The sequence below is a fragment of the Oenanthe melanoleuca genome, chromosome 1 (assembly GCF_029582105.1).
Source record: "Oenanthe melanoleuca isolate GR-GAL-2019-014 chromosome 1, OMel1.0, whole genome shotgun sequence".
In the NCBI taxonomy this organism is placed as follows: Eukaryota; Metazoa; Chordata; class Aves; order Passeriformes; family Muscicapidae; genus Oenanthe; species Oenanthe melanoleuca.
The window spans coordinates 177,051-248,246 of NC_079333.1; the positions used below are offsets into that span (position 1 = coordinate 177,051).

Here is a 71,196-nt window from a genome sequence, read left to right on the forward strand (position 1 = left end):
AGAAGTTGTAGTTTTAAGTAAGAATATACATAAGTGCCTTAAAGGAGTTAAAAGCCCTAAAATCTAGTTAAAAGTGTAGAAATACAGCCCCAGACTGTCCTAGGTTACAATGTAAAGATGTGCCCAAAAGCATGTATTCTATCACCATCTTCATGAATGGTGGATGCCAAATGGGGCAGTGTTCCTTATCTTTGTAAGAGGTATCCTCTGCTAATGGGCCATCTGTTGAAAACCAGATGGGGCAATGTTCTTTATCTTTTCCATGACCCATTCTTCCTTCATGTAGAAATCTTCTCTTAATGGGCCATTGAGTCCCACTGCATGACTGATAAAATTACATCATCCCATTGTGAGGTACTCCACCCAGGGAAAGGAGTCATACATTTCCTACCTAGATAAAAACTAAAGTTTGGAACACCAAGGCAGCCCTTACCCACTGGTTTCCAGAGGACAAGAGCTACTAGACCTTTCTACAGGATCACTACTTCAACAAGACCACTTCATCTGGACTGCTACCACCACCCTAACTAGCAGGGTGTCAGGTTGTATTTTGACTCTGTCAGTGGTTTTCATTTGTGCTATTGCGTGTATTTTTTTCTTTTTCCTATTAAATTATATTTCTAACTTGAAGTCTTTCACTTGCCCTCAAACCACTACACAGACATAATGAAAACATAGTAAGAACATTGCTTATATTTTCTAAATAGAATAGATAGAACCATTTACATGTATGTATGCATAAAACATGACCATACTTTCATACTCTAGAACAAAGATTCTAGCAGGTTTAGAAGGAATTTTTTAGGTTCATGTTTTTAGCTCATTGGATGATTTGCAAATAAAAATCCCTGTGTGGAGACAGAGAAAGGCATTCCCAAATAGTGAAAGTAACTCCTGTTCTGTTCAGTGGGTCAGCTCTGTGCCCTCTCCCTGTCTGTCAGCCTTTCGGTCACTCCCACCCGGTTTCCCTGTTGGCCCTTTTGCCCTAACCCCACCCTTGTGACACCGCCATGTCTCCTGGTAATTGGTCCCCGATGCTTTCCCCAACTGCTCATCCCATGTACTTACCTGGCCCCTCTAAAAGCCCTTTTGCCTTTGTTCTCTGAACCATGGACGGTGCATACGCGTGGCTGAAATAAAGATTTCTGTGAAACCCCTGCAAAGGCCCTTCCTGCTCCTTTACTTGCTTTCACCCCAACAACACCAAATGCAAAAAATGACCCATCAAACAGGGGCTTCTATGGATGGACCACCCCGAGAGTGTTTTTTAACCTTACTGTGGTGAGTTTGAAACTTTGGGACACTCTTCGCTTTTTCTCCTTTTACTCTCACGTGCTGGGAAGAGACTTGGGGTGAAAAAATGTCAGTAAGATACAGCTACTTTCAGCGGGAAATCTGCATCGAATTTAAAAACACTCTTCGTGGCAGCAATTCTGAGTTTTTAAAGGGGGATTTGAAGCTTTTAGTACACTGGTTGTGTGAACATTATCCTGACATTTCACAGAAGTAATTTCTAAATGATTTTTTGCAAAATGAAGACTTTCCAGTGATAAAAATTTTATGTTTGTTTATTTTAATTGCTGTAGGTGTTCAGCTTTTAATGAATGTAAAGAAAATTCTGAATGCCAGCCAAAAACCTCTCCTCTGCGTTCCCCTCTCCCTACACCCTCTCTGCTGTCGCAAGAAAAGTTTTCTTCTCCAAGTTTTCCCATCCTTACCCGGGCTCCACAAAATAGCGCAGACTACATGGCGGGAGGCACAGGGTCTCCTTTTGCTCCCCTTTCTGAGTCGGGTCCCTCCCCTCCTGGTTGGGACCCTGCCCCCAAGAACACCCCACCCCCCGGGCTGCTGTGCCGAGCAGCTGCCGCCACAAAAAGATCGCGGCCAACCCGCTGCCGCCCGGCCGGAGCCACCTGGAGCCGCTCTCGGCAACCCCACCAGCTCCAAGCCAAACAGCGAAACAGGAGCCAGGAGCAGCGACCTGGCCTTGGAAGTTCAGCGCCAGAAGCCTCGCCACCAGCAGCAGTGCGAGCTGCACCGCCAGCGTGCCGCTCCACCCGCTCGCCAGCTGTGCTGCCCCTTCACCTGTGCAGCCAGAAGAGAGAGCAGGAGAAGCTGCCTGCCACAAGCTGCCCGCCCACCCGCCGCTGAGCCCCGCGCACCCAACCCCACTGGCGCGCACCGCAGCGCGGGCACGGCGCCGCCCGTCCCGCTCAGGCTCTGCCGCTTCCTGCCCACAACAACAACAGCAACACCAGCAACAGCCTCGCCAACACCAGCACACCCAGCAACACAGCCATGGACACAAACTCACTGGCAAAAGTAAAAAGGTCATTGCCACTAAAGTTTTGGGAACTGTCAAACGGTTCAATGTGAAAATAAGTATGGATTCGTCACCTGAAATGGGACCAAGGAAGATGTGTTTGCCCTTCAAACTGCAATAAAAAAAAATAACCCCAAAAATTGTCTCTGCAGTGTAGGAGATGGAGAATTTGTAGACTCTGATACAGTACAAGGAAGAAAAGGCCCCCAAGCCGCAAATGATACAGACCTAATGCAGCCCTGGTGCAAGGAAGCATTCATGCACCAAACTGCAACTACTATCCAGATCCTAAAAAAGAGACAGTCCCTGTCCTGAGGGACAAAATGGGTTTATGGATGGGTCTGCAAGGGCAGGAGAAGGGAAAAGAATTCCAAGACACGCTCTGATTAAGTAAAGGGAATTAGACCACGACTTACACTCTGCCTAAGGAGTGCAAAGAAGCACCAATGGTGGCCAAGTGCCGTGGCCCATTCCAAGTGTCCCTGAGCATAGAAAAAGCCCCAGCACAGCTTAGCACGGGGGGGCCCCTCACCCTGGGCTCAGGGGCTCTCAAACCCCGCAGATTTGCACTTCCCGGCTGCAGCACCAGCATGGGAGGCCCCACTGAGCCTGCACTGAAGGCAATGCAGCAGCAGCCAGGGCTCCACAGCGGGGGAAGCCCCTGGGCCTGCCCACACATCCTCTGCTCAAATCCTCTGCCTGGGCACCCTCCTTTGGCATCTCCAGCCACTGGGGCCAAGCCTTGCTGCCACTGCTGCAGCTTTGCTGCTTTCTGTGCCTGCACTCCCACAGCTACTGGGGAAAAAAAGGGCACAATTCCACTCTGCCTCCCAATTACATTCACACACTGGGCTGACTGGGATTCGATTGTTGCAAAATGTACAAAATTTAAATTTTTAAAAAGTCTTAATTTTGGACTCGAGCTTGGTTTGCCTTTGCCTTGGGGAAAGGAATTTTAAAGTAAGTTTTTAAGGGATGTTACACCATACAGCAGAGATAAGTTTAACATCTCAACAGACTGGGAATAGCCCAAAAGACACCCACAAATATAACGACCATTAAAAAAACATCAAGAAGAAAGAAACAACAGCAGTTGTTAAAATTACTAACAAAACAGAACAGATTACTCAGTTTCAGTCCTTTCTTTAGCTGTGAGCACGCTCTCTCTCGGCGGGAGCGGAGGCGGGAAGGGGCGGCTGCGGCCGCGCTGGTCTCGGGTGGGAGCGGCTGGAGCGGGCAGCTCCTCGCTCAGCGTTGGTGTCTGGGTGATTCGCTGTGTCCGCAGAGGCAGGAGGCTGCAGCGGGGCAGATGCAGGGCAGGTGATCGCAGAGGGTCTGGCTCTCCTGCCTTCAGCCGCGTGGCTCCAAGACCGGGGGGATCCTCCTCCCAGCTCGCTGGAAACACGAGTCCCCTCCGGAAGCACGAGAGCCCCTCTCCAAGCCGATCCCACCTACACCTTTTGTCCAGAGCCAGCAAAGATCCACGGTGTAACCGGCCAGCTCCATTGGCATGACAATGGGAAAAATTCTTTAAATTGACACAGTAATAGGGAAACACTCAACCCCCAACAATTCTAAAATTGCTAAAGCCAACACTGTAATATATTTATCACCGTGGCCTTCAGCTTAGAGCCAGGCTTGGGCTAGTGAGTGTGCCTGGATCAGCTATTGGGCTTAGGTGCAAGGATGGTGTTGGCCTTAGGGCAGGAACTGGGGCTGAGTTTTGGAGTTCAAGCTAAAGCTGGCATTGGAGTGTGGGCTGGTGCCCAAAGCTGTACTTAGGGCTTGAGACTGCCATGGAGGTTGGGCTTAGAGTTGTAGCTGGGGCTGGCTTTGGGTCAAACGTGGCATTTGGTTTAGGGCTGAGCATTTGGCAAGTGGCTGGAATTGTCGTGGACTTGACAGTTAGGGCTGGGTTTTAGATCCGAGCTGGAATTGGGGCTAAGGCTTAATGTGCCATTTGCCTTAGGCCTGGCCTTGAGGTTGGCTCTGGGGCTGCACCAGTCTGGCACTGGGATGAGATTAAATCCGGGAGCGTGAGTGTGTCTCACCATGGAGTGAGATTGAGATCAGGATCAAGGTGAGCTTTGGGACCGAGCGCTCGCCCAGACGGACAGGGGAGATGTCACTGCAGGATGTCCCTGGCATTGTCACAGCCCTGCTCAGGCAGCACCAAAAGGCAGCACGAGCTGGCTGGTCCAAAATCCACGTTCTACCTAGGATATCCCTCTGTCTAGTCTGTTTGGCTCTCCTGAAAATGCTCCCTTCAGGCTCTTTGTCACCTCCTCGATGGCAGAGCATGGGATATTAAGTGGCTGAACACAAGTGGCTCCAGGACACTTCCTGCCGGGACACTTGCCTCTGGGAACAGCTTCTTGGACATGGCTAGGCTCCACTTTTTACTTCCAGGCATTTCCTGCCCATCTGCATCTTCAGGGTTGAGGCTGTTTGTCTCATAGCCGTGGCTCTGAGGGAGCAGAGACGCCTGTCCAAAGGGCTGCCTCCCTCTGCACTCTGGCAGCTCTCACCGAGGCTCTGCCAGGGGTGAAGGCTCTTGCAGAAATATCCCAAGGCTGGAGATCTCCCTCATCCTGCTCCTCCACTGCTGATGCCACAGAGTTCCCTGCACATAGGAACATCACCTTTTCTTCTGGAGGAACCTGTTCCAGCACAGCACCAAGGGTCTTCTGCTGTGGCATCGCCACAACATCCTTAAAGTCGTGGACTTCAGGAAGTGACAGCTCCTGGAAATTGCTGCTGTGTGTCTGGCTGCAGGAAACCCCTTCTGGAATGCTCTTGGTCTGGATTTTCCTGGCCCATCTGCATTGATTGCCAGCGAAAATCGCGAGGGTGCCGCGTGAAGAGCGGCCCAAAGCGCTGAGCGGCGGCCACCAAACGCAGCAGCACAGCAACTCCCGGCGTTCGCCAGCCCAGAGGAGGCGCGGGCAGCGCGGCCGATGGTGGAGAACCAGCCTGGCCGTGCGGGAGGGCTCTCACAAACCGCGGAGCTTGCCAGCCCAGTTAAAGCTGCTCTCTGCGCTGCCCAAGGTCTCACTCAGGCCCTTCTCCGGGACCCCCCATGAACCCGCCGCAGCCCGAGCGGGGATCGGAGCGGGCGGAGCCGCAGAGCACCGGGCTGGGGGCGGCGGCGCCGGGCGCTGTTCGCGGTGGCGCCGCTGGAGAGCGGGGCTGACCCGGGGGCACCGAACTGTGCCGGGCTCCCCGCGGGATCCGCCCGCAGGAAAAACAACAGGGGGCTGCGACAGCCCAGGGCGGGGAGGGGCTTTTCGGCAGCTGCACCACGCTGAGAAGCCAAAAGGCACCGGGAAGCGGGAGGGTGCCGGGCTGCGTCGGTTCCCCTCTAATACCCGGCACAAAGCTGGAGGACCGGCGCGCCGAGCCGAGGAGAGTGACTTAATATTGAATGAGCAAAGAGTTTGTGAAGTTGAACGAGCCACGTTAATGCTTTGAGAAGTGTTTTGGTGACTGAATGTCGTATTAAACCTCTTGACAGTTTCTGTTACTTTCTAAACTTGCTAGTGAAGGCTTTTTTATTGTTTTGACTTCCTGAGGATCTCTTCTCAGTATTTCTCCAGTACATCCAACTCAGAGTACACAAACAACTATAATTGCATTTAAATGTCTCCTTGAGAGAGTTGTTTGGGGGATGGTGGTCAGGGCTTGTCTGTCCTGCTTGGCACAGCCCAAGCAGGGCTTTCACAGCCACATTCCACACTCCATTTCCCACCTGCAGTTGCTGGTGCCTCTGAGTTCTGCTTCCCCAGCCCCAGGGATGCTCTCCTTGTCTGCCCATTCCCCCACGGTCTCTGGGCAGGGATGACTTCAGTGGGGGCTGCTGACATCCTCAGCAACTTGGAGGCTGCTGCTGAATTTTACCGCCCCAGAGGCTTGTTCAGCCTTCAACTCGTGATTTAAGGAATTCAGTGCCCCAGGGCCATTAATATTCAGAATATCTTAACAAGCCAAGCAAATAATTTGATTTAAGTTTTCATATCTTTTTTGGTTAATTAGACAGATTTCAGAAATGTCTTCAAAATGAATGTATTGTATTTACCAAGATGGTGAGACAACATTTTTTAGGTCCTATTAAGGTTTTTTTTCCATCTTAATACATTGATATGTGCAATCTCAAATTGACACTGAATCCAAGAACCTCCTAATGCGGTCTGAACATATATGAAACACAAGACCCTTTATATCTGATACGCAACAGGATTCTGCCCCTACCCCCCCCCACCCCCGCCCCATTTGTCCCATCCAACCCCTGGCACTCAGAGCAGCCTTGTGCCAATCTGAACTCCCTCCAGCCCTGGCTGTGCCTGCAGCTTTCAGCTCCTTGGCACCAACTCCCACCTACTTTCCTTGCAGAAGGAGCAGCCCGAGACACAGAGGGATGTTCATTACACCCAATAAACCAAGGGAGGGCACAGCTCCATAAATAAGAGAAGTCCAGCCCAAGGAGTGCTGGGCAATGGAGCCACATCCAGGGGTGTCCCCAGGGCTGAGGATTGGGGCCAGGGCAGATAAAGCTCTTTGTTGCTGATCTGGATGAGGCCATCGAGGGCACCCTCAGTCAGTTGCCAGGTCAGCCCAAGCCAAGGCTGGGAATGTGGCTGTGCTGCAGGGCAGGAAGCTCTGCAGAGGGATCTGCACAGGCTGGAGCCATGGGACCAGGACAATTGGATAAGGTTCACCAAGGCCAAGGGCCGGCTCCTGCCCTGGGCTCACAACCACCCCAAATCCCTGGCCGTGCCCTGCCCCTGATCCCCACAGCCTGTCCTTTTTCCTTCATCCCTGCATTGCTGGGGACTTTCTGGGACAAGGGAGCCCTGCTGTGGGGATGGAGAGGGGTGCAAGTGCCACCTCTGCAGTGGGAACCACAACTCATCAGGTTTGTGTCCTTGGGGGTCAGGAACTGGTGAGACTCAGAGGCACAGGAAGGTTTCTCTTCTCTGCCAACAAACAAAAGTTGAACATTATATAATTTAATATCCATCACAGCTCTTCCCTCAGCTCTGTGCCATGTCCCAGCAGGATCTGATGAGTCCACCACCCACAAGGGATTAGTGTGCAAAACCAATTTTAGACAAAGATGATTCTGTGACAGATAGAAATGCTCTTCAAGTGTTATATCAGGATGCTCTGCTTGGAGTGAGGGTTAAACACCTCAAACAATGCCCTATTTTCTTAGCTCTCCATGGTAGAGGGAGAAGTCAGACTAATTTTGATGTTGAGGAAATACTGAAACCAGCCTGACTCATTTTAAGTGCTCCTGTCATGTCTGATCTCCTTTCTTGCCCCTTTCCACCCATTGTGTTTTGTCTCCCCCCAGACCCCCAGTGAAGAGCCTGGCTCTGTGTTCTCCATCAGCTCCTGGCTGGCACTGCCAGGCTGGGATGAGAAGCCCCTCAGCCGTCCCTGCTCCGGGCTGGACAAGCCCAGCTCCCTCAGCCTCTCCTCACAGCCAAAGGGCTCCAGCCCCACCTTGGAGGCCCTTCCCTCACCCTGCTCCAGCTGCCAGACATCTTTCCTGCCCTGAGGAACCCAAACCAGGCCCCAGTGACCTGGATAATCCACGTCCTTGATGTCCTGCTCACACAGCCCTTGCCCCTTGTCTCCGTGTCAGGCTCTGGGGTGAATTTGTGGAACATCCCTGGGGGAGGCTGTGGCTCCAAATGGAGTGGGGGCATACAGAGGGACAGGGAACCCTGCTGGGCATGAATAGCTTTGGACTTCTCTGGGGAAACTGTGAGGGGGGCTTTGGCAGAATGACCAACCCAGTGACCTCACACAGCCCTGCTGTCATGTCAGACATCTGCCCTGTGATGTCACAGTTAGCTCTATGATGTCACAGAGAAAGCCTGTGATGCTCAATGACCTCACATAACCCACTGTGTTGGTTTCACATGCTTGGGGGGAGGGGTGGATTCACCTCAGAGCAGGCCCCCTGAAGCTGGGAAGTGGGAGGGGCAGTCCCGTCTCTGGGAGCTTCCCCTGTGGGCTGCTGCCACCAATCAGAGAGCTGATTTGGTGACGGACAGCTCGGGAAACCAATGAAAAGTTATTTCGCTTTCACAAATCACAGCGGATCAGGTTTTGGGTGCTTGAGAAGAAGAACCTTATTTTTGCCTTGGAGAAATATAGCTCTCTGTTCTGGGACTGAAATGTGAACAGAGACATTTAATAGAGAAAGAGATGACTTTTTGCCTCGGGGAATGAAGCTCTCTGTTCTGGGACTGGAATAAAGACAGAGACATTTGATAGTGAAGGAGATGAAGAGAATCTTGCTTTTTCAGCAGCCTGCCTTTAAAAGTACTACCCCACGTGTGTAACATAACCCATTGCACAGCTCTGAAAGGACTGTGACAGAATGCGAGGAAAGTCATAATCTGCAATAATTTTCCTGGGTGGATGTGGATTGTGAAGGTGAAGACGCCCCCTAAGCCATAACCAAAAAGGGACTTTTCTCTCTTAAGTGAACTGAACTGATGATTTGAATGTATCACTGACTGAAGTGTTCTCTGTATGTTTGTTGGTAAGAGATGTTGAATGAAGGGGAGGAGGAAACAATCTAGGAATCTTATTCTGAATATTTTTTGTGTTATTAATAAATTTCTTCTTGTACCTTTCTAAGTTTAAGCCTTCCTTGTCTCTACTCCTGGGTCCCGTCTCTAAAAGAAATTAAATATATTAAGGTTAGCAAACCCAAGTCAAACCGTGACACCCACTTTGTCATGTGACAGCCCACTCTGTGACCTCATGTTACCAGATGATAAATTGCCCACCCCAGGTGAGCTAACGCAATGCTTGTTCTCCAAATCCACTGGCCTCTGGAAACCACACAATGCCTGTTGTGTATGAAGAGGAACTGGAATTCACCAGCCTCAGTGTCCTGCCAGCTCACCCAGGCTGACTGGAACACTGGAGTCCACGACGACCAAAGAGACCCCCCAGGACAGAAGAATGCATTGGTGTCCTGGTTTAGAGGATAGCTGTCTGCCAATAAAGGCAGGAGCTTCTCTTTGAAACGGAGAATGTAAACCCTCTCCCTCCAAATTATTATCATTTTGAAATTAATGTCTCTCAGGCAAAAGTAGGGTAACTAGGAATAAAAGTTCTTTACTTCTATATATAACAAGGCAAACAAAATAACAACAGCTAGGAAATTAACAATTAAACGGAAAATGAACCCAGTACCAGTTCTTTCGGTTGTGGGCACCTTTCCCCTGTGGTGCAGCCACTGTCCCAGCTGGCAGGTAGGGCTGGACAGCTCCCAGTAGCAGGGGGAGGTGCGGTGATCCCACAGAGCTGCAGGGACGCTGGGGGTGATGGCGGCCGTGTCCTAGATGGGAAGGGTGGAGGAGAGACGCTGCTCATGGATCTGGGGGCACTGTCGGTCCTGGTGCTCCAACAGGATGCGTGGAGGTGGGAGGTCATCTCGGGCAGGGGGTGGTGGGGTCCCCAAGGCAAGGAAAAAAAGCTCCTGGCGTTGGTGTGGCAGAGTGAGGTTTTTCCAGCGACCCTTCTCCTCCAAGCCAAGAGAGTGAGTGTGCACAAAAGGGAGTCCCCCCTTGTTTTACCTGCTCGCCCGGCATCCTGCTAGAGTGTAGGCAACCGGCCCCTAGCATTACAAAGGGAAAAATTCCATAGAGGAGAAAGGGAAAAAAGGAACCAACCCCCAACACCCCCTATCTAGATGGAATAATCGCTGGAAGGGAAGGTAATTATGTTTCTTAATTGCTCTGTCCTTCATCCACTTTTGAGAAGATCTCATTGGTTGCTTATTCTGGGTCCCCTTTTTGCTCTTATCTCGAGTTGCTGTTCTTCTCTGGTTTATCAATTCCAGGCATCTGAAGCAGTTTTGTGCTGGTTTGTTGATCGTTGACTGCATTTCTTGGCCGTCCATTAACTACTTGAATGCCCAGGGGAAGGTGTTAATTGCCCCAGCTGATATCTGAGTGTCTTTTGATAATGGGCCTGCTGTTGCCCCAACCATCTACTGCTTGATGATTCCCATCCCTCCTTACCCTTATCAGGGTGCTGGCTTATCTTTTGTTCTCCCTTTGGCAGCTGGAGTCCCTGGCAGATGGCTCCTCCCATCTCCACTGTCCATGGCTGCTGCCTGGGACTGGTGACTCACCCCAGGTTCTGTTCTCAGGCCCGCAGCTGCTCTCCTGGTGCATTGACTCACCCCAGGCTCCTTATCAGTATCCTCTGCTGGTTTCCTGGGCAGCAATCTCCTTTTGTCGCTGATTTGCTTAGCTGTTTTGCTTGTGATTTGCTCTGCAATAAGTTTATTGATGTTTTTGTTGCCCTTGAACTGAGCCTCCAATCTAATCAGCAGTTCTTCCTCCTCCTTTGTCCAGCATCTTTTATGAGCTCCTCTCTTAGATGTTTCTTTCGGCTGGGAAGCAGCGATCCTTTCCTGGATCCTTATCAATGGGTGTGCCAATCTTTTGTGCTGTCCCAGGCCGATTTTAGTTTTGAAGTCGCTGCCGCATACTCCACAGATCCACTCCCCAGCTGGAGCCGTTTCAGTCATTGGACCCCTGCATTTGGGGAAGTGACAAAGAATACTGTGATGGTTATTATTTTCCTTTCCACATTTAACACACTGAAAACAAACCTTCCTTTTCTCGTGCGACCCCTTCAGATGTTCAATCAGGCCCAACACAGAGTTTTCCCGGGTACCACAGCAAGGACAAAGTGGATTTTTGTCGGGAAGGGTCACCATCACGATGCCCTTTGGTTTGTGAGCTCCTCGCTTCGATGTTTCTTTTGGGTGGGAAGCAGAGATCCTTTCCTGGATCCTTCTCAGCTCATGTGCCAATCTTTTGTGCTGTCCCCGGCCGATTTTAGTTTTGAAATCCCTGCCGCATACATCACAGATCCACTCTCCAGCTGCAGCCATTTCAGTCTCTGGATCCCTGCATTTGGAGAAGTGACAAATAATACTATGATAGTTATTATTTTCCTTTCCACATTTAACACACCAAAAACAAGCCCTCCTTTTCCCGTGCAACCCCTTCAGATATTTAATCAGGCCGAACACAGAGTTTGCCCGGGTATCACAGCAAGGATAAAGTGGATTAATTATTATAATTTTTAAATTAAGGGGACTCTCAGGCAAAGATATGGAAATTACGAATAACAGTTATTACTAAGAAAATTCAAATAGAAACAGAGTATTAAAAAGAACAAACCCAAAAGGCTGACTGAGTCAGAATACAGCCTGACACCCCGTCAATCAGAGTGTTGGTAGCAGTCTGATTAAATGGTGAGTCCAGTCCTCCTGGAGAGACAGACGTGATTCAGTTGAAGCAGTGGTCCTGTAAAAGTTTTCCTCTGAAGGTCCAGTGATGATGTGGAAAGGTCCGTTTGTGCTCTGGAATCCCGTAGAAAAAGGCTGCCCTGATGTTCTAAATGTCAGTTGTTATCAAGGTAGGAAAGGCTTGGCTCCTCCTCCTGTCTGGAGCATGTCCCAATGGGATAATGTAATTTTATCAGTCATACAGTGGGACTTAATGACCCATTAGCAGACAATATCTTCCTGAAGGAAGGATGGATTGTGGAAAAGATAAACATGACTGCCCCACCTGTTTTCAACAGATGGTGATACTTTTGGTCACATCCTGTATTGCAACCTAAGACATTATCCACCCCTTATTCTATTACCATCTGCATAATGAAACCTTACACACAGTTTTCACTTAAGATTCCCTACAGTACACAATGGGTTTCCTCATCTTTCCGCATTACCCACCAAGTGCAACCAGGTCCTTGGTGAGAGGAATGTTACATTTGTCTTTACAAATAAATTGTAAATCTGTTGGTAGATAAAGTTAGCACCTAGAGATAAAAGAAACAATGGGAGGGATTACACTGATTGGTGAATGGGAAAAGAGATTTGCCTTTACAAACAAACTGTAGGTTTGCTGGTAAATGAAATTGGGTAACAGAAGATGAAAGAAGCAACAGGGGGAAAAACTATGAAATCTACAAGAATTAAAAATTAAAAGGGAGGGTTATACATTAGACGGGAATGTCAGGTGTCAGGCATTCCGGGAAGTCTGTGCCTCTCTAGTACCTCAGCCAATGGGGAAAGAGAGAGGGAAAAGCGGCCGGGAAATTAGGATCAAAAGGGAGGCTGCGTCCTCCAAAAATTGGAGAGATCCCAGGGGAATGCCTCATGGCCTCTCCCTTTATTCGAATAAAGCAAAAAGGACTCCTCTGTCTCCTTTTTGGACATAAACCTCTGGTGATTGTGGATTAATTTTCCTTACAAACTGGGGGCTCTATCTGGGATATTTCCACCGTCCGGGGCGGCAGGCAGCGGTGGAGCTGAAGGCGCGCCTCACCCAGTTTCGGTGATCAGCTCCCCTGGGTGCCGGCTGGCCCCGGGCGATCAATTGGGTTCCTGAGACTGTCCAGGAGACAGACGAGTGGCGGACCAGGGGTTCGTGAAGAGTCCGCAGGGAAGGACCACTGAAAATCTCACTGGTGAGTAAAATGGGATCCTCTGGGAGCAAACCTGGGAGGGCACCCATGGAGGGCAGCACAGGTACACCTGGGAGGGCGGCCATGGAGGGCAGCACAGGTACACCTGGGAGGGTGCCCATGGAGGGCAGCACAGGTACACCTGGGAGGGCACACATGGAGGGGTGCACTGGTGAAACGGGGAACCCACGGAGGGCAACACAGGTACACGTGGGAGGGCGCCCATGGAGGGCAGCACAGGTACACCTGGGAGGGCAGCCACGGAGGGCAGCACAGGTACACCTGGGAGGGCGTCCATGGAGGGTTGCTTGCACAGGTGAAACAGGACACCCATGGAGGGCTGGAAGGGTAGAGCCGGGAAAGGGCCCCCGGAGAGTCCCTTGGGGAAAGTGCTGGGGTCTTGGGACAGATTGTATATTCACTCAGAGGTAACTATGAAAATTATGGTAAAATATTGTTATTTTGTGTGGCCAGAGTATAAGCTGTCAAAGGGGCTTATTAAGGCCATGTTATATAGATGCCCTGGGGGGGCAGTAAGGGAAATCGAGAAGGGTTCTCGATAGTCCATGGCCTGAGGGGCAAGAACGGGAGTCGAGAGAGGGTCTCAACAGCGGCGGGTGGATGGAGAGTGTTTGTGCGTTAGAACAGAATTGGAGTGTGTGATAGATATGGATGAGGCAATGAGCGGCAGGACCGGGCACGGATATGCGGCACCGGGAATATGGGCTGGGGCCTGTGGGGCAGCCGGTGCTCTGTGCCGGGCTGTGCCTGACCCCGCCACCCCCGGGCAGGGCCGGCAGTGTCCGCTGGCCCCGGTAAGGCTCAGGGTGCCCAGCCGCCCGTGAGCCTGCGGGACGCCCAGCCGCCTGTGATGCTGCGGGCCGTGCTCGCTGGGAGCACCGGTGGGGGAGAAGTGTTTGGACTGTGACAGGACAGGCACAGGCTCTGGTATACGGTGTGTAATATAAGAAAAGGAGTACAAAAAGATGAAAAGGGGCAAAAGAAGTCTCTGGAAGAATTGGATAGAAAAGCAGAGCAGATATATGTGAGAAGGGATGAGGAAGAGGCAAAGGCTAAGGAAAAGATGATGGCAGAGTTTTTGCAGCCCCGGAGGAATAAACTGCAGGGTCCAAGGGGTCCCCCGGGACAGAGAGGACGGGGTCGGCCACAGGGAAGTGGCAGAGGCATCCCCTCTTCGGCAGGGGAAAGCCAACCCAAACCGGGGCTGGGGAGGAACCAGTGTGCTATCTGCAGGGCAGAAGGGCATTGGAAAAATGAGTGTCCGCAGAAACAGCTGGACCCTCAGGAAGAGGAAGTCCAGAGGATAATGGAAATGGATTGTTAGGGGTGCCAGGGGCTCCTATTCTATCAAGGACCCACCATTTAGGAGCCCTTGATAACTTTTATATTGAGTCCGAATAAAGAGGAGGTGTGTTTTTTGGTAGACGCACGGGCCTCTCGATCCACCTTAAATTTTATACCCTGGGGGGGAAAATTGTCAAAAAGATCTGTGGTTATTCAAGGAGTGAGTGGAAAGGATGAGCGAGTGTATTTTATTCAACCACTGTTAATCGATGTAGAGGACAGGTTTGAACTGCATGAATTCCTGTTTGTTCCTAGTTGTGATTGTAATTTATTGGAAAGAGATCTGATGGCTAGAATGGGAATGCAAATTAGTATCGTAAGAAGTGACACAGAGTCCAAAACTGTAGTATCTTTGTGTAAAATATCTGAGAAGGCTTATACCGAAATAAATCCAGAAGTGTGGGCAGCCCCAGGGAAATATGGAAAATTAGATATAGAACCTCTCCAAATTCCTTTAAAACAACCGGGACAAGTGGTATCTAAAAAGCAATATCCTCTTTCAAGGGAGGGAAAGAAGGGGTTACAGCCTGATACTGAGTCCCTGCTAAAAGCAGGTCTGTTGGAGCCATGTATGTCTCCTTATAATACCCCTATCCTGCCGGTTAAGAAACCAGATGGAACATATAGAATAGTGCAGGATTTAAGAATAATAAATGAAATTGTCAAACCAAGGCATCCCACAGTTCCGGATCCATATACAATCCTAAATCAGATCCCTTCTTCACATCGGTATTATTCTGTACTGGATTTGAAGGATGCTTTCTGGGGGTGCCCGATTACAGAAGATAGTAAACAGTATTTTGCCTTTGAATAGGAACAGGAGGAAGGAGGGAAGATGATAAAACAACAGTTGACGTGGACAGTCCTTCCCCAGGGATATACAGAGTCACCGGTTTTGTTTGGACAAGCTTTGCAGAAAATATTAAGAGACTTTACTCCACCCTCAGGAGTTAAGCTGTTGCAGTATGTAGATGATTTGCTGTTATCGGGAGAGCAAGAAAAGGTGGTTAAAGAGGTTACTGTAAAACTGCTTAATTTCCTTGCAAAAAAAGGACTTAGAGTGTCCAAAAAGAAAGCTCAGTTAGTAGAAAAAAGGTCAAATATTTGGGACACATTCTGACTGAGGGGTTACGGTGTATTGATCCAGAAAGAATAAAAGGGATTTTGCAAATACCATTTCCCCAAACTAAAAAGGAGTTACGGCAATTTTTAGGGTTGGTGGGGTACTGTAGAGCCTGGATTGAGGATTTTTCTGTTGTAGCTAAACCTTTATATAACTTCTTAACCCAAAACAGTCCTAATGTCGTGGTATGGACACCGGAAGGAGAGCAAAGCTTCAGAAAATTAAAAGACAAATTAGTTAATGCCCCAGTCTTAGCTCTTCCAGATGCAGAAAAAGAATTTCAACTACATGTGGATGTTAAACTGGGACATGCTAAAGGAATTTTGGTACAAGAACATGGAGGGACACGAAGACCTGTCGCCTATTTCTCTAAATTGTTAGACCCAGTGGCCAGAGGCTGGCCCCACTGTCTACAGAACTGTGCAGCCACAGCTCTGATGGTGGCTGAGGCAAGAAAGCTGACTAGGGGAGGGTATCGGATCGTAAAGGTTTCACATCAGATTAAAGCTTCGTTAACTGAGAGAGCCTCTAAGTGGATGACGAGCGCTCGATTATTACAGTATGAATCTTGTTTAATGGAAGAGAAAGATTTAGAATTTAAAAATGGGGAAAATTTTAATCCAGCCTCCTGTTTAAATGGCCCCGTAGAAAGGGGGAGACAGGAGAAAAGCCATGATTGTATCCAGGTTATAGATCTTCAAACTAGAGCTAGGAAAGATTTGAGAGATACTCCCTGGCCTGAGGGAGAGAACGTGTTCATTGATGGGTCGTCAAGAGTGATAAACGGGAAGCATTTTACAGGATACTCTATCGTGAGTGGGAAACAATTAAAGGAAGGGGGGAGGTTACCCCCACCTGGTCAGCCCAGACAGCTGAGCTGTATGCGCTGATCAAAGCCTGTGAGTTACACCGGGATAAGACAGTGAATGTTTTTACTGATTCTAAATATGCATATGGGGTGATACATGCATGTGGGAAACTGTGGGAAGAACGAGGTTTATTAAATTGTAGGGGAAAGATGTTAGCCCATGAGAACGTAGTCTCTCACCTATTAGAGGTGGTGAATTTACCAAAAAGGGTGGCAATAATCCACATTAAGGGGCATCAGGCAGGGTACTCAGAGGAGGCAATAGAAAACCGACTGGTGGATAAAGAAGCTCGGAAAGCTGCTTTGTTGCCAGAAATCTCTAAAATCCTCCCCTTACTCCCAGTAACTGCACCGCTGTCGGAGAAACTGTCTTTCCCACCAGAGGAACTTAAGATAATTTAAAAAGTGGGGCAGAAGAAAGAGGAAATAATTGGTTTACAAGGGATGGGAGGCAGTGGATCCCAAAAGTTCTGGCCTTACAATTGTTAAAACAACTTCATGGAGTCATTGGGGCTCTCAAGGGCTGGCAGAAGTCTGTATGTATGCTGCTGTGGGTCTTTTTGGCTTGGCAAAAGGAGCTATTGAGGGTTGTTTGACTTGTGCTAAAATCAATAACAAAATTACAAAGAAACTTGCCAGGGGAGGGAGGCCTTGGGCTGTAAGTCCTTTCCAGAGATGTCAGGTGGATTTTACTAAAATGCCCCGAGTGGCAAGGTTTAAATATCTTCTGGTAATAGTATGTCAATTAACAGGGTGGCCAGAAGCATTCCCTACTTTTTCAGCAACTACAGGATCAGTTGTTAAAGTATTTTTGGAACAAATAATTCCAAAATATGGAATTGTGGAAGCAATAGACTCAGGGGAACTCATTTTACAGAAAAAAAAAATTATTCAAGAAGTTATGAGTGCTTTATGGATACAATGGAACCTGCATACCCCCTGGCACCCCCAGAGTTCGGGTCGGGTTAAAAGAATGAATGGAAAAATAAACACCTTCTGAAGCTGGTGATAAAAAACAAGATGGATTTGGAAGGCTGTAAAGCACTGGGGAAGGATAAGGGTTTTTTTGACTTTTTATTTTTAAGCTGCCCTTGAGATAATTCCACAAGTAGGACACATGTTGTTCATGACTATCAGTGGAAGTGGCAACACCAAAACGGAAATTGAACTCTTTTTAGCAGGTTCTGGTCCAAATCTAGTAAAACAGATCTGGAGTGTAACTGCAGCTGGAAACCTCATGTGGGAGCATGAAAGTGCAAATACTGTGATTCCTATGGTGGGGCAACTATTGTTGGGGGACCACTAGGGCCAGGAAGCAAACTGTGTTTTGTTCTCCCAGTGGTCATGAAAATTGGGAAGGTCCCTTTGCCAACAGGAGCTGGGCTTTAAAGGGGCATTACTGGATTTGTGGCCAACATGCCTATCGCAGGTTACCCCCAAACTGGTCAGGGATATGTTATGTGGGGTATATCAGACCTTTGTTCTTTCTGCTACCACAAGTTCAGGGAAACCAGTTAGGAATCAAGGTATATGATGATCTAATTAGGGAAAAGCAGTCGATTGATGTATCCCTGGCTGGGGGGAGCACCCAAAAGTGGGGTGATGATGAATGGCCACCTGAAAGAATTATACACCACTATGGACCAGCCACTTGGAATCCTAATGAATTAATATCAGGTGCCAGAGAACCTATCTATAATTTAAATGGGATAATTAGGTTGCAAGCTGTCTTTGAAATAGTAAGTAACCAGACAGCTACAGCCGTTGACCTTCTTGCTGACCAATCTACTCAGATGAGAAATGCAATATTTCAACACTGGATGGTATTAGATTATTTGTTAGCAGAAGAAGGGGCTGTGTGTGGCAAATTAAATGACTCAAACTGCTGTTTGCAAATAGATGACAATGGAAAGGGGATGAAACAAACAGCAAAAGGAATAAGAAAGTTGGCTCATGTATCGGTCCAAACATGGAAAGGATGGAATGGGATATGTTTTTGTAGCTACCTGGTGGACTGTGAGTTAAACAACTGCTTTTTTTCCTTTTATGTGCTGTAGCAACTCTAATCTTATTACCATTCATGATCCCTTGCTTAGTACAATTTATTCAACATGTGATCAAACGGATGCAGGTAATAGCCATGCCTACTGATCCAGAGATGGCTACAAAAGGACAGAAATTAATGTCATTGCAAATAATTGCAAAACCAAAAAGGACACAGGAACAAGAAATTAAGACAATGATAGCTAAAGTTTGTAAAGACAATTATTAAAAATAAAAGAGGAAGGATTGAGAGGAATGTTGCACTTGTCTTTACAAACAAAGTGTAGATCTGTTGGTAGATAAAGTTAGCACCTAGAGATAAAAGAAACAATGGGAGGGATTATACTGATTGATGAATAGGAAAAGAGATTTGCCTTTACAAACAAACTATAGGTTTGCTGGTAAATGAAATTGGGTGACAGAAGATGAAAGAAGCAACAGGGGGGGAAACTATGAATTCTATAAGAATTAAAAATTAAAAGGAAGGGTTATGCATTAGAGGGGAATGTCAGGTGTCAGGCGTTCCGGGAAGTCTGTGCCTCTCGAGTGCCTCAGCCAATGGTGAAAGGAAGAGGGAAATGCAGCCGGGAAAATAGAATAAAAAGGGAGGCTGTGTCCTCCAAAAATTGGAGAGATCCCAGGGGAATGTCCCATAGCCTCTCCTGTGGAGAGTTAGGGAAAAGCGTGCGGAAGATATCGGGATGTACGGTTAAGATAGGGACCCCTCTCCCCTCAGAGATCCACTGCTCCGGATCTGAGCTCACAGCCGGACGTGAGCTAGGGGAAATGACCACTGCTATCTAGGCTATAAAGACCCTTGTAACCCCTCAATAAACGCCATTTGCTGTCCACCACATTGGTGTCCTGGAGCTGATGGACCGAGTGACCCTGGGATAGGGCCACCATGCCGGACTTGGATCGGGCCACCAGTCAACAAATTGGTGCCGAAACCCGGGAAAAAAGATCGGGAACCGATCGCCCGGATTTTGGGGTTCGCCTGACCAGGACCCGGCGACTGCACCGCTGGCGAGTGCAGTGAGGGTGACGTCCCCTGGACCAGCGAGGAGCATGGAAGCTGTCGCGAAGGTCGTAAGTGAAATCCACGCTCAGTGGAATATTGATTGTAAGCTTAAGGATTTTATTCTCGCAGTGCCGAGGTTGATTAAGCTGGGGGCCGGCCATAGAGAGCCCGGTAGAAATTCTCCATCCGGAGGTATGGGATAAATGCCCCACAGCCCTGGCTGAGGACACCATGTCCTCCGGCTCAGGGAAACCTCTTAAATCATGGGGCAAAGTTATCCAGGCTTTGCGGGCTGCTCGGCAGGAGCAAGAGACCTGGAAAGCCGCGCGAACTTGTTTATTAGCCACGCCGCAGCTGGGGATCGGGGTGGCTACTCAAACTGCGGACCCAGCCGACCGCGCGGACGCGCGGTCCCCGGAGCCCCCTCCTCACCCTCCCAGTTCGGACTCACCGCCACCGGAGGCGGGGGAACGCGCGCGGGCATTGTGGCAGGGGCTAACGGAGGAGGCACAGAGTGCTGCTATAATATCAAAGCTCGCAGCAGCAGATAAAAGATCTCCGCCGCCTTATGAATTTAAAAATGGCACCAAGCCTCGTGGCGGGGGGAGGGGCGCTGACGCGGGGGGCGGGCATGCAGAGGGCTCGCTGAACAGCGCAAGCGCAGACGAGCAGGGAGGAGGGACAGCCCCCGAGGTGGAGCGTAAGACCAATCACAGAGCTCATTTTAAATCAGGTCCTTATAGGGCAAAAACCGCCCCCAGCAGGAGGCGGGGGGATCCCAGGGGGAGGGAACGGCCCGGTCCCCGAGGGAAGGGGCGGGGGCGGAGCCCGAGAAAAAGGCTGAGCAGCCCGGAAACGTCCAGTCAGTCGACTTCCGGCTCTGACTCTGACCGGAGCTGGGACAGCCGGTCGGAGGGATGGTCGGAAGAGGAACCTGACATCGGCTGCAGCTTTCATGAGAAGGGAGCCGCAAAATATAACACCACTAGCTATAACCCTCCGGCATGGGTTAGGGGGACACCAGACACAAATCGAACCCCCCTTACAGACTGGCGTAAGATAAAAATAGCATGTGCAGAGTGGGCTCCGTCTGCCAAGTTAGTATTCCCGGTCAGAGTGGGGGGTGCTGGCGGAAACCAGAGAACGTATTCCCCGGTAAACCCGAAGAATGTGCAGGCTATCGTGAAAGCGGTTGCTGACAAAGGAATCAATTCTGCCATGGTTTCCACACTTATTGATAGCATTTTTGGAGGCGATGATATGCTCCCCTTTGATATTAAACAGACTTGCAGATTAATCTTTGATGGGGCAGGGATGATCGTTTTTAAACAAGAATGGGAGGACAATTGTGCAAAGCAGCTAGCCCTAGTAACTGGGGAGAACCATCCTCTGCATGGCTCCAGCATACAGAGGCTGATGGGCAGAGATCCAGCCATGATCACCCCACAAGCACAGGCAGAGGGCCTGCGAGCCCATGAGGTCATGACTACGACCCGTGCTGCCCATCCGTACTGCCTCTAAAGCTATAGCCAGACCATCACCATGGTCCACTATAAAGCAGAGCGAGAGTGAAAGCTTCACTCAGTTTGTGGATCGTCTCCAGGCAGCTTTAGACTGCTCAGCACTGCCCTCAGAAGCGAAAGGACCTGTGCTAGCAGACTGCCTGCGCCAGCAGTGCAATTCAGCCACCAGAGACATTCTAAGATCACTGCCACCTGGGTCTAATATCGCATGATCAGACATGTAGCAAAGGAAGAACACCTCGCTCCCATTCAAGCAGCTGTTCGCACTGCAATAACCAGTGTGATGGCATGCTCTTTCACTGTGTAAACTCAAAAAAAAAAAAGAAATCACAGCTAACCATAGCTCCAGACACAAAACACAAATGCTAAAGTCTACCTCCTCCCCATCCAATCTCCTAACCAAACCCACCCTTTCCAACCCATTCCTAAGCGTGTTAACCTTTTGTGTCCAAGTTCTCATTGTTCCCAGAGTCCAGTACCGCCAGGACGACGAGGTGTACCACCTGCTCAAGAAACCCGGCCAGCTCCACAAGCGAGAAGTGTTAACAGGCATCACCATTGCAATGCTCCTGGGCTTAGGAGCTACTGGTGCTGCCACAGGCGTCTCGGCCCTCGCAACACAACATCAAGGCCTGGCCCAACTGCAGATGACGGTGGACGAGGACTTGCAGAGAATCGAGAAATCCATTTCTGCCCTGGAAAAATCCCTTTCCTCACTCTCAGAAGTCGTCCTCCAAAACAGGCGAGGACTGGACCTTCTGCTCATGCAGCGAGGAGGCCTGTGTGCCGCCTTGAAAGAGGAATGCTGCTTTTATGCAGACCACACCGGAGTCGTTAGAGACTCCATGGCCGAGCTGAAGGAACGACTGAACCAGAGAAAAATGGGCAGAGAAGCTAAACAGGGCTGGTTTGAATCGTGGTTCAACCAGTCCCCATGGCTCACCACCCTGATTTCTACATTAATCGTCCCGGTCACTATAATCCTACTAACACTAATCTTCGGGCCTTGCATATTTAACAGATTGGTGCTATTTGTCAAAAAGCGTTTAGAAACAGTTAACATTATGCTTGTCGAACATCGACAACTGCTTTAAAGTGTGCCTGTTACTAACACATTTACAATTTTATACTAACTTTACTAACCCCCGAAAATTTGTGATATCTACACTTTATAATTTCATATAAAATTTTACTAATCATGAGAGAGGGGGGAACTGTGGAGAGTTAGGGAAAAGCGTGCGGAAGATATCGGGATGTACGGTTAAGATAGGGACCCCTCTCCCCTCAGAGATCCACTGCTCCGGATCTGAGCTCACAGCCGGACGTGAGCTAGGGGAAATGACCACTACTATCTAGGCTATAAAGACCCTTGTAACCCCTCAATAAACGCCATTTGCTGTCCACCACATTGGTGTCCTGGAGCTGATGGACCGAGTGACCCTGGGTTAGGGCCACCGTGCCGGACCTGGATCGGGCCACCAGTCAACACTCTCCCTTTATTCGAATAAAGCAAAAAGGACTCCTCTGTCTCCTTTTTGGACATAAACCTCTGGTGTTTGTGGATTGATTTTCCTTACAAGAGGAACAGGACATCTTTCAGGCAGTTTCACAAGCTCAGGGTTCTCATTTCATAGGGAATCTGGCATGCAACTATACTTGCTAAAAAGGGCAAAAGCAGAGGGAATGAATTGGAAATTACTAGGAAAAAATTACCCTTCTTACAGACAAAGTTCATTCCCTGCATGCCTCCTTCCAGATTCTTTCAGTCATCTACTGAGAGTTCCAGCTTGTTCTGGTGCTTTTCATGAACTGATGGTACTTCTGATTTACACCAGTGAAGAGATGTAGAATCAGCTAAACTGAACACAGAAACAATCTCCCTCTACCAGCCCATTTTCGTGTTCAAGATCACTTTTGAGATGTCCATGGGGGTGTTGGAATGATTATCACACAACTCTCCACTTCTAGCTGCAGGCTCTGGAGATTCTTTCCTTGCATTCAGTCAGGGTTGCATTCCCTAACAATTCCTGGTACCACCTCCTGTTTTCTTAGGTTAGAACAGTAACAGTGAAAACCTTGCCCACAGCAGAACTCTCTACCCCACAAGGAAAAGAAAGAACAAGTTGTCAAGTTCTCTAAACCTTTGTCCTGCTTTGCTGCAAGAGTCATTCTGAAGTTGGTGGCACATCAGAAAAAGCAAAAAGGACTGTACAGAAGATTCTGGGAAAACTGAAAACAGCTTTAAAGAAGTGAAATGAAAATGGAAAGAAACAATCCAAGATTTTTTTTCTCTATGTATTTTTTTACTCTCTTTTTCCATCTTGCACTGATTTTCCATCCCATTAATTCCAAATGGATGTCACCTCTAAGATCCATGACTTGGCAAGTTTTAGACACCATAAAATACCATGTGCTACATGGAGTTTGCCTTTCTCTTTTTTTTTTTTTTTTAAGCAATGCTGGAGATGCAAGTGCAGTGCTTGGGTCAGGTACAAATTCTGAATTCCCATTCAGGGAATGGGCTCAGACAGTGTTTGAGCCTCAGCAGGGACAATGTACAGCAGCAACCAAGGGGATTCCTCTGCTACTGTACAGGAGTCAAGACTCTGGATCTTGGCTCAACAAAGCAAAGTTCCCGTGTTTGGGCAGACCCAGGGGCTGCCAAAGGGGAGAGCGGGGCTCAGCGCGGGGGCAAGCAGGGAACGGACACACAGACAAGTGTCTCTGTCTGTCTCTTGACAAGCGGACAAATGGCCCAAGCACTTCAGTTGCAGCGGCAGCAGCGGCGGCAGAGCAGCGGCAGCAGCGAAAGAAGCAGCTTTTGTAGACCCCCTCTTGCTTCTCCTCTCCATCTCCCGCAGTTCTGCACTCTCTCCTGAAGTCCCGCACGCTCTCCCGCTCTCCCTTTCCCGGTGTCCCCCTCCTCTCCCACTCTCCCTCTCCCCGTTCCATGCTGGGCCGTGCCCGGGACCCACCCCCGGCCGTGCCACCGCGGTCTCGTTTCTGCCCGGCTCTGGCCGTACTGGCGGTGGCTCTGCTGGGCGGGCAGCAGCGCCTGGGGATGGAGCATCATCACCTCCCTTTGGCTCCGCCTGCCCGAGCCCGGCCGGGGCCAAAGCGGGCTCCGGGCCCATGGAGCACATACGCGGCGCGGCCGCTCCCGCCGCCTCCGCTGCGGCTCCCCCGGCCTGAGCTCCGCCGCTCGGCAGCGCGGCCGCCGGCCCCGAGCCGCCGCTGTCCCGTTCCAAAGAGCGAACGCCTGAGGCTGCCCGGCCCGGGGCGGCTGAGGGGAGCTCGAGGACCCTTCCTGGCCCCGGGCCGAGCGCTGACAGCCCCATCTCGCCGGCAGGGAAGGCGCAGCAGGGCCTGAAGGAGCGGAACCGGCTGGGTTCGCTGCTGGGGCCTGCGCTTGTGGCAGCGTCTGGGCGGCGATGCGGCCCTGGGACGGTGCCCGGGGAGTGGCGGGGCCGGTGGCGGCACAGGAGGAGGAGGAGGATGCGGCTCGGCAGGCCGGGCGGCGAGCTCAGCCCGCTACTGCCCTTGGCTTGCAGGTGGCCATCAAAAGGGTGCCACGGAACCGCGTCCGGCGCTGGGGCGAGCTGGTGAGTGAGCGGGGCCAGCAGTGATACCGAAATAATGAGAAAAAGGACTAATGTAGATATAGTAGTAGTCATGCTAAGGCTTAGAAAACTGCAGTTTTTGGACAGGCCCTGAGAACCAACCTTGTGAAACAATAGTCAAAGGAATTAGTAGAGCATATAGAACATTTAGAACTGTGAAAACAATAATCAAAGGATTTAGTAGAGCATATAGAACATTGAGAAACTTTCAAGATAAGGCTAAAGTATAATAATAAATAAAGGGTTCTGGTGATGGGAAAACATGCAAGGGGGATTAAGGGGGGTAGCCTATAGTTCTGAGTAGAAAAGCATGCAGAATTTATAACTTTTAGGAATGATATCTACAAGATTTATGTATCTATATTGTCTTGAAGAATGTGTACTTTTGCAAGTAGACCACTTTGTAAAAAGGTATAAAAACCTGACGGAAAAGGGGAACTGCGGGATCCTGACTTTGGACTCTAGTCCGCAGGCTTCCCCTGGCCCTGAATAAAGAACTGCATAAACTAACTCTGTTAGTTTGTGTTCTGTTTGGGGCATCGGGCAACAGCAGAAGAAGCCGGGGCGTGCCGAGCAGGGATGAGCCGAGGCCCCGCAGGGTGGGAGCCGCCAGGACCCTCAAGGGAGAGCAGACGTGGGGCCAGCAGAGCATCCCAGGCTGGGTGAGGGCTTCCCGAGCCCTGGCACGGCATCAGCCCCGCTGACGGCATCGTGGTCCTCCCGCAGCCCGACGGCACCAGCGCACCGCTGGAGATCATGCTGCTGGACAAGGTGTTCACTGGTTTCTCTGGTGTCGTCCAGCTGCTGGAGTGGCTTGAGCTCCCCAACAACATCGTGATGGTGCTGGAGCGCCCGGAGCAGGTGTCAGGACCTGCAGCATTTCATTCAGGCACGGGGGTTCCTGTCCGAGGAGTGGCGTGGGAGCTGTTGCGCCAGGTGCTGGAGGCCGTGGGGCACTGCACCAGCTGCGGGGTACTGCACAGGGACATCAAACCAGAGAACATCCCGCTCGACCTGGCCACCGGGCAGGCAAAATTGATCGACTTTGGCTGTGGCACCTACCTGCAGGACACAGCCTACACTCACTTTGCAGGTGAGCCCACGCAGGGATGTGCTCCTGGTCCTGGCATCTCCTGGCCCAACATCTCACAGCACAGACTGAGTGTGGCAGCGGGGATTCTCCCTTTTGCTGCCAGTCATGGCACTGAGCCTTCAGTCGAGCTGCTTTTGAGCGGGGGTGGCTTCCTGCCCTGTTGGCAGCCTTTGCCAGCCACTCTGCCCAGGACTGGGGCTGAGGCTGGGGCAGTCAGCCCAAAAAAACCGCCCCTGGGTGGGGGGAGCAGAGAGGGGGGCAGAACGTGTGCACCAGCCAGTTTGGTGTGCAAGTGCGAAAGGGCTTGCACTGCTGTGCTCACCTTGTTTGCCTTGGCCTCATAATGTTTTTTGGGGCAGTGCAGGCCGGGAGGATGAAGGCATGGTTTTGCCCTGGTTGCGAGTGAGTTTTTCCTTGTCATGGTTGGGCCTTGCAAGGGCTTCTGCTGGCCGCTTCCAACACTAGTGCCTTCTTTTCCTACTCTGAGTTTGTACTGATGCTGGCGAGTGGGCAGCAGAGCACACCATGTGCCACTGGGGCAGCCCCCACATGCCCAGGGATGCTGGGGCCAGGCTCTGGGAGCAGCAGCATCCCCCTGATGAACTCCATCTGTATTCCATAGGCACACCGTCCCACAGTCCCCCGGAATGGACCGACTTTGGCTGGTACTATGGCAAGCCAGCTACCATCTGGTCCCTGGGCATCCTGCTGCACCAGATGATCTGTTGGGAGCACCCTTTCAGGAGGGGCCAGAACATCAGCTGGTACCAGTAGCTCACACAGCCACAATGGCTCTCTCAAGGTGGATCCTCATCTCTGGGCACAGAGGGAATGCCAGTGCTGGGAGACAGCAGCGGGCTCATGAGCATCCTGCTCTGGCAGCTGCTGAGGGAGTGGCACATGTCCTTGCTTTCCTGCTCTCCTCCAAAACAAAGAGCTGCTGGAAAGGTTTAGGCACAGCTCTGAGCACATGCAGCATGGCCTAGGCATGTGAACAGTGGGGCAAAGGGGTCTGGAGCCTTCTCCAACTGACCAGTGGTTTCTGGTTTCCCTCCCTAGAGTGCCAAGATCTGATCAGGTAGTGTTTATCCATGTACTCCTTGGAAAGGCCTTTTTTAGAAGACCTGTTCTGTAGTCCTTGGATGCAGGATATTCATTTGCCACAGAAGAAGGGAGAGAGCCACAGGCACACTTTGATGCAGGGTCTGGTAAGTTACAGCTCCACACATGCCTTGGCAATCAGAAGGAGAGAACCCCAGACTTTACTGTCCTGCCTGTGTCACTGCACAGGGTCATCAGTTGGGAGCACGCAGCCCTTGTGCTGGAGCTGAGCTGCTCTGCCCAGCACTGGTGGCCACCATCTGAGCTGGTTTGGCTTGTCCTGGTTCACTGACAGCTGGGGCCCTGGGCAGAACACTGATAGCCTGGTCTCACCCCCAGGGAAGGAGAAGGAGCCCCTGGAGAAGCTGTAGCAGGTGGGGCTGCTGCTGCTGGAGACAGTGAGGACGACATCAAGGATGAGAACCTCTTCTTCCACCTGGCCACTGGCAAGATGAAGTTGATGGCCTTAGACTGGCACCTTCTTCAAAGCCAGGCACCACAGTGAATTTGCGGATGAGTCCAGACCCAAGGGGATGCTCCCAGATTTGGGCATTGCACAGTGTGGCTGGGAATCAAAGGTTCCCCCTTTGCTGGGGAGGATAAAACTGATTCTTCAGTCGGCTGCCAAGCTGCACTTTGGCAGGGCTAGGGGGATGGGCTGGGGTGGATACGAAATGGGAGTCAACTCCTGGCCCTGCCAACAGCCCCCAGCTGTGGACGCCATTGAAGCCTCAGGCTGAAAATTGCGAGGGCTTGAAACTTTTCTCATGCAGGGGAAGCTTTCCCAGGCTGAGACAGTTTCTCTCTCATGCAGGGGAAGCTTTCCCAGGCTGAGACAGTTTCTCAGTTCCTGCCTGAGCCTTTCCCAGGATGATAACACTGGGGAAAAATAAAAAGGAATTAATAACAAGATTAACACCTGGGCTTCAATGATAAACAGTTCTCACGGTTTGTGAGAAAGTTTTGTTTTCTTCAATTATCCAATGGACTGCTGTTCTGTTTGCAGTTTGCGGACCACACTATAAGAATGTGGTCCGGCCGTTCAATAAACCGCTTCTTTAGCCACCTAGCTAGAGGAGTCCGTGTCGTTATTCTGCGCAATACATCGCGAGTAGCGACACCCAGCACCCACCGAGCCCGGCTGGGGGCTGGGGCTGGGGCAGCCAGCCCGACACAAATAAACCCCATGGTGGGAGCAGAGGTGGGACTCCAGAACTGTGCACAGCTGCTGTGCTTTGCAGGCAAGGAAGGGCTTGGGCTGCTCCACTGCCCTTTTTTCTCTTTGGCATGCCATTAATTTTAGGGGCTGTGCAGGGGGAAAGGGAGAAAGCATGGGCTTCCCTTAGCCATGGGTGGGTTTTTCCCTGGCATGGAGGGTTGGGCCTTCATCAAGCCTCTGACAGAGATAAGATATTTTACTTTTTTTCTTGTCTCCCCTTTTTGTCTGTAATCTATTTTCATGAATTTGTTGTTTGTTTCTCTAAAGGAAGCATTCTAGGTGGTGTCCAGTGTGGATCAGGAAGTGCTTGGGACCAGCTGGAGCATGAATGGGCCGTGCCCTTGGAGAAGGCTGAGGACATCGTTTGGGACCAGTTTTTCTTCCAGCAGCAATGCCGTGAGGTAGGTCCCTGTCTTCTCGGCATGGTGGGATAAGAGCTTTTGGGAGATGGCAGCGAGCACAGGAGCATCCTGCTGAGGAGGTGGATGTGCCCTGGCTGTCTGCAGGCTGGGCACGTCCTGCCCTCCTGCTCTCTGCCCAAGGCAGCAATGATGGGCAGTGTTGGGCAGCTCTGGGCACGGCCAGCATGGCCTGGGCACCGCGGGAGCTGGGACAAGGGGGACAGGAGCCTTCAGCTGATGGGCAGATTCTGGTTTCTCTCCTTGCAGCCGGGCTCTGAGGATGCTGAGGCTGCTCTGGGCTCTGCCAGGGCTCTGCTGCAGCTCAGCACCAGGCTGGAATCAGCCAAAGGAGAAATGGTGTGACCTGCAGCAGAGATTTGCTTGAGCATTTCCGCAGTGCAGCTCAAGTGAACTCTGTGAGATTGAATACAACGAATGAAGGAGGAAGGGATGAAATTGGCAGTTTTTACAGGGCTTGCTGACACTAGGATGTGGAATGCTTTCTCTGTTCCTGTGAAAAATAAAGTGAGTAAGACTGCTGGGTTTTTCATACACCAGAACACCCACAAACTGCAGCATTAATTGAAGAGATGAAGGGGTTGTTAAAAGAGCAGTTGAAAAAAAAAGAGGAGATGGGAATTTATTGCAATGAAAATCCCATCTCACAAATGTGCTCCATACTCTTAACAATGGGAACACTGGGAAATGGAAACCCCCCCTGGATGTGCATGACTGCACCCAATTTGCAAATACAAATGGACAGTGAGACTTGGACTTCTTGGGAAATTATTCCGAGTGTGATGGCCCCTGACATGGCCACCCCAGAGGCTGCAGGGCTGGATCTTTGTGCATTAGAATTAGTTAAGATAAATCAGAAGCAAATGAGAGTTAACAATGCCAGAACAGGTATTCAGATTCCTTCAGAACACTTTGGTTTGATAAATGCTCAATCGAGCTCGGCCTTGAAATGTTCATGTTTTAGGAGGAGTAATTGGTGCAGATTATCAAGGAGAAAGTAAAATAATTCTGTTAAACATCAGTGAATAATTGGATTATTCAACCCCATATTCAGTTGTGGAAGGGTAGCACAGTTATTGACATTGCAGTTTCTAAAACAACTGTGAGAAAAAAAGAACATCCACATTAAATCACTGCTGTTCATGAAGATAAAGGGTTTGGATGCACCAGTCCCAATTATGGAGCCAGAGTGTGGGTGCAGAGGCCAAATGGCCCTCCCAGGCCAGCTGAAGGAACAGCTCTAGGGAAAGACAGCACTGTTTGAATCTTGAAACCTGGGTGAGAAGGATGGGAATATGTCCCTGCAGCCAAGTGTTCTGTGCCAGAACAAGTGGATGTTATGGGATATTGTTTTACAGATCCTGTAGGACCAAATCTCCCTGTTTGTCCCAACAGCTCTTTGGAAAATGCTCTGATCCACGGGGCTCCATGTGAAGGCTGATGTGACACTGAGGCACTTCCACGCAAATTCCATCCAGGTGCCTGGGGGCTCCTCAGGGACTGGGGCCCAGCACCTCTCCAGCCAGAGGGGAAAGGACCCACCAAGCCTTGTCACCCACAGACAGCGTGGTACAGCTGAACAGCAAAGGACCTTGGGGACATTATTATGGAATTAAAAAAGGTGTCAGCTCTGTGGGCAACAGAATTATTGTTCCTAGCCCAAATGAGACTGAGGAAAAAGAATGAAAAACCATGTCACTAATCTACTACTGATGCCTGTAAATTGTATCTTGATAATCAGCCAGAATCTTTGTTTGCAGATACACCTCTAGAGTTTAACCAAAGATTACCATGAAAATGGTCATGAAAATGTCAAGATCAAAGCAGCCAAAATACTCAATATAACAAGTTACTGGATATGTTCTCAACCAGAGGGAAATCAAGGCAGAGCCATGGTTTGTCATGTTTGTCATGGTTTTCTTTTCTAAAATGAGCCCCGTGGTGCATTTGGTGCTGAGCCCTTGAACCTCAGGGCCTGAGAGGAGATTGCACAAACCTTTCCAAAAGTCCAAGGCAGAAGAAAAACCCAAAGTGTCTCAAAGCATTAATGGGTCCCACTGAGGTCCATCCCCAACACAGGCTCCTCATGGACTCCTTGGAGGAGAGAACTGGAGGCCATGATTGCCCAAAAACCTCTCAGAGACTCAGAGAGGAAAGGAAAGGAAAAACTTTAGTACCTTAAAAAACTTTAGTACCTTAAAAAGCATTAATGAGCCCCACTGAGTGTTGTGACTGAGAAGGGCTCTCAAGAGACTAATTAAAGCAGATAATTGGAGATTATCTGATTGCACAAAGCTCTCAGAGACTCCAAGGCAAAAGCAAAACCCAAAGTCCTCAGAAAACCTCCAGTCCCTGGGAGCATGAAGGTGCCCCCAGGGCCATTCGTGACCAAGGCTCCCCAGGGACTGGTCCCAGCAGATCCCTGAGGCCACTGGGAGGTGGGGGAGATGCTGAGGACAGGACAAGGGGTGACAGTGCCCAGCCTTGCTGGGGCTGTGCCAGGAGGCCCCAGTGCCTCAGGACAAGGTGTCTCCTCACAGCCCTTGGTGACACAGACTCTGCTGTGCCCCAGGGCACCAAGACTTGGCTTCTCTTTGTCCCCACCTGTCATCTCTGCCTCCAATTCTCTGCTCAGATTGAGGCTTGGAGACACCTTCTCACTCACGTTCCTCCCTGGGACCCATTAAAACTTCAAGAAACTTTGGAGTTTGATTCTCACTTGGAGTTCTTGAGAGGTTTCCTAACAAACCATGGCTCTGCCTCAATTTCCCTCTGGTCTGGTGAAGTTCATTAGGAATGTTTCCTATAATAGTTATGGAAAAATATTTCGAAGTGCTTCTTAAAAATATCCATTCCTATTTTAAAGGATGGATTTTATTACTGTTCTCTTTAAAGCAGAGGTGATTGCAGCATTCTATGATTGATGTTGATCCAGGGTCTCTCCTCAGGAGATCTGGCCTGCTCAGAGAAGCTGTGCCTTGAGGTCTGACCCAGTGTGGACAGCCTTGCTCCACATTCCCCAACCCCATCCTGTCTGTCCTTACTCACCTGGGACATGCTTTGCTTGGAGAGCTAGTTGCACTCAGGGAAAGAAAAGTTTTCCCTTTTTTTTCTTAAAACAATCTAAAACTTCTAATTTTCCCCACTGAAAAAAGACACACTTCTCAAATGTGTGTCAGACCAAGGTGCCACCAAGGAGGTTCAGCGCCGGGCATCGGTGCTTCGGGGATGGTACCTGGAGCCGGCGCCATCTTTCCTTTCTGCCTCTAACTCCCGTCATGCCCTGCGGTCCGATTGAGCCCCATGGGAGACGGGACTACAATACCCGTCATGCCCCGCGCTCCACAGAACCCCCGGTATCCCCCCATGTGTACCCTAAGTGCTTCCCAGACACTCCAGGATCCCTACGTGCCCTCTCAGTGCCCATTCAGGACACCCCCAAGAGTCCAAGGATCCCCTGAATGCTCTCAAGCCCACAGATGCCCCTAAGAGGCACTTCTGGGAATTCATCTCCTGCCATCCCCTGCGAGCTCAGAGCACCTCATCACCCAGTCAGTCGCCTAAAATTCCTGCCGTGCCCCGTGCCCTAAAGAGCCCGGTTAGAGCTCCCCAAGATCCCTCCAAGCTCTCCGGAACTGTATACGATCCCCCCTGAGGACCTCAAATCTCCGTTCAGAGGCAAAAGTGTCCCCGCAGCGCCCTCCCGGACCCCAAACTCTCCGCAAGAGGCTCTTCCGGGACTTCAGTACCCATCATGCTCCGCGGTTCTGGTGAAACGCCATTCCAGCTGAGACTTCATCCCCCATCATGCCCTGCACCCCACAGAGAGACACTGCAGCTGTGCCTGGAGCTCCCATGATGCTCCGCAGCCCCTTTAAACCGTATTATACCTGCGCCTACAACTCCCATCATGCTCCGCGCCCCAGAGAGCCCAGATAGAGCCCCCCAAGTGCCCGCCCGGACCCGTAAGGGCCCCAGATTCCCCTCCCTGACCTCCAAGCGCACCCCTGGACCTCCAAGTGCCACTCTGAAGCCCAGACAACCTCCTAAACTTTTTCCCCAGACCAAAAACTGCCCCGAATGTGCCTGAGAAATGTCTCCCTGGACCCTTAAGTGCCCACCTTGGCCCTATCTGAGAAAAAGTTGATAATAAAGATGATACAATGATTACAAATATTAGGAATTATCTTACAGAGGGAGAAATAAATAATCAATAGAGCTTAATTTTTAATTATGGGATTTGTCTTACTTAGAAACTTAGAAACAATAATTTATTTGGTTGCTAATAATATAAAGATTATTCATATAATTATAAAAATCAGGTAAATATGTAAAAAATATTTTTATATCTCAGAAAAATATAATTTTATTATTTAATAATATCTTTTTTTAATAAAGAGAAATTTATGAGTTTTTTTTATATTTTTGGTTGTCAGTCCCAGGTGGGAGATATCATGAGTTGGTGAGGTTGGGGGTGAGGAGCAGGTTGTCCAAACAGGGTCAGTCTGCAAGGGGCTCATACTTCTTTGTGCCCAGAGCTCCTAAGAAGGCATTCAGCATCAGGATCACCTGTGCAATGCTTCTATCAGTTCCTCTCTGAAATAAAAAGTAGAAAAACATTCCCTTGAGTAAAAAAAGTCATGAGGTGCACTTTGAAATCTTCCTCCTTTACAGAACTTCTGACTCCAAGCAGCTGCACAAGCCCTGAAGACTCAATGACAATTGAAGGAAGACAAAGAGCTCCTGAGGACGTTCAGTATTTTAATCAGCCCCAGGGTGGATTTGGGGCTGAGTCCAGGACCCTGAGGCACTGAGAGAAGGTTGAAGAAGCTGCTCAAGGAGTCAGAAGCAAAACTCCAAGTCCCTTGGAGCATCAGTGGCCCCGCTGAGGGCAGGGACTGCCAAAGGCTCCCCAGGGACTGGTGAGAGCAGATCCTTGAGGCCAGGATTGCAGGAGCCAAAGGCTGTGAGCAGGAACTGCAATGCTGAGCAAGGCCTGGGATGGTTGGAGGCAGCAGAAAGGCCAAGGGCTGAGCCCAGGCCTGGCCCAGCAGGGCCTGTCCCTCACGGGTGGCTCGGGGCTGTTCCTGGGGCACTGGGATGGGAGGGGCAGCAAGGACAAATGGCATCACCCTGCAAGCCCTGCCAGCCTGCTCAGGGAGGGCCGGGGCAGCAGCAAAGTGCAGCCCCTGCAAGGAAAGTTCCTTCTGTGGGGCTGCAGAGGCGCTGCCCAGCCCAGGGCACAAAGGCCTGGGTGCCTCTGGCCCTGCCAGCCCTGCCCAGCCCTTGGCCATCTCTCCTGCAGCCTGTGCCCCTGTGCGTGCTGCTCCTCTGCCCTGGCCGGCTGCACACGCCCATCTCACTGTCCTCCCAGCATTTCTCAGCCCAGCATTGCTGTGCCCTCCCTGGGCTCCCTGCACCCAGCGCTGCCGGCTCCTGGCACACAGAGCCATGGCACGGCCCAGCCTCATGCTGGGACACCTCGTCCACCAGCATTCTGCCCTGGCAGGGACTTTGCTGTTTCCTCACCTCCAGGATGAACCTTCCAGGCTGCACCTTGGGGAGGTTTCCTTCTCTTCCCTCTCCCCAGGAAAGCTCTGTCTCCTGCTGTTCACAAACAGAGAGGGGCTGGTGGGAGATGTGGTGGTCAGAGACTGTTTGAGCTACAGCAACCATGAAATTACTCAGTTTTAAAATATGCTGTGAAAGAAGGAGGGACATGAACAAAACTTCTGCACTGTAGTTACAGAGTGCAGCCTTCGACCTATTCAGGATGCAGATTTGGTGATAACTGAACCAGTTACTGTTTTTTTTAAGGGACACAAACCTTAAAAACAAAGGTTTCTAGGAAGGATAGAGACACTTCAAGAAAGAAATCTTGAAGGACCAGAAATAGACTGTCCCTCTGTGCCAAAAGTGAGCTAGTGAGGAAAATTACTGCTCTGGCTGGGCATGGAGCTCTTTCCAGGAGCTCAGGGAAAAAGAAGATTCATCACATTTGGACACAGGTGCTGGCAACTTAGGAAGGGTTTAAAGAAGTTATTAGGTCATGTAGAAAGAGAATAAGAGAGGTGAAAATTCAGTTAGGACTTAAGCTGGCCGCTTCTGTGAAGGATAACAAAAATTATTTTCTAAACTCATTAGTGGCAAAAGGAGGGACAAGGAGAAACCCCATTGTTTATTGATGGGGATATGGTTGCCAATGAAGAGGAAAAGGCTGCGGTACTTAACCCCTTTGTTGCTTCAGTTTTCAACACTAAGACAAGTTGTCCTCAGGACAAATGTTCTCCTGAGCTGATAGATGGGGACAGGGAGCAGAACAGACCCCAATAATCCAGGAGGAAGCAGCTGGGGACCTGCTGAGCCACTCACATGCTCACAGGTGTCTCTGGCATCAGAGTGGATCCATCCTAGGGGGATGTGGGAGCTGCTGGATGAGCTCCCCAAGCTGCTCTCCATCATTAACCATCAGTCCTGGCTCTCCAGGGTGGTCCCAGAGGACTGGAGGTGCCAATGTGAGCCCATCCCCAAGAAGGGCTGGAAGGAGGATCTGGGGAACTCCAGGCCTGTCAGCCTGACCTTGGTGCCTGGTGAGGTGATAGAGCAGATCACCTTGAGTGCCATCACAGGGCACCTACAGGATGGCTGAGGGACCAGAGCCAGCCAGCGTGGATTTCAATATCTGCATTGATGATCTGGATGAGGGCATTGAGTGCACCAACATCAGCAAATGTGCAGATGACACTAAGCTGGGTGTGAGTGTGGATCTGCTGGAGGGTAGAAGAGCTCTGCAGAGGGACCTGGACAGGCTGGATTCAGGGCCCAAATCCAACAAGGTGAGGTTTTACAAGACCAAGTGCTGGGTCCTGCACTTTGGCCCTCCAGAACTCTGGGCTGGGGACAGAGTGGCTGGACAGTGGCCAGGCAGAAAGGGACTTGGGGACACTGATGGGCAGCAGGCTGGACATGAGCCAGCAGTGTGCCCAGGTGGGCCACTGGTACCTAGCCTAAATCAATCATAGTGTGGCCAGCCGGAGCAGAGATGCTGTGCCACCAATGATCTGCTCCCAGATCTGCACACAGACACTGCTTCTGCAGCTGCACAGAAAGGAACAAAAGGGAGGTATCAGGTGAAAACTCTGCTGGGAGATCCTTTATTTTGTTTAAAACCACCAAGAGCACAGCTCCGCATGGACAGTCTGGGGCCACAGCAAAGGTGAAAAGAACAAAAAAATGGAGAAATGTCAGAAATAATGGCCTTGGTTTATGGAAAATATTAAAAACCAAAAACACAGGGAAAAAAAACCCACAAAACCTAAACCAAGAGAAATATCCAAGATGACTTTTAGTACAAGAGATATACAGAAATATGCAACCAGTTTAATGCTTCCTAAATTGTCTAGTGATCAGTGTCCACACTGCAGCCTTGAGCTCCTGGTTCCTCAGGCTGTAGATGAGGGGGTTCAGGGCTGGAGGCACCACTGAGTACAGAACTGACAGTGCCAAATCCAGGGATGGGGAGGAGATGGAGGGGGGCTTCAGGTGAGCAAACGTGGCAGTGCTGAGAAACAGGAAGACCACAGCCAGGTGAGGGAGGCAGGTGGAAAAGGCTTTGTGCCGTCCCTGCTCAGAGGGGATCCTCAGCACGGCCCTGAAGATCTGCACATAGGAGAAAACAATGAACACAAAACAACCAAATAACAAACAGGCACTAACAGCAATGATCCCAAGTTCCCTGAGATAGGATTTGGAGCAGGAGAGCTTGAGGATCTGGGGGATTTCACAGAAGAAATCCCGCAATGCATTGCCCTGGCACAAGGGCAGGGAAAATGTATTGGCTGTGTGCATGAGAGCATTGAGAAAGCCACTGGCCCAGGCAGCTGCTGCCATGTGGGCACAAGCTCTGCTGCCCAGAAGGGTCCCATAGTGCAGGGGTTTGCAGATGGACACGTAGCGGTCGTAGCACATGATGGTCAGGATGAAATACTCTGCTTACATAAAGAAAAAAAAGAAGAAAACTTGTGCAGCACATCCTGCGTAAGAGATGGTCCTGGTGTCCCAGAGGGAATTGTGCATGGCTTTGGGGACAGTGGTGCAGATGCAGCCCAGGTCGCTGAGGGCCAGGTTGAGCAGGAAGAAGAACATGGGGGTGTGCAGGTGGTGGCCGCAGGCTACGGCGCTGATGATGAGGCCGTTGCCCAGGAGGGAAGCCAGGGAGATGCCCAGGAAGAGGCAGAAGTGCAGGAGCTGCAGCTGCCGCGTGTCTGCCAGTGCCAGCAAGAGGAAGTGGCTGATGGAGCTACTGTTGGACATTTCTTCACTCTGGGCATCGTGGACTGTTGAAAGAAGACATTTACAAGTTGGGACAGATTTCCTTGAGTCAATCCTTTGCAATTAAATTAGGAATCCTCTGAGAACTACTGCTTTTCCTGTGGGGGAACATCACTAAAACGTCTATTTCTGAATTTGGGTTTCTACTGTGGAGTTAGTGCCTCATTTTCAGCATTGCTCTCAGCCTGAATACTGGGAAGCCCAGAGGGAAAACAGGGCTCCCTGTACTCCAGTGTTGTCAGACCTGATTGTGCCACAAAGCTGCACTTTGCTGATAATAGCTTCCTACATTTAAGGGTAATCAGGTGTAAAAAATGCTGGGAAAAGAAAGTGCACCTTTAGAATGCGTAAGTTTCAAAGTCAATCTCCCTAAACCCTCTTCTCTTTCACTAGGCAGCTAAAGAGGGAGGATATGCAGGATTGGTCTGGCTCTCTGCTTCCTGGAGCTGTGTCTACTGGGAGCTGTTTCTCTCTATCCAAGCCTTGTCCCTGCCAGTGCTCCCAGAGCCCAGCCAAGCTCTGGGGGCTCAGCTCTGCCCTGCACACCCCTCCCAGCACAGGGCACTGCCCAGGGGCATCTCTTAAGGGCAGCTCAGACAAACTGAGATGCTGCAAGCCAAGGTGCTGCTGCTGTCTGTAGGCAGAGGAGGGCGAGGAGACACTTTGTGAGGGAGATGTGAGGCAGATCTGCTGATGCCCAGTGGGACAGTGCAGGAGTCTCAGTGACACAGACACACCTAACAGCCCCTTTCCCTTCACTCGAGGAGAAAGCTGAGAGCAGCCCTGGCCATGCAGCACCATCTGCACAGCAGGAGGAATCTGCCCTGATGGGGGTGTCTCCTTCCACCTCCAACTTCACCCCACAGTCCATGGGGAGCTGCCAGACAGGCTGAGAGCTGCCCTTGGCAGGTGGCACATCCCCTGGGCTGGCCAAGAGCCCTGAGGGCTGCAGGAGCTGCTGTGCAGGACAGCCCTGGGCAGCCCTGGCTGCAGCCCCAACTTCAGCCCCTGCAGCCGTCCCTGGCAGCAGGAGCCATCCTGCCCTGTCCCTGTGATGGTGCCCAGGGCAGCCCCGCTCTGCAGCACATCCTCCTCCTCCTGTGCCTCAGAGAAACTGGGAGAGTCCTCCTGACACATCCCCCAGGCTGTGGGCTGTGCTGGCTCCAGGAGATCCCTCCAGAAGCACAGGGGACATTGTCCTGCACCCATAGACTCACCATACCTAGGGCTGTGAAGATGTTTCTCAGCTCAATGTCTTCCCAGTGCTGATTGCCTTTAGCCTGTCTGTGCCTGGCTCCTGTCCCCTCAGTGCCTGCAGGCAGTGCCCTCAGCCTTGCTGGGCGGGGAGAGGAGCTGCTCCTCTGCAGAAATGTCTTTTTGAAGCTTTTCCTGGTTTCCATTATCTCCCTCTGTGCCAGGAGACACAACACAACGACTTTAATGACCCTCTCAGGAGTTTATTCTTTTTAAAATCAGATTCAGTTCCCTGAGAGAGTGTTTTTCAAAAATCCTCTCAAGAAATCAAAATTAAATTGAAACTTCAAAGTTTTTTGAGCTTTTAATGGGTCCCACTGAGAGACAGGACTGAGAGAGTTCCCCAAGGTTCCAGTTAGAGCAGAACACTGGAGGCACTGGTGACAGGTAGGAACAAGGAAAGTAAAGACGTCTCTGATGCTGAGTAAACCTGGATGTGTCTCATGTATCCACAGGACCAAGGCGTGAGCCCCAGCCCCTGGCAAGGCAGATCCTGTCCCTCCCTCATTGCTCAGGGCTCTTCCTGGGCCACTGGGCTCTGGGGATGTGCAATGCCAAGGGCAGGACCATGGGGCAGCCCCTGCCAGGCTGCTGAGCAGGGACAAGGAGGCAATGAGGCCCCAGCACAGCAAGGCTCACTTGTCCCCTGCTGGCCTCAGGCCCAGGGCCAGTAGCCATGGCCCAAGTGCTGCAGCAGTTGGCTCTGGCAGGGCCTTTCAGCTGCTGCCCATCCCTGTGCCCTCTGCAGCCCAGGCTGTCCTATGGTGTCCATGCCCTGTGCCTCTGTCCCTGCAGGCTTTTGTCATCCCCCGGCTGCCCCACCTGGCTGGCCCCTTCCTTTGCTACAGCTCTGTGTCCTGCCTGCCTCTGCCTAGCCACACAAAGCCTTGGGCTGCTCCAGACTCCTTCTGGGGGACGTGTTGCACCACAGCCTTGCCTTTGGAGAGAAATTCCTTTCTCCTTTTGTTCAGTCTGGATTGCCTCAGCAGTTCTTGGCATCAGTCTTTTCTTTCTCTGTTTTCCACTATGTCAAAATGATCCACCATCTCTGAAATGGCCTTTCAATCCCTCTCAGGGCTCTCCTCTGCTGTCCTCAGTCCCCACTCCACTGAGCACTGAGGTCTTTTGTCCCTATATTTGCTTGTGGCTCCAAACCCCACCTCTGGAGATCTCTGGGCCCTCTCCAAGGTGTTTTCAAATGAAAACATTCACCTCATAGTGTAAGAAAATCACCACAGGAACAAGGCCAGCCAGACCTCTCTGTTCTGGCTATTTTGTCTGGGAGCAATCATTGAATAGATAGAATTTAGGAGGCCAGATTCCAATTCTGTCCATGGCCCCTGCATGAGAAGACCAGTTCTTCTCCTTAGGAAGGAAAGCACTGGGCCCCAGTGCTCCAGGGGCTAATGAGAGGCAGCTGTCGACATGTCATGTCAGCTGGATCTGTCAGCTCACTCCTGGGAGACCAAACCAATCAGACCTGTTCCATCTCCCCTTGGCTTCATGAGGCCTCACTGTGTCACAGTGCTCTCCTTGCTTCTGCAGTGTCACAATGGCCCCTTGCTTCCATGAGGCCCTGCAGGGTCACAATGGCCCTTTGGTTCCGTGGGGCCCCACAGTGTCACAATTGTCTCCGTGGTTCCATGGGGCCTTGCAATGCCACAATGGTCTCCATGGAGCCACAGTGCCCTGCAGGATCACAACAGCCCTTTGGCTGCACAAGGCTCTGTAATGCAGCAATGGCCTCTTGGTTCCACAAAGCCCTCTGCTTCACACCGGCCCCTTGGGACCCTGCAGCCCAGCAGTGCCACAATGATGTTCTTGGTTCCATGGGGCCCCCACAGTGTCACAATGGCCTCTCCATTTCAGAAGACACCACAGTGTCCCCATGGTCTCCACAGGAAGGAAAACACAGAACCCCAGTGTTTCAGGGGCAGATAAACTGCAGTCATCAGAGGCCATGGCCAGCCAGACCTGTCTGTCCTGGCAGCTTTTGTCTGGGAGAAACCCTTGGATATTCAAAATTTTGAATGTTGAATCCCAATTTTAGCCCTTTTTTGTCTAGAGGAGATGGCCAGTCCTTTTCCATAAAAAGGAAAGCACGCAGCCCCAGTGTTTGGAAGGCAGGTGAGAGCTGGCCCTCATGAGGCCAAGGCCAGCCAGACCCGTCTGTAATGGCACCTTTTGTGTAGGAGCAATATTTGAATCTAGGAGTTTTGGAGGTGGAATCCCAATTTCGGCCATGGGCACCTGGAGAAGAAATATGATTCTTTCCAATGGGAAAGGAAGCATGGAACTCTGGTGTTTCAGGGCAGAATGAGGTGACCACCAGAGGACAAGGCCAGCCAGACCTGTGTGTCCTGGCATCTTTAGTCTGGGTGAAACCCTTGCAGATAAGAATTTTGGAGGAAAAGTATAAATTTTGGCCATGGGTGTTTGTGCAGAAGGAATGGTTCTTTCTTTAGGAAGGAAAGCACACAGCCCCAGTGTTTGAAGGCAGATGAGAGCCAGCCCTCAGGAAGACAAGTGCAGCCAGACTTGTTGGTAATGGCAGTTTTTGACTGAGAGCAATCCCTGGATATAGGGAATTTTGAAGGGAGAATCCCATTTTGACCGTGGTTTCTTGAGTGAGAAGGGCAATTCTTTTCCATTCTAAGGAAAGCCAGAGCCCCAGTGTTTCAGGGGCACATGACAAGAGCATGCAATGGACATGCCAAGGGCAGTTGGACCATTCTGGCGAAGCCAAGCCAACCTGTTATCTGTTCCCTTGTTTCAATGGGGCTGTGCTGTGTCACAATGGTTGTGTCATCATATTGGATCCTTGGTTCCATGAGGCCCAGCTGTGTCACACTGGCCTCTTGTTTCTATGAGGGTCCACAGTGTCACAATGGTCCCTTGTTTCCATGAGGACTTGCAGTGTTACAGGGGTCTCCTTGGTGCCACAGTATCACAATGGACCTTTGGTTCCGTGGGGACACACAATGACAGAAGGGTCTCCTTGCTTCCATGAGGCACTGCATAGTCCCTCAATTCAACGAGGCCTCAAAGTGTCATCATGGCCTCCAGGATTCCATGAGGACCCACAGTGTCACAGCGGACCTTTGGTACCATGCGGTCCCACACTGTTACATGAATCCTTAGTTCCATGGGGCCCTGTAGTGTCACCATGGACTCTGGTTCAGTGGTGCCACGCAGTGACACAATCATCTCTTGGTCCGACAAGACCCCACGGTGTCACCATGGTTCCTTGCTTCCATGAGGCCCTGTAGTGTCACAATGGACTCCTTGGTTCCATGGGGCCACAAAGTGTCACACTGGCCCGTTGGTTCAGTGACACCCGTGATGCCTTAAGATTTTAGCCTTTATATATTTCAAACCCTCTACTGCATTCAGCATAACTCTAAACTCCATATAAAGTCTTAGTTAATTGTCTTCCCATTTTTGTCAGACAAAGCAATTCCTCTGAAAATTAAGACCTCAGGCTCTGAAAAGGATAAAGAAAAGTGAATTGGTGGGGAGGAGCTGAACTGGGGGGACAAAAGTGAACTGGGGGAATATGACTTCATTGCCTGAAGCTGCAATTGGAGGATTAACTCCTGATATGTAAATTGACCAAACTTATATCTGTCTGAAATATTTGTGACCACCGTCGGTCCATCTTGTAAGCAGCCTCTGGGAGGCTTTGACTGCCCAAGGTGTATCTACTGAAGGCCTTTAATAAATATCCACTTTATTCTCTTAACCTTGTCTAGCCTCTGTTCTAGGCAGCCACTCCAAGGCATTACCTGTAGTGTCACAATAATCTCCATGATCCCATAACGCCCTGCAGTGTCAAAACAGACCATTGATTCCATAAGACTCCAAAATGTCCCAACAGATCATTGGTTTCCCTGAGCCCTACAGTGGCACTGTGGTCCCCTTGGCTCCACTAGGTACTAAAGTGCCACAATGGCCCTTTGGTTTCACAAGGCCTCAAAGTGTAAAAATGGCCTCTTTGGTTTCATTAGGCCCTGCTGTGTCACAATGCACCTTTGGCTCTGTGGTTCCATAGTGTCACAATGGTATCCTTGTTTCCACGGTGTCAGAATGGACCCTTCATTCCATGCGGACCCACAGTGTCACTGTAGTGCCTTTGATTCCATGAGGCCCTGCCATGCTGTAATGGCCCCTTGGTTCCATTGGGTCCCAAAGTGTCAGAATAGTCTCCATTGTTCTATGAGGCCTCACAATGTCACTGTACTCCCCTTGCTTCCACAGGGCCCCACAGTGTAACAATGGACTCTTGGTTTCAAGAGGTTCCTCAGTGACAATGGTCTCCTTGGATCTGCAGTGTCGCAATGGGCCCTTGGCTCCTTGTGGCCACGCAGTGTCACAATGGCTCATGGCTCCATGAGGTCACACAGTTCAACAATGGAACCTTGGTTCCACAGGGCCTTCCTGTGTCACAATGGACCCTTGGTTCCATGAGCTTCCCTACTGTCACCATGGTCTCCTGGGATCTGCATTGTCACAAAGGACCATTGGTTCCATGTGGCCTCGCTGTGTCACAAGGGTCTCCTTGATTCCAAATTCCCCACAGTGTCACAATGGAGCCTTGTTTCTGTGAGACTCTGAACTGTCACAATTGTCTCCTTGGTTCCATGAGGATACAAAAGCTCCACATAAACATTGAGCAACATCATCTTAACACACCTGGGAACATTTGTCTGCATTCAAAAGAGGGGTTAAATGTGAGAATGGCACCAGCAGTCTCCATCTGCAACAGAGATGCAGGGAATGGACAGAGACAGAGAATTCAGGTGAAAGACTCAGAATTCTGCTTACAAAGGTAATTTCTGGTCATACTCTCCCTTGTAGAAAGGTGACATCATTCCAGGCAGCCTGCACTGAGCATGTGGTTCCTCAGTAGGATTTGTTGTTCAGGAAACTTGCTCAGGCTTTTCCATTCTTTCCTCATAAACAGGAAAACTTCTCCTGGACCTGTGTGCAGGTAGAGCCCTGAGGAGAGCAGGTGGGACATGGTGCAATGGGCTGGGACACCCAGCTGTAGAGCTCAGGGGACAAGGTTCTGATGCAGGGCACAGGGATGCGAGTCCCAGTCAGACGGGCAATGTCAGATATGCTGAGGCTGGGAGTGAGGAACAGGTTGTCCAAACAGGGTCAGACTGCAAAGGGACTCATTCTTCTGTGTGCCCAGAGCTCCTAAAGGGTCATTCAGCTTTATGATCATCTGTGGAATGCTTCAGTCACTGCTTCTCTCAGCTAAAAAATAAAAAAATATTCTCTTGACTAAAACAAAAAAAAGAGATACACTTTGAAATCTGCCTCCTTGAAAGAACTCCAAACTCACTCGAATGAGCTGCTCAGGCCCTGGAGACTCAATGACAATTGAAGGAAGACAAAGAGTTCCTGAGGGCATTCAGTATTTTAATCAGCCCCACGATGGATTTGGGAATGAGTCCAGGACCCTCAGGCACTGAGAGAAGGTTGAAGAAGCTGCTCAAGGAGTCAGAAGCAAAACTCCAAGTCCCTTGGAGCATCACTGGCCCCACTGAGGGCAGGGACTGCCAAAGGCTCCCCAGGGACTGGTGAGAGCAGATCCTTGAGGCCAGGATTGCAGGAGCCAAAGGCTGTGAGCAGGAACTGCAATGCTGAGCAAGGCCTGGGATGGTTGGAGGCAGCAGAAAGGCCAAGGGCTGAGCCCAGGCCTGGCCCAGCAGGGCCTGTCCCTCACGGGTGGCTCGGGGCTGTTCCTGGGGCACTGGGATGGGAGGGGCAGCAAGGACAAATGGCATCACCCTGTGTGACACTCCAGATGCCCATGGAACCAAGGGCCAGTGTGACACTGTGGGGCCATTGTGAGCCTGCAGGGCTGTAAAACCCCAGAAAACTGAAATGCTGAGGGTGACCAAAGGTTCTATTACTTGAGGTTGGTGCACAGGAGAAATACCTGCCAGATATTCTCAAGAGGTCAAAATGGCAAAAAATTTTACTGACAAAGTAAGAAAAAGAAAGAAAAAAGTAAGAAAGTAAGAAAATCAAGGAACTTTGGAAAAGAATTTAATACAACACCCAATTCAACATAAAAACACTGTCCTTGGTTGGTGTTATGTCTGCTCCTCTCCCGCTCCCACACCTCGCTGTCTGCATGGAGCTGCTGCCGCTGCCCTTTCTCCCCCCCTGGGGGGGTGGTGCCCCGGGGCTGTGCTTGCTTGGCTTGCCCTGCTGCCCCAGCTGCTGCTGCTGCTTGCTGCTACCCCAGCCGCTGCTTCTGCCCCGCTGCTTTTGCCCTATTGCTTCTGCCCGCTGCTGCTGCTGCTGCCCCGGCTCTGCCCTGGCTGCTGCTGCCTTCCCTTCCCCCCTTCTCTCCTTCAGCTCCAAGATCTGTACCGGCTCCGGACGGGACCTGGACATCAGAGACTGCCTCCGGAGCCTGCCCAAGAAGCTTCTCGCCCTTCCCAGCAGCGACCGTCTCTCACTTTGGTGAAAACAGTTCTTTTGTCATCTGGGATTGTACTTTCCTGTTGCTGGGAAGTGTTTTTTCTTGTGTTTGTTAATAAACAAGTTTTTTCCACTTTTCCCCCCGAGTAAAATTCTCTCCGAGCCCAGTGGGGGGGAGGAATTGTGAGGGGGGTTTATTTTGGGGGGCTCCTTTGGAGGCTTTCCCCCAGTTTTGTCCTAAACTTGGACAAATAATTTGGTGGCCCGTACGGGGAACCGAAGAAAGTGGAAAAAACTGTGTAACTGTATATAATGCTGTTTGGAATGGATTTTAGTATGTGGTTCTGGATACTGGGGTTTTTTGAGGTTTTAATGCCTCTTTGGTCTCTGGGGTTATTTTCCTGCCCGGAAATAGCTCCAGTACTGTCCCTTATTTGTAGTTTTTATACTAGAGGGATAATGACCAAAATATTGATTGGACTGGGCTTGGTTGCAATGGCTTGTAAGAGGTTTATGAAAATGCTGGAATCGGTTCCAGGGATATCTTCTGGATCCTGGTTATGGATATGCATCCAGTTTATTAGAGGAGAAGCAGGGGAGGAGGCTTTTCAGCCTTTGCTTCCCTTTGTCTCCTCTGAATTTTTTACCTCGTTATTAGGATATGTGCAGTTCTCCTTTAGTATTAAAGAGATCATCTTTCTGATGTTTAATGTTGTAAGCTTCCTCTACACAGTTTACAGTTTATATAAAATCAGGGCTGAGATTTCTAGAGGTGCTGGTGCGACTCCTGATTTAGCAGCAGGACAAAGTGTGAGGAGTCCTGAGTGGTGTGGAAAATGGCAGGACCTGGGCCAGGTGTTAAAGGAATTTTCTGATCCTATGGTTTGGGATTTTTCACATGAGCAAATTCAGAACCCGGCTGAGGTGGTAAAATATTTGAAAGAGAAATGCCACAATAGCTCCAGGAAAAAAAGATTACTGCAGTGAGCTGGGCTCTGGCGTATACTTATCGTACCCTGTTAGATAGTGGAGAACAACAAACAAAGGAAAGGGAACAGGGAGATAACATAGCTACTATGCCAGCTACTCAGGCTGTAGTTAGCACCCCAGGCTCGAGGACAGGGATGAAATTAGAAAGCAAGCTTCAACCAATGGCTGTGGCTACCAGTACAAGGAGTGGGAAGTGCACCAAGAAGACCGATCGGCCAGTGGAGGATGATGATGAGGATGCAGGAGAAGGACCTTCAACACCTCCTGATGTAAAATCAAGAGTTAAAACCACTGGTGTGAGATCAGAAACTAATAATGAGTCCCTGTCCTTAAAAGATCTTCGGGGTTTAAGAAAGGATTATACAAGACAGCCCGATGAATCCATAATTAGCTGGCTGGTCCAGCTGTGGGATGCGGCAGGCGAGGCTACCATCTTAGATGGCACTGAGGTGAGACACCTGGGATCCCTGTCTCATGATCCGGTCATCGATCAAGGTATGATGAGGGAGGCTAACCCTCAAAGCCTCTGGGCACGTGTTTTAGACAGTGTAGCACAAAGATATCTGTGTGCCGATGATCTGTATATGCAGCAGACCAAGTGGAAAACCATAGAGCAAGGGATCCAACGTTTGAGGGAGATGGCAGTGGCGGAGATCATTTTTTCAGATGATATAACAACTAGGAACCCAGACCTGGTACCATGCACACCTGTAATGTGGAGGAAGCTGGTGCGACTCGGGCCATCTGAATATGCGTCTGCTTTGGCAATAATGAAGCGAGAAGAGGTATATGAAACGGTGCTGGACATGGCAAAGAAGCTCCGGGCATACGCGGATGCTGTGCATGGCCCAACCCATGCCAGAATCACCGCTGTGGAAACACGCTTGCAGAACTTAGAGGACAAGATAGAGGAAAATCATAAGAGGCTCAGGGAGGAAATTAAGGAGGACCTCCTCCAAATTTCAGCTGTGCAAATTAGACATCCTGGCAGCCAACATAGACGTTCTCCCGATGGGGAGAGGAGGTACACTCCCCGGGCCGAGCTATGGTTTTTTCTGCAGGATTCTGGAGAGAACATGAGGAGATGGGATGGAAAGCCTACGGCTGCTCTGGCACGACGGGTGAGGGATTTGAAGGAAGGCAAGATTGAAAGCGGAAGTTCCATCCGAAGGAGAGCCGCTCCTGTTGCCCGTACCCAAAGTGCCAAATATGATAGTGATAATGACATGTCTGACCCTCTCGAAGGAACTTCTAAGATGCATGCCCCAGGGAAGAAAGATAAACAGGCTTAGAGGGGCCCTGCCTCTAGCCAGGGTGAGGCGAGGGAAAATCGTGTCTTTTGGACTGTGTGGATTCGGTGGCCTGGCACATCGAAACCACAGAAGTACCGAGCTTTAGTTGATACAGGTGCCCAATGTACGATAATTCCATCAAGATATGTGGGGGAAGAATCTGTTTCCATCGCGGGTGTAACAGGTGGCTCGCAGGACTTCACCCTGGTGGAAGCTGAAGTGAGTTTAACTGGAAGGGAATGGAAGAAACATCTTGTTGTGACTGGTCCAGAGGCCCCATGCATTTTGGGCATAGATTATCTTCGGAGCGGGTATTTTAAGGATCCAAAAGGCCTTAAGTGGGCATTCGGGATAGCAGCTGTAATGGCAGAGCATATCCGGCAATTGAACACCCTGCCTGGACTAGCTGAGAATCCCATTACAGTAGGACTTCTGAAAGGAGAAGACCAACGAGTACCAATTGCCACTTCAATAGTACATCGCCGGCAATATAGAACAACTCGAGATGCTGTGATCCCCATTCACAAGATGATCCGTGAGCTGGAGAGCCAAGGGTTGGTCAGCAAAGCCCACTCACCCTTCAACAGCCCCATCTGGCCTGTGCGCAAATCTAATGGAGAATGGAGACTAACTGTGGACTATCGTGCCTTGAATGAAGTGACTCCACCGCTGAGCGCTGCCGTACCGGACATGCTGGAGCTGCAGTACGAGCTGGAGTCCAAGGCAGCAAGGTGGTATGCCACCATTGACATCGCCAATGCGTTTTTCTCCATTCCTCTGGCCGCAGAGTGCAGACCTCAGTTTGCTTTCACCTGGAGGGGCGTGCAGTACACCTGGAACCGACTGCCCCAGGGGTGGAAACACAGTCCCACCATCTGTCATGGACTGATCCAGGCTGCACTGGAAAAGGGTGAGGCTCCGGAACATCTACAATATATTGATGACATCATCATATGGGGGAACACAGCAGCAGAAGTGTTTGAGAAAGGAGAGAAAATTATCCAAATTCTCCTGGAAGCCGGCTTCGCCATCAAGAAGAGTAAGGTTAAGGGACCTGCACGTGAGATCCAATTCCTGGGAGTGAAGTGGCAAGATGGACGGCGTCAGATTCCTACTGATGTCATTAACAAAATTACAGCTATGTCCCCACCTACCAACAAGAAAGAGACCCAAGCTTTCCTAGGTGCCATAGGCTTTTGGAGAATGCACATCCCTGAGTACAGCCAAATTGTGAGCCCTCTTTACGAGGTCACTCGCAAGAAGAACAATTTCCACTGGGGCCCTGAACAACAGCAAGCTTTTGCCCAGATCAAGCAGGAGATCGCTCATGCAGTGGCCTTTGGCCCAGTCAGGACGGGACCAGAGGTAAAGAATGTGCTCTACTCTGCAGCCGGGAACCATGGTCTGTCCTGGAGCCTGTGGCAGAAGGTGCCAGGTGAGACCCGAGGTCGACCCCTGGGATTTTGGAGCAGAAGCTACAAAGGGTCTGAAGGCAATTACACCCCAACGGAGAAGGAAATTTTGGCCGCCTATGAGGGAGTCCAAGCCGCCTCAGAAGTCATTGGTACAGAAGCACAGCTTCTCCTGGCACCCCGACTACCGGTGCTGGGGTGGATGTTCAGCGGAAAGGTTCCCTCAACCCACCATGCCACCAGTGCCACGTGGAGCAAGTGGATAGCCCTCATCACTCAGCGTGCCAGAATCGGGAAACTAAATCGTCCTGGGATTCTGGAAATAATTACAAACTGGCCCGAAGGTGAAAGTTTCGGTGTCGCGGATGAAGAAGAAGAACCAGTGACACGGGCTGAAGAAGCTCCACCATACAACGAGCTACCGGCAGAGGAAACACGCTATGCTCTATTCACTGATGGCTCCTGTCGCGTCGTGGGGATGAACCGGAGATGGAAAGCGGCTGTATGGAGCCCCACACGACGGGTTGCAGAGGCCACTGAAGGAGAGGGTGGATCCAGTCAATTCGCTGAACTCAAAGCTGCCCAACTGGCCCTTAACATCGCAGAGAGAGAGAAATGGCCGAAACTCTATTTATACACTGATTCCTGGGTGGTAGCCAATGCTCTGTGGGGATGGTTGAAGAAATGGAAAAAGGCGAATTGGCAGCGCAGAGGAAAACCAATTTGGGCTGCTGAAGAGTGGAAAGACATCGCTACTCGATTACAGAAACTACCTGTAAAAGTTCGCCATGTAGATGCCCATGTCCCCAGAAAGAGAGCCAATGAGGAGCAGCAACATAATCAGCAAGTAGATCAAGCTGCAAGAATAGGGGTGTCGAAGATAGATTGGGAACACAAGGGAGAATTGTTCCTAGCTCGATGGGCCCATGATGCCTCGGGTCATCAGGGCAGAGATGCCACCTATAAGTGGGCACGAGACCGAGGGGTGGATCTAACCATGGACAGCATCTCCCAGGTTATCCACGACTGTGAGACGTGTGCTGCCATCAAGCAGGCAAAGCGGGTGAAGCCCCTCTGGTATGGGGGGCGGTGGTCCAAGTATAAGTATGGAGAGGCCTGGCAGATTGATTACATCACACTGCCTCAGACCCGCCAAGGCAAGTGCTATGTCCTGACCATGGTGGAAGCGACCACCGGATGGTTGGAGACGTACCCAGTGTCTCATGCTACAGCCCGCAACACCATCCTGGGCCTGGAAAAGCAGGTCCTGTGGAGGCATGGCACCCCTGAGAGAATTGAGTCAGACAATGGGACTCATTTTAAGAACAATCTCATTAACACCTGGGCTAGAGAACATGGCATTGAGTGGGTGTACCACATCCCTTACCATGCACCAGCTGCAGGTAAAGTGGAAAGGTACAATGGATTACTGAAAACCACCTTGAAGGCATTAGGTGGGGGGTCTTTTAAGAACTGGGAACAACATCTAGCAAAGGCTACTTGGTTAGTTAACACCAGAGGTTCCATCAACCGAGCAGGTCCTGCCCAGTCTGACTCCCTTAATACAGTGGATGGAGATAAAGTCCCAGTGGCCCATGTCAGAGGTCTGTTAGGAAAGGCAGTATGGGTTAATCCTGCTTCGAGTACAGGCAAACCCATTCGTGGGATTGTCTTTGCTCAAGGACCAGGATGGAACAACACAATGTGTACCACAGGGAGAACTGATTGTAGGATGAGACAGAAAGACATATGTAAGTGTTGAAGGTCTGAGTAAGTGAAATGAGAGGAAATGTGTAAGTGATGAAGGTTTGCACAAGTTGGATGAAAGCTTTACGTTGTAGTGAGTGGGTGTATATCCCAATCGTGTGTAACGTTCACGATGTGGGATAAGGGGTGGAATGTCCTGGGTTGGTGTTATGTCTGCTCCTCTCCCGCTCCCACACCTCACTGTCTGCATGGAGCTGCCGCCGCTGCCCTTTCTCCCCCCCTGGGGGGGTGGTGCCCCGGGGCTGTGCTTGCTTGGCTTGCCCTGCTGCCCCGGCTGCTGCTTGCTGCTGCTTGCTGCTACCCCGGCCGCTGCTTCTGCCCCGCTGCTTTTGCCCTATTGCTTCTGCCCGCTGCTGCTGCTGCTGCCCCGGCTCTGCCCTGGCTGCTGCTGCCTTCCCCTCCCCCTTTCTCTCCTTCAGCTCCAAGATCTGTACCGGCTCCAGACGGGACCTGAGCATCAGAGACTGCCTCCGGAGCCTGCCCAAGAAGCTTCTCGCCCTTCCCAGCAGCGACCGTCTCTCACTTTGGTGAAAACAGTTCTTTTGTCATCTGGGATTGTACTTTCCTGTTGCTGGGAAGTGTTTTTTCTTGTGTTTGTTAATAAACAAGTTTTTTCCACTTTTCCCCCCGAATAAAATTCTCTCCGAGCCCAGTGGGGGGGAGGAATTGTGAGGGGGGTTTAATTTGGGGGGCTCCTTTGGAGGCTTTCCCCCAGTTTTGTCCTAAACTTGGACAAACACTTATCATAGCAACTCGAATAGCTTAGCCCATTTAACCTTATAAACCTTTAAACACTTAAATAGCTGTGGTACACAAAACTCTTTGATAGAAAGCGTATTAGAAGGAGAGGAAAGAGAGAGAGACAGAAGCTCTATAGAAAGACACACACATGGCTACCATCTCCTCGGGTCCCAGTGTGGGTGAGACACAGACCCCAGCAGAAGGCAGAGTACAGACCATGGGCTGAGCTCCTGCTCTGTGTTTTAAGCCCCTGGGCCTTCGTGGGCCTCCCACCAGGTGGGACTTGTGATTGCTCAGGCAATCAGAGCCTGGGTCAGCACCAGCCCCCTGTGTGACTGATTGACAGCTCATCCTGAGGTGTCTGGGACATTGATCTCGTCCAGCCTCTGACAGTGACCATGGTGACACTGCAGAACCTCATGGAACCATGGGTCAGTTGTGAGAAGGAAAGAAGCAGATCTGAGGACACCATGGAAGCACCATGGATTCACATGGAACCACAGAGACCATTGTGACACTCTGGTGCCTCATGGAATCAGGGTGAACCCTTGTGAAACTCAGGATGCCTATAGAGCAAAGGGTCAAGGATGAAGCTGTGGGGCCCACAGAACCAAGAAGCCATTGTGACACTGAAGGAGAGAGAATTAAAACTGAAGACTTAAAGGTAAAAATACAGGAAGATGCTTTAGCTGGAAGGGGGCTGACAAGATTTTATGAGTGCTTAACATTTACTGTCTTTAGAAGAACAGAGCAAGGCCCTCTATCTTTAAAGGGCCAAGAATGCACAAACAGGGTGGAAGAGCGAGGCCCCTTCCAGATAAGAGGGATTCTTTAGACCCCTGAACCAGAGAAAATCTGTATCAAGGTCTGGAAACCACCAAAGACTAATACACATGTGCAAAAAAGGTGGGATAAAAAGTTCAACAGAGGGGAAGACTGTTTTCTTCATTCCAAAGACCCCCAGACAACAACCGGAGTGACGAACAAGGAGCAGTGCGGAGTCGCAAAGAGGTGTGGAGCTAATTTTAATATGAAGCTGGGAGAGGCGGGGTTAGGAAACAAATATGTATTAGGTGCATTGTGCAGTCCCAGTTTGTAGAGAATAAAAACAGAGGTGCAGGTCACAGAAGGTGTGCATGTTTTTGGAGGAGCTATCCCTCATGCACCTCAGTGGTGAAAAAAATACATACCTATAACTTACTTTGTGGGTTATAAAGTTTTTCCTCACATCAGTTTGGGTGACCCCCACTGCCCCCCTGAGTTTTTGGGGTGCACCTTTTGCCCCACCCAGAGCTGGAGCTGGTGCGGTCTTCACCGACCCCACAGACCAAAGTGCCTGGCTGTACCTGTGCTGCATCCTCCCTCGTAGTAGCTCAGGGCTTCCTCTCACCCCTGGGAACCTCACCTGGAGTTTTGTGGTACCCCCTGAATATTGGGGCACCCCTTGACAGCCCCCCCGCTGCTGTGGCTCATCTGTGTCCATGTCGACACTTGGGTGCCCCAAGCATGACTTGGACATCCCCAAAAATTACCTGGATACACCTAGATGCCCCCAAAAATACCCTGGATCACATCTAAAATCACCTGGATACATCTGTGTGCCCCTCGGGCACTTGGATCACCCAAAACCCCTGGGGCCCCCCCAACACTGGTGTCCCAAAATCTTCATTGCTTTGACAGGGTAGACCTGGGGTCCCTAAATCCCCTTTGACTTCAATAGGGTCCTGATTGTCCCCATTTATCTTTACTAATCCCTCCCAGTGCTCCCAGTAACTCCAGTGCCCCCTCTTATCCTCCCCCAGTGCTCTCATTTTAACCGGTAACCCTTACCACTCAAGCCCAAATAACGGATAGATCTGGTACCCCGAAATCCCCAAGTGACTTCAATGGGGTAGACCTGGTTTCCCTGGATCCCCACTAATTTCAGTGGATAGACTTGATGTCCCAACATTTTTAGTGTTAAAAATCTCAATGTTGGGCTCAGAATTTCCAGATTTTGGGCTGAAAATGGGGATTTTTTGCCTTATGTGGAGGCACAGCTCCAGCATGGACCACAAGTGTGGGATAAGGGATTCGGGATTGACTTCCAGGAATTCATCCAGGACTTCCAAAGCGTCAGCATCGCAATCCTGGAGAGGAAATTCCCAAAATTCAGCCCAACATTTCCCCCAGATTTACTCAATTTTCCCCATTTTAGCTCCAAATTTCCACAAAACCCTTAATGAGTTTAATGGGTAGACCTGGTTTCCCGAAATCCCTATTGGCTTCAATGGGGCAGACCTGGTGTCCCTCAATCCCTACTGATTTTTAATGAAGCAGACCTGGTACTCCTACATTGCCATTGATTCCATTAGAAATATCTGATGTCTGAAAAATCCCTATCAGGAGATTAATATTACAAGAGATGGGGCAACTAAGAGATGTTTTAAAAGAGGGTTAATTACCTCATGGCATCAGTCTTATAGAAAGGTGAGACATTAACGGTTTTACATCCAACACCAAAGCATCAGAAGCTGTCTAATTCTTAGTTATAATGCCTGATGATAGTTTTTTAGCCAATCACATACTTCTACAAAGTTTGCTACTGTCTTTTTACATCAATCATTAATTGCTTTGCTTTGCTTGGCTTTCCGGCAATACTTAGTTTTTCAGCCAATTATATAACACTTCACAAATCTACACTGATATATCTTAAGGTTCTAACTAGCTTTGTAATAGGCTCTATTGCTAAACTTTAAAATCTTTTACTATCTTACTTAATATTTTGCTTTGCTTACATAATACATATTTCTGTTTGCTTAAAATATATTGCTACTTAAACTATAAATTTATATTCTTGTTTTATGTTTATTTTACTTTTAATGCTGTTATTCTCTAAGCTTTCTCAAAGGTCTTAAGTCAAACCTGGTATCCATTGCTATCTCTGAGCCTGTATGCACCAGGCCCTAAGAGCTCTCCATGCCTGCATTTCCCACAACACCTGTCATCTCTGCCTCCAATTTCCTGCTCTAACTGGAACTTGGGGGCACTTACTCAGTCGTGTCCCTCAGTGGGACCCATGAATGGTAACAGAAACTTTGGAGTTCAATTATGACTGAATTCTTGAGAGGTTTCCTAACAAACCATTGCTCTGCCTTGATTTCCCTCCTGTGTGGTGCAGTTCATTCAGAAGGTTTTCAACTCCAGTTCTGGAGAAATATGTCAAAAAGATTCTTAGAAATATCCATTCCTATTTTAAAGGGTGCATTTTATTCCTATTCTCTTTAGAACAGAGGCGATTGCAGCATTCTGTGATTGATATTTGTGAGAAATGGATTTGTAAAGGATTCTCAAAGCCTGAATGAAAGCTCGCACAGTCTTTAACACCTGTATGCAAACTCTGTGTGCTGACTTAGAAAGGCTGTGGAATAGAGACGACATTGTTGAGAGAGAGATTGAACTAGAAACAAGTTTCAGATGATGGCCTTGCAAAAAGACCAGACGTTTTTGAGAATTAGAACTGTGAAAGATGCATTGTGGCAAGACCATGTGGGGTAAAAGAATAGGTGATTGGTGTTAGAAGTATTAGCAGCATTGTGTGGCAAAAGCTAATAGGCTGAAAAACATGTCTAAGGCATTGTAACCAGGAAATAAGTTGGCTTTCATAGAATGGCATTGAGTTTTACATCTCTTATGTTTCACTCTTCATCGAGACTGATAATGGAATAAAATCTTTTAAAACACCTCTCAGTGTCCCTGGCTCTGGAGAGTTGGGATTTTTCAACAGTGCTGAGTCTCTAGACATCTGTCCCTGAGAGAGTGTTTTAAAAAATTTCTCAAAACTCAAAGTCGTATTCAAACTCGAAAATTTCTTGAAGTTTAATGGATTCCACTGAGGGGCACGACTGTGAAAATGTCCCCAGGTTCCATTACAGCAGAACAATGGAGGCACTGATGACAGGAGCGGACAAAGGGAAAGGTGTCTCTGATGCTGGGAAAACCTAAAGGTGTTTCAGGATATAGGCCAGATGTTGAAGGAGCACTTTTCCCCAGCTGGTGAGAAACCTTCCCCCTGCCCTAAAGAGGGAGAGTCTGATGGTGCTGCAGTGGAACCCACAAACGTTACAACAGTCCAGGTTCCAGCTGAAAAACAAGGGCAGTCACAGCCAGCAGCAGTCACCCCTAGTGGATTTTCTAGTGGAAACTAGAAAATCTAAAATGAAAACAAGGCACTTAGCTAATGAGGATCAGCAAGGAGGGCCCTTATAAGCAGCAAGAGAGCCAGAGGTTGAGATCATCACCAAGTCCCTCTTGTATGAAAGTCTCCATAATCTGTGAAAAGACATTGCACAGTGGGGCTGTGAGGCTTTTACAACCTGCTTAATTTGGGTATGGGACCTTATGGGAACAGGTGTGCAACTAGATGTTACTGAGGCAAGGAAGTTGGAATCTTTGACCCAGGACACAGGTGTGGACCAGATATTCATAAGGGAGCAAGGCCTCCTTTCCCTCTGGGACCAGCTTTGAATGAGCGTGAGAGAGAGGTTTGTCAATAAAGAGAGAATGCAGGAGCATTGCCGTAGAATGCACTGGAAGACCCTTGAGGAAGGGATCCAGCAGCTGAGAGAAGTGGCAGTACTGGAGGTACTCTTTGGGAGGGGCAGACAGCATGACCATGACCCTGACAAGGTCAGGTGCACAGGGCAGATGTTGTGGAATCTGGCAACCCTGGGGCCATCTCAATATACCACCTTCATTGCAATGATTCATTGTGATAACAACCGAGAGACAGTGGGCTCTGTTGCTAACAAGCTCAGAAATTTTCACAGTATGATGAATGGCCAGATGGTAGCCCATGTCTTTGCCGTGATGAAAAACCTCCAAGACGAGATGTGGGAAATGAGAGAGATGAGAGGTGAGATGAGGGAGATGAGGGTGGAGATGAGGAAAATCAATGCAGCACCAGTGAAGGTCTCAGGCCCAAAATTTAGAGCTCAATGTCCCCAGCTAGGGAGAGAGCTGACCCCACAAGCTGACCTGTGTTTCCTTCTGCGTGACCATGGGGAAAACATAGGAAAATGGGATGGGAAAGCCACTTCTGTCCTGGCAGCACGGGTGCATCAAGTCAGGGAGCAAAACACTAACCAAGAGAGTTCTACTAAAGTGAAGGTAGCCTCAACCTTCCATGACCAAGGTGCCAGATATTACAGAAGGGAAAATGATCTCTCAGATCCCCTGAAAGGAACCTCCCCTGTGCATGCCCAGGAACGGAATAATAACCAGGGCTAGAAGGGCCCTGCCTCTAGCCAGGAAGAGGCATGGGATAACATGATCTATTGGATAGTGTGGATCCGATGGCCTGGCACATCAGAGCCACAGAAACATAAAGTGTTAGTTGATACTGGTTCACAATGCACCCTGATACCATCAGAACATGTGGGGGAAGAACCTGTTTCCATTGTTGGGGTGACAGGGGGATCACAGGATTTCACATTACTGGAAGCTGAGGTTAGCCTGACAGGGAAAGGGTGGCAGAAACATCCAGTTGTAACTGGCCCAGGGGCAGCGGACATTCTAGGCATAGACTTCCTCAGGAACGGCTTCTACAAAGACCCAAAGGGGTTCAGGTGGGCTTTTGGAATAGCTGCTGTAGCAACAGAGAGCATTAAGCAGTTGAATACCTTGCCTGGACTATCAGAAAACCCATCTGCAGTGGGACTCCTGAAAGTGACAGAGCAACAGGTACCAATTGCCACCATGACAGTGCACCGCCGGCAGTACCGGACAAATCGAGATGCTGTGATCCCCATCCACAAGATGATCCGTGAGGTGGAGGAGCCAAGGGTTGGTCAGCAAAGCCCACTCACCCTTCAACAGCCCCATCTGGCCTGTGCCCAAGTCTGATGGAGATTGGAAATTGACTGTGGACTATTGTGCCTTGAATGAAGTGACTCCACTGCTGGGCGCTGCCATGCTGGACATGCTGGAGCTGCAGTACGAGCTGGAGTCCAAGGCAGCAAGGTGGTATGCCACCATTGACATTGCCAATGCATTTCTCTTCATTCCTTTGACAGGCCTCAGTTTGTTTTCACCTGGAGGGGTGTGCAGTACACATGGAACCGACTGCCCCGGGGTGGAAACACAGCCCCACCATCTGCCACAGACTGATCCAGGCTGCACTGGAAAAGGGTGAAGCTCCAGAGCATCTGCAATATATCGATGACATCATTGTGTGAGGGAACATGGCAATGGAGGTATTTGAGAAAGGAAAGAAGATCATCCATATTTTGCTGGGAGCCAGTTTTGTCATCAGGAAAAGCAAAGTCAAAGGTCCTGTTCAAGAGACCCAGTTCCTGGGAGTGAAATGGCAAGACGGACGGCGCAGGTCCCCACTGAGGTCATCAATAAGATCACTGCAATGTCTCCACCAACAAGCAAGAAGAAAACACAAGCTTTCCTAGGTGCCATAGGCTTCTGGAGAATGCACATCCGTGAGTACAGCCAGATTGTGAGCCCTCTCTACCTGCTCACCCGCAAGAAGAGAGATTTCCACTGGGGCCCTGAACAACAGCAAGCCTTCGCCCAGATCAAGCAGGAGATCGCTCATGCAGTAGCTCTTGGCCCAGTCAGGACGGGACCAGAGGTAAAGAATGTGCTTTTCTCTACAGCTGGGAACCATGGTCTGTCCTGGAGCCTTTGGCAGAAGGTGCCTGGTGAGACCCGAGTCCGACCCCTGGGATTCTGAAAAAGAAGTTACAGGTGGTTTGAAGCCAACTACACTCCCGCAGAGAAGGAAATCCTGGCTGACTATGAAGAAGTTCAAGCTGCCTCAGACGTGATTGGCACGGAGGCATAACTCCTCCTGGCACCCCATCTACCAGAGCTGGGGTGAATGTTTAAAGAAAAGTTTCCCTCTACCCACCATTCCACTGACGCCACATGGAGCAAGTGGATTGCCCTCATTATGCAGCACTCCAGTATTGGAAAATTGAATCACCCTGGAATTTTGGAGATAATTACAAAGTGGCCCGAAGGTGAAAACTTTGGTCTCACCGATGAAGAGGAGAAGGAACAAGTGACCCAGGCTGAAGAAGCCCCACCATACAACCAACTGCCAACAGATGAAACACGCTACGCCCTTTTCACCAACAGTTCCTGTTGCATTGTGGGGATGAACCAGAAGTGGAAAGCAGCCGTATAGATCTGTGCAATGACAGGTTGCACAAGCTACCGAAGGAGAAGGTGGATCAAGTCAACTTGCTGAACTCAAAGCTGTTCAGCTGGCCTTGGACATTGCTGAAAGAGAGAAGTGGCCAAAGCTCTAACTTTATACTGATTCATGGATGGTAACCAATGCTCTGTGGGGTTGGCTGGAAAGATGGAAAAAGGCTAAGTGGCTGTGTAGAGGAAAACCAATCTGGGCAGCTGATGAGGGGAAAGACATTGCCACTTGGATAGAGAAGCTACCCGTGGAAATCTGTCATGTGGATGCCCATGTCTCCAAGAGTAGAGCTAATGAGGAGCACCAAAACAAGCAGGTAGATCAGGCTGCACAGATAAAGGTGTCAAAGACAGATTTAGATTGGCAACACAAGAGAGAGTTGTTCCTGGCTCGATGGGCCCACGATGCCACAGGTCATCAGGGCAGAGACGCCACCTATAAGTGGGCACGAGTCCGAGGGGTGGATCTAACCATAGACAGCATTTCTCAGGTTATCCATGACTGTGAGACGTGTGCTGCCATCAAACAGGCCAAGCAGGTGAAGCCCCTCTGGTATGGGGGGCGGTGGTCCAAATATAAGTAGGGAGGCCTGGCAGATTGACTACATCACACTGCCTCAGACCCGCCAAGGCAAGCGCTACGTGCTGACCATGGTGGAAGCCACCACTGGATGGTTGGAGACCTACCCTGTGCCTCACACTACTGGTCAAAACAGTATTTTGGGCCTTGAGAAACAAGTCCTTTGGAGGCATGGTACTCCTGAGACAATCGAGTCAGACAATGGGACTCATTTCAAGAATAGCCTTATAAACACCTGGGCTAGGGAACATGGCATTGAGCGAGTGTACCATATCCCCTACCATGCACCAGCTGCAGGCAAAGTGGAGAGGTACAATGGACTGTTAAAAACTGCCTTGAAAGCATTGGGTCTTTCAAGAATTGGGAGCAGCATCTAGCAAAGGCCACCTGGTTAGTTAACACCAGAGGTTCCACCAACCGAGCAGGCCCTGCCCAGTCTGAGTCCTTGCATACAGTAGATGAACTCCCAGTAGTGTGTGTCAGAGGTTTGTTAGGGAAAACAGTTTGGATCAATTCTGCCTCAAATACAGACAAACCCATTTGTGGGATTGTCTTTGCTCAGAGACCAGGTTGCACATGGTGGATAATGCAGAAAGATGGGACAACACGATGTGTACCTCAGGGAGATCTGATTGATGGGTGAGAATGATATGTAAATATTACTACTGGATGTCACTGTCATTGCCTGTATATAGCTGTATCCTATATGTGTGTGTGTGTGTACATATATATATATGTGTGTGTGTGTGTATATGGTGTTTACAGAATTAGAATATATATTAGATATAATAGTAAGCTGACGATATGGGGATAAGGGGTGGAATGTCTTGGGGTGACTTTGTGATGCTTGTATCCCCAGATTGCCTTTTGGTGTTGAATATTGAATTCTGCAGCTTTAAGACTGGTTTCAGGAGTGAAGGGGAAGAGAAAGAGGTGCAGAGTTGTTATCAGAGACTGTACTTGCCCCTCCACATGCTACACACAGACCGTGTAGTCTGCAGTGAAAGGCAGGAGAGAGCTTTCTTTTTGCTTTTAGTTAGCTTTTCTGGCTAACTGAGGCAAAGGAGTTCCCCCAGACTGTTCTTTTCCTTTTTTCCTGGAATTCTTGGAACCTGCTCTGGACTCAAAACCCAGACGAGCACCAGGAGCTCACACCTGTGGCCCAGCAGGCCTGGCCTGGGCCATGGCATTTCCCAGCACCAGAGAGACTGAGAACAGCCTGTGTGAGCAGAGCTGTGACCCACAGAGAGACTGAGAACAGCCTGTGTGAGCTGGGCTGTGACCCACAGAGGGACTGAGAACAGCCTGAGTGAGCTGGGCTATGACCAACAGAGGGGACTGAGAACAGACTGAGTGAGCTGGGCTGTGACCCACAGAGGGACTGAGAACAGCCTGAGTGAGCTGGGCTGTGACCCACAGAGGGACTGAGAACAGCCTGCGTGAGCAGAGCTGTGACCCACAGAGGGACAGAGAACAGCCTGAGTGAGCTGGGCTGTGACCCACAGAGGGACTGAGAACAGCCTGAGTGAGCTGGGCTGTGACCCACAGAGAGACTGAGAGCAGACTGAGTGAGCTGAGCTGTGATCCACAGAGAGACCGAGAACAGACTGAGTGAGCTGGGCTGTGACCCACGGAGGGACTGAGAACAGCCTGAGTGAGCTGGGCTGTGACCCACAGAGGGACTGAGAACAGACTGAGTGAGCTGGGCTGTGACCCACAGAGAGACTGAGAACAGACTGAGTGAGCTTGAGCTGTGACCCACAGAGAGACTGAGAACAGCCTGAGTGAGCTGGGCTGTGACCCACAGAGGGACTGAGAACAGACTGAGTGAGCTGGGCTGTGAACCACAGAGGGACTGAGAACAGACTGAGTGAGCTGGGCTGTGACCCACGGAGAGACTGAGAACAGACTGAGTGAGCTGGGCTGTGACCCACAGAGGGACTGAGAACAGACTGAGTGAGCTGGGCTGTGACCCACAGAGGGACTGAGAACAGACTGAGTGAGCTGGGCTGCAGCGCACAGTAGGGACTCCTCCGAGGTTGTCAACTCCTTCGGAGCAGGGAGAGGTTTTGCTGTTTGCTATTGTTCATTTTTGTGCTGGGAAGTGCTTTGTCAGTTAAATAAACAGTTTTTTCCCACTTCTCTCTGATAGAATATTTTTTCCCCAAGCCAGTTGAGGGCCCTCATTCAGAGGTTTCCTCCCAAATTTGCCCTAAACCAGGACAAGGGTGTATTTTATTAAATTTCTCTTTAGAGTTGATGGCAGCATTCCATGATTGATGTTGATTCAGTGTCTCTCCTGAGGAGGCCTGGCCTGGTCAGAGAAGCTGTGCCTTGAGGTCTGACCCAATGTGGACAACCTTGCTTCACATTCCCCAGCCCCATCCTGTCTCTCCTCACTCACCTGCTTTGCTTGGAGAATTAGCTGCACACAGCCAAAGAGTCTAAAATAGTTTAGGTTGCTACCAAAAAAAAGGCTCCCCATTGAAAACAGACACCCTCCACAAGTGTGTGCCAAGCCCAAGGCAAAACCACGACCACTCCAGAGCTGCCCTGGGACAGCTGGAAGGGTGGATCATCATCCCAACGTGCACTGGGCCATTGCAAGGGACTGTGGCCATGGACACTGCCCTGACCCAGCTGCTGGGTTTGGGTGCCACAACAATGCTCATCAGTCCAAGTTTCCTTGGAAACCACCCCAAGGACCCATTTCTGCAGTCAGGTTCCATGCCCACTTGCATGCAGAGCTGTTGTGTCCTCGGCTGCCACAGCACCCTCAGGACAAAGCGGTGCTGGGGCTGTTCCAGGTACAATTGCACTGACGCTCCTTGATGCAGTCAGGGGCCATGGCAGCAGCCACAGAGACCCTTCCTTAGGTTGCTGCCAGGCCAACCAAGGCCTGGAGCCATTGTGATGGCTGCTTGTGATGGAAACCTGCCCTGGGCCCCTTGCTCAGGGCTTGTGTCACTGCCCAGAGCCAGAGGGGATCCCTTGCTGGGGGCTTGTGCCGTGGCCACCTGCCCTGTGCCGCGCTGGCTGCTCAGGCGCAGCGGGACCAGCAGCAAAGCCCAGAGCCAGGGCCAAAGGCCAGGTCAGACAGACAGAAAGGTCAGCTGGCACTGTTTCCATGGCAGCCATCCCTGGGACAGCACACCTGGGTCACCTGTCATGGCACTTGCCATGGAAACCCCTGGGAGGGGCTGATGCCACAGCTGCTGGCACTGAGACACTGCTGGGCTCAGGTGCTGAGCACAGGGCTGAGCACACAGAGATGGTTTTGTTCTTGCTGAGCTTGCACAGAGCCAAGACCTTTCCTGCCCCTCGTCCAGCCATGCTGGGGAGGGGCTGGGGGTGCAGGGGAGGTTGGGAGAGGACACAGCCAGGACAGGTGACCCCAACTGACCCCGGGATATCCGAGGCCATGGCACATCATGCTCAGTGTATAAAGTGGGGAAAGGAGGCAGGAATTGAGGGGACATTTGGAGTGATGCTGTTTGTCTTCCAAGCTAACAAGCAGGATGAGACTTAGTTTCACCAGTGGGCAGGGTCAGCACCAAAGACACAGACACCAACTGAAGGAATTGCATAATTTATATAATACAAAACTGCAAAGAATCACACAAGGAGAAGCTCAGCAAAGCACATAATTGTTAGCAAATTATTACAAAAGGAGAAGCTCAGTAATGCACCTAATCATTACTACCAAAAATTGCCCATAATGATTTAGAAAGATCCATCACCAGTTATGCCCAGACTTTACCATCACCCAGATGCACACATCAGCTCGGGGAAGCTGTCACAGCCAAGGACTGCAGAGCCACTCCCAGACACTGGGAATTCCTGCAGGTGCCTCCAGCCACAGCTGAGGCTTCCAAACCCGCTGCAAAGAGGGCCCAGCTTTGACAGTGCTGAATGAACAATCTGACATCACTTCTAGTGCAGGAACAATGGTTTAACTCTCCTGTTTGGTTTCTCCCAAGCCTGGCCAGGGCTCAAGGAGGAACCAAGGGAGTTGACTTTGACCAAATACCCCCAGACAAAGACAGATGGATCTTGTTTGGTTTCTAAACACAAAAAAGTAAATGAATGTTTCACCAATGCAGAGATACACAGATCATATGGCTAAAAATGCCTCATTAGTGAGCAGGTAACAATATAACATTTGGTTGGAAGGTTCATCTAGAGGTCAGCTTTAGGCTCAGGGCCTGGTGTTCAGGCCTTCGTACTTCAATCAGTGCTTTGACCAAGGCATGAACTACAACCTTCATAACAATTCTTTCAATACTTGAGTCTTACATTTAGGTGTGAGGCATAAAGGCATTGCCTCTTGTTCTTCAGTTAAGTGCTGTTAAAGATCATCACTCAGAGCTGTAAGTCACATTCCTTCTAAAACATGCCTAATTAGTTGTATTCTCTCTTGTTTATCAAATCCCCACTTTTTCTTGAGACTGTGCCTCTTTTTAGACAAGTCTCAATACTCAATTTCCCAGCACAAAGTGTCACAACAACTCTAACACAGACTCATAACACACCAAGTGCTCACACTGCAATGATTGCAGTGACTGCCACAAATGCATTTCACAGCAGCCTCCAATTTGGCAGCCATGAAGCCAATCTCACCAAGAAGAATTTTCTTCTTTCTGCTGCTCTTCTACTGCTCTTTCTATCAGGGCGATTCCTGACTGTTGGACTTCAAACTCATCACTGACAGAAGTGCAACATTCCTGTCCCGTGATAGCCCAGGCTCCTCCTTGGCCAGCAAGCAGATAATCCAAAACCATGGAGTTCTGTAGAGCCCCATTTGTGTTTGCTGGAGCTCATAGGATGTGCTATTGGATATTTTCACAGTATAATCTTCTAATAATCAATGCAGCTTATTAATGTGAACTCCACAGGACGAGGCAGTGCACATGGGGCACAGGGTGAACCAGAGTCTTTGGCTTTCTGAGACCAAAGGCACTCTTTAGGGGGAAAATGTTCTCTCAGTCCTAACTCTTCCTGGTGGTTGTTGCTGAAGTACCCTCAAGGGAGGCATCACCATTGCCTGAAAACAGGACCCAAGCCATCTTTTAGGAAGCCATTTACAGGCATTGTTTCTGCACATCCAGCAGGTCCCATTCCCAGTACCAAAGGTCTGATTTCTCATTTCCCACTGTGGGCTGCTGATGGATCCAGGGCTCCTTCCTGTGCTCCTGTTGTGTCCACAGTGCCTTTGGGCCAGAGGAGTTTCACAGTGGCCCTGCAGCTGGGAGTGCTGTAACACTGACCCTGACCAGCTCCAGCACCCTGAGTTCTATTGACATTGGGAGTGAGGGTAAAGCACAGAAATTCTTTCACATTGTGGCCTCTAACTCTAACAGGGTTCAGTTTCTACTGAAGAGAAATCTTAGTGAATCCAGTAAAACTGATAACTGTATTCCTTTGTTCCACAGCACAGTTTTCTGTAACTGTCCCTGCACTGACTCTGTTATGAGTCAGAGCCCACTGACAGAGGTCTGCCACCCCACAGGGAGCCCCACTCCTCCCAACTCTCCCAGTTGAGAACATACCCAGCAATTAGCTACATTGAGTATTTTGGCTACTTCACTCTTTAAATTTTCATAATAATTTCATGACTAATCCTTGGTGAAACTCTAGAGGCGTTTTTGGTGAACAAGACTGGCTGACTCTCAAGATAGAATTTACAGACATAAGCAGTACTTTTAGGGACAAGGTTACTCATTCTTTTTCCTCAATCTCATCCAGGTTAGGAGCAATATTTCCATTGTCCATGGAGCTGGTGCCTTTTTAATTCCAGAATAATGTCCCCAAGGTCCTTTTCTGTTCAGCTGTACCATGCTGTCTGTGGGTGACAAGGCTTGGTGGGTCCTTTCCCCTCCTGCTGGAGAGGTGCCAGGTCCCAGTCCCTGAGGAGCCCCCAGGCTCCTGGTTGGAATTCATGTGGAAGTCCCTCAGTGTCACATCAGCCTTCACATGGACCCCGTGGATCAGAGCATTTTCCAAAGACATGTTAGGGCAAACAAGGAGATTTGATCTGGCAGGACCTGTAAAACAATATCCCATAACATCCACTTGTTCTCACATAGACACTCAGCTGCAGGGACATATTCCCATCGCTCCTGGCCAGGTTTCAGGGTTCAAACAGTGCTGTCTTTCCCCAGAGCTGTTCCTTCAGCTGGCTCAGGAGGGCCATTTGGCCTCTGCACCCACATTTTGCCTCCATTATTAGGGCTCCTGGATCCAAACGCTTTATCTCCACAAACAGTGGTGATTTGAGGTGGGTCTCCTTTTCTCACTACTGTTTTTAAAACTTAAATATCAATAATTGTGCTATTGTGTCATAGGGCTAAATAATCCAATCTTGTTCACTATTGTGTAAAAGGATTACTTTGATTTCTCCTTGACATCCATTTCCCTGTGGGCCCATTGTTAAGGGTATGGAGCACATCTGGGTGATGGGTTTTCCATCAGGACAGGCTCTCATCTCTTCATGTTTTCAACTGTTCTTTTAACAAACATTCATCTGTTCAAACAATCCTGCAGTTTGTGGATAGTCTGGTATATGAAAAACCCAGCAATTTTAATCACCATGTTTTCCACAGTAACAGATAACACATTCCACATCACAGTATCAGCAAACCCCATTAAAACAGCCCATTTCATCCCTTCCTACTTATTCATTATAAATAATCTCACAAAGTTTACCATGACCTTTATATCCTTGTTAATGCTTTTCTGTAGGGTATTTAGTGTTACATCCCTGAGCAACCAAAGCTAACACATCAGTATTGTCAGCATTATTTCACATTATTATTATTATTATTTACTTTATCTACAAAGATAAACATTATTTGATTATATTTGATACATTTATAAATATAAATATAAATATAAATATAAATATAAATATAAATATAAATATAAATATAAATATAAATATAAATATAAATATAAATATAAATATAAATATAAATATATATATATATATATAATATCATTATTATTTCACTAGTACAAAGAAATTCAAACCCAAGATTAAAAATTCTTCTGTGGCTCCATGTGGGAGTGTTCCAACAAAACTTGTTCCTTCGGTTGGTGCTGTGTCAAATATGCTGTTAACAAAATCCATTCTCATCATCCCAAACCCGTAAGTTCTCTTCCTTTTTCCATATGCAATTTTTGGATGCATTTTAAGACATCCAGTGGTTCAGCCTCTTTTAACTGACTGCTCCACTGCTCACACAGTGCTCTGAACTCAGCCCACTGCAGAGACAGCGAACTCTAGGGAAGAATTCCTGCATCCAGGAATTTTGGATGGGCCTGATGCCTTACATTTACATTTAAAAAGTGACATTTTGTTGTGATCCAGCCAGACAATGCCACTTTGGTTTTACCAGTGGGCAAGGTCAGCACCAAAGACACAGACACCAACTGAAGGAATCAGTGTAATTTTCTGAAGTTCAAAGCAGCAAAGAATCACAAAAGGAGAAGCTCAGCAATGCACCCAATCACTACCAAAAATTGCCCACAGTGATTTAGGAAGATCCATCATCAGTTACCCCCAGACTTTACCATCACATCAGCTGGGGGAAGCTGTCACAGCCAAGGACTGCAGAGCCACTCCCAGACACTGGGAATTCCTGCAGGTGCCTCCAGCCACAGCTGAGGCTTCCAATCCTGCTGTGAGAGGGCCCAGCTCTGACAGTGCTGGATAAACAAACTGACAGCACTGCTAGTGCAGGAACATCTGGTTTCATTCTCCTCTGGGCTCCTCCCAAAGCCTGGCCAGGGCTCAAGGAGGAACCAAGTGAGTTGACTTTGACCATACACTCCCAAACAAGGCATGTTGGATTCCACGGCCCTGCTCAGCTTCTAAATACAGAAAGGTCAATCCATGTTTCACTAATGAGTGCACACATCTATCAGAGTGCTAATGACCATGCATATGTCGTTAATGAGTGGATACAAAGATAACCTTTCGTTGGAAGGTTCATCCAGAGGTCACCTTTGGCTCAGGGCCTCTTGTCCAGGCCTTGGTACTTCAGGGATGTGATCTAGTGGTGGGCTTGACAGTGCTGGGTGAAGAGCAGGACTTTCCCAAAGAAAAGATTCTGTAATTCCAGGATTCCATCTGCTGGGCTCAGTTAGGTCCATGTTGGCAGCACCACTTAGGTCAAAAAGCTCCCTCTTGCTCAGCTCTTGTGGCCTAAGGCTGCAGCTCTTTTAGCTCCTGGTGCTAAGCTGCTCATGCTGGACGAGACGACTGGGAGAGAAGAATACAGTTCATCCAATTCCTTCTGGGACACTGAGAGGGGAGGGTGTGGAACCAGGAGCATTGTTTGGTGTCACCTCCTCTCTGCCCTTCACACCTTTCAGCACTTTGAACCAGCCAAGAGCTTTCTCCAAGGGTGCAATGAAGCAGCTGTTCCTGCTTCCAGCTCTGGCTCTTCCCGGTCTCTGACCTTGACTGGTTTTGTCCCTCTTGCTGTGCCCTCTGTTCCCCCTGTGCTCAGTGGCTGCTTCCCAGGACTGTGAAACTGGCACAGATTAAGGGCTCCAGCCCCTCCTTTCTCTGTCCTTGGAGCTGCCTGCTCACAGCAGCCTTTTCCATCTGGAAGCTCCACGTGAACAGGGAGTCCCCACCTCTGTTCCCTGCACAACCTGCAGGAGCCCAGGGCTGCCATCTCAAGTCCCTGCTGGCACTGGAGGCTCCCAGGTGCCCCAGGCTGCTGTGACACCACTGCACACGGGAGGGAACAGTGGCAGGGGCTGTGCTGAAAGTCAGGTCCATTATGTGCTGCTGCTGCTGCTGCTGTGGGGGTCATTTGTCCAGCCCTGCCCCAGAGTCAGGGATCAGATCCAGGCACTGCTGCTGCTTCCTTGGGTTCAGCCACAGTTTGGGTGTTGCTGTCAGTGCCAGCAGAAGCAGTGGCTGGAGCAGTGGGTGCTGTCAGTGCCCCAAGCCCCAGGGCCAGAGGGGTCCCTGGCCTGGGAGGGAGTTGTCCCCTGTTCTCCTTCTGCCCCACACAGAGCTGGGCTGGGCACAAGTGGGGCAGCACAGCAAACAAGGAGGCTGCGAGTCTCTTCCAGCCCTGTCTGCTCAGAGTTTGGCCCTTGGAGCTGCAGGTGGGCAAAGACAGCTGCTCCAGGTCCCTCTGTGTGTCCCTGTGTTCAGCAGTGCTGCTCCATCAGTCTGTGCCCAGCAACGGGGAAAAGCCTCAGCCCTGCAGGGCCAGGAGCTGCCGGGCTCTGCCTGAGCAGCTCAGCCAGCAGGAAGGAGCTGATCCACACGGGAACCAGGAGCCAAGGACACTCTTTTTTATGGCATGTTTTCTGGTTTAAGGAAAAGAAAAAATAAAAGGAAAAAGCACAGGAAAAATGTGAAAGATAAAAACAAAATGAAGGTGTTACTGAAAGATAGTTCATACCTTTGGATAAAGGGGTAACTGATTTTTTTAAAACAAGAACTAAGTTATTTACTTTGTAAATGTGCTGACGGCATGGGTCCATCTTACTGACCCCAGCAGACTTTTTAAAACAATTTTGGGGTTTATTTCCAATATTGTTATTGTAAATTGTGGTTGAAGTAAGAGGAAATTGCTTTGTGCCCTGCCAGCTTCAAGCAGGACTGGGAATCTAAACTCTGTCAACCCCCAAATCCTTTAGAAGATGCCCTTCCTTCTCACCCTTCAAATGAAGTGCACATTTCCTTTAAATTGTCAGTGGTTTCTTAAAGATGGAAAGTCCCACTTACAGCTTTTGCTCTGGTTTGGAAGTGCAGAAGGGCAATTCTCCATCCATCAGCTCCAGGCTGCACTGACTTAGGAACACAGCCCGCTCGCCAGGTTTTGTCCACTCGTGGCACTTCTAGAGGAGAAAGAAAGTGCAACTGCACAATTCCAGCCAAGAAGGAACGAAGAGTGGGACAGACAAAACATCCTGTGGAGATCCAGGGGTTCAGCTGGGACCATGGAGAGTTTGGGTTCTTGCCAATTGGGTGTGTGTCCCTAACTGCAATCTCTTGGCCTGCAGGAGCGTCTCCCTCACCTGCAAAAGCAGAAAGCTCAGGCGGTGTGCTCGGAACGGGCTCGTCTGATGCAAAGCTGTCAGAGCCCAGTGAGGGCAGAGCCCTGTGCCCAGGGCTGAGCCCAGCACAGCCCAGAGTCCCTCAGCATCCGCAGAGCCCAGCTCTAAGGAGAGAAACCAGAACCCACCCGTCAGCTGAAGGCTCCTGTCCCCCTTGTCCCAACCCCCCCAGTGCCCAGGCCGTGCTGGCTGTGCCCAGAGCTGGGCACAAACCTCCCAACCACTGCTGCCCCTGGGAGCAGAGCAGGAGGGCAGCACGTGTGCCCAGCCTGCAGCCAGCCATGGCACATCCAGCCCCTCAGCAGCTGCCCAGAGCCAAAGAGCAGCTTGGCAGCCCACTGAAGAATTTGTTGCATCCACTCAGCAAAGGGGGAAACCTTTGGTGCCCAGCCAGGCCGTGCCATGCCCAAATCTGGGAGCATTCCCCAGGCTGGGGACTCACCTGCAAATTGGGTGTGGAGCATGTCATTAAAGAAAGTGCCAGAATCAAAGTCGATCATCTCCAGCTGCCAGTGGCCAGGTCGAGGAAGAGGTTGTCATCCTTGAGGTTGTCTTTGTAGCAGCCCCACCTGGTACAGCTTCTCCAGGGGCTGCTTCTCCTTCCCTGGGAGCCAGACCAGGCTGTCAGTGCTCTGCCCAGGGACTCAGCCATCACTGAAGCAGGACAAGTAAAACCAGGTTGGATGGTGGCCACCAGTGCTTGCAAGACCAGCTCAGCTCCAGAACAGATGCTCCCATCTGATGACCCCTGCTCCGTGGTACAGGCAGGACAAAGAAGTCTGGGTTTCTTTGCTTCTTATCACCAAGAGATGTGTGGAGCTGTTTAATCCAGGCTCCTAAATCAAATGGTGCCTGTGAATCTCTTCCATTTTCTAGGGCAGATGAACATCCTGCAGCCAAGGGTCATAGAAGAGATCTTCCACAGATGGCCTGTCCAAGGAGCGCATGGATAAACACCAACTGATAATATCTTGGCACTCTGGGGAGAGAAACCATAAATCACCAGGCAGTCGGAGAAGAATCCTGTTCGCTTTGCCCCACCATTCCTGTGCCTGGGCTCTGCTGGATGCTCTCAGAGCTGTGCCTAAACTTTCCAGTCAATTCCCTGTTTTGGAGGAGAGCAGGACATGTGCCACCTCCTCAGCAGCTGCCAGAGCAGGATGCTCACGAGCCCACTGCTGTCTCCCAGCACTGGTATTCCCCGTGCCCAGAGATGAGGATCCACCTTGAGAGAGCCGTTGTGGGAACTTGAGCTTGCCCCGCATGAAGCTCCGGCCCTTCTTGAACGGGTGCTTCCCGCAGACCATCTGGTACAGCAGGATACCCAGGGACCAGATCGTTGCTGCCTCGCCGTGGTAGCGTTTATGGTAGGTCCATTCTGGGGGGCTGTAGGATGGTGTTCCTATGGAATACAGATGGAGCTCATCAGGGGGATGCTGCTGCTCCCAGAGCAGTGGTTGGCAGGGCTGGCAGCTGGCCCCCCTCTGACCCCCACCCAAAAGCAACTTGGCTGCAGAAGCAATGCCATGGCCTGCAGCAAAGGGGGGAATCCCTGGTGCCACAGCCAGGCTGGGCCATGAGATTTCCAGGAGTATCCCCCAAGCTCGGCTCACCTGCAAACTGGGTGTAGACTGTGTCCTGGAGGAAGGTGCCACAGCCAAAGTCAATCAGTTTGAGCTGCCCGCTGTCCAGGTCGATGATTATGTTGGCCGGTTTGATGTCTCTGTGCAGGACCCCGCAGCTGCTGCAGTGCCGCACGGCCTCCAGCACCTGGCGGAACAGCCCCCGCGCCTCCTCCTCCGGCAGGAACCTCCGAGCCACGATGAAATCAGAGAGGTCCTGACATCGCTCCGGACGCTCCAGCACCAACAAGAAGCAGCTAGGAAGCTCAAACCACTCCAGCAGCTGAATGACTCCACGGAAGCCAGTGGACACCTTGTCCAGCAGCACGATCTCCAGGGGCGCACGGGCGCCGTCGGGCTGCGCGAGGAGCACGATGCCGTCAGCGGGGCTGAGGCCGTGCCAGGGCTCTGGGACTCCTCAGCCAGCCCGGGATGCTCTGCACCCCCCGCTCACCCCACGCCCGCTCTCCCTGCAGGGCTCCCGGCGGCTCCCACCCTGCCGGGCCCCGGCTCCTCGCCGCCCGGCACGGCCCGGCTTCTGCCGCTGGCCCCGCTCACTCACCAGCTCGCCCCAGTGCCGGATGCGATCCCGCGGCACGCGCTTGATGGCCACCTGCGAGCAAGGGGCAGCAGCGGGCTGAGCTCGCCGCCCGGCACGCCGCGCTCCAACCTCCCCTTCCTCGTCTTCTTCTTCTTCTTCTTCTTCTTCTTCTTCTTCTTCTTCCTCCTCCTCCCTCCTCCGCCCTCTTCCTCCTCCTGTTCCTTCTCCTCCTCCTCCTCCTCCGCCCCCGCCACTCACCGGGGCGCCGTCCGCGAGCCGGGTGCCCGAGAAGACGCTGCCGAAGCCGCCGCTGCCCAGCAGAGAACCCATCCGGTACCGCTCCTGCAACGCCTCCTGCGACTTCCCTGCGGGCGACACGCGGCTGTCAGCGCCCGGCCCGGGGCCAGACACGGCCCCCGACCGCCCCCCGAGCGTCCTGGGCCGGGCATCCCCACCCGCCCCGGGCCCCGGCGGAGCTCGGGCCGGGGGAGCCGCAGCGGGGGCGGCGGGAGCGGCCGCGCCGCGTGTGCCCTCCGAGGGCCCCGGGAGGAGCCGGGGCCGGAGCCGGGGCTTGAGCCCGCGATGGGGCCGGGGCTGGGGCTGGGGCTGGGGCCGGGGCTGGGACAAGCGGAGCCAAAGAGAGGCTATTCCGCCCCAGCCCCAGGCACTGATGCCCAGCCAACAGCGCCATAGCCAGGACAGT

The 71,196-nt window shown here is 50.4% G+C and overlaps 1 protein-coding gene and 2 pseudogenes across 1 annotated transcript in view; 1 reads left to right on the forward strand and 2 right to left on the reverse strand.

Moving 5' to 3' along the window:
• The first annotated feature begins 13,546 nt into the window (after positions 1-13,546).
• On the forward strand, positions 13,547-27,713 carry LOC130259156 (serine/threonine-protein kinase pim-1-like; annotated as a pseudogene).
• Positions 27,714-35,616: 7,903 nt separating this feature from the next.
• On the reverse strand, positions 35,617-36,549 carry LOC130257873 (olfactory receptor 14J1-like; annotated as a pseudogene).
• Positions 36,550-69,115: 32,566 nt separating this feature from the next.
• The window catches only part of LOC130259283 (serine/threonine-protein kinase pim-1-like), a 2,767-nt gene continuing 686 nt past the window's right edge, over positions 69,116-71,196 (reverse strand). Inside the window, 6 exon segments of the mRNA XM_056503460.1 lie at positions 69,116-69,309; positions 69,556-69,732; positions 69,944-70,310; positions 70,515-70,565; positions 70,752-70,919; positions 70,922-71,111. Of these exon segments, the coding sequence (XP_056359435.1) occupies positions 69,203-69,309; positions 69,556-69,732; positions 69,944-70,310; positions 70,515-70,565; positions 70,752-70,919; positions 70,922-71,111 (1,060 nt within the window). The 3' untranslated portion in view covers positions 69,116-69,202.